The 72,089-nt window shown below is 41.5% G+C and overlaps 2 protein-coding genes across 2 annotated transcripts; one reads left to right on the top strand and one right to left on the bottom strand.

Moving 5' to 3' along the window:
• The first annotated feature begins 26,642 nt into the window (after nucleotides 1-26,642).
• On the top strand, nucleotides 26,643-45,530 carry rin3 (Ras and Rab interactor 3). Its single transcript, XM_071914278.2, has 15 exons — nucleotides 26,643-26,871; nucleotides 32,678-32,868; nucleotides 33,112-33,317; nucleotides 34,403-34,514; nucleotides 34,645-34,717; nucleotides 35,440-35,531; nucleotides 36,325-37,435; nucleotides 39,168-39,348; nucleotides 39,904-40,075; nucleotides 40,273-40,394; nucleotides 41,350-41,536; nucleotides 42,211-42,342; nucleotides 42,495-42,661; nucleotides 43,492-43,606; nucleotides 44,403-45,530. The coding sequence occupies exons 1-15, from the start codon at nucleotides 26,837-26,839 to the stop codon at nucleotides 44,666-44,668; spliced, it is 3,162 nt and encodes a 1,053-aa protein (XP_071770379.1). The 5' UTR covers nucleotides 26,643-26,836; the 3' UTR covers nucleotides 44,669-45,530.
• A 6,730-nt stretch (nucleotides 45,531-52,260) lies between these two features.
• On the bottom strand, nucleotides 52,261-68,878 carry LOC139923496 (CMP-N-acetylneuraminate-beta-galactosamide-alpha-2,3-sialyltransferase 1-like). Its single transcript, XM_071914272.1, has 9 exons — nucleotides 68,752-68,878; nucleotides 66,839-66,980; nucleotides 65,655-65,806; nucleotides 64,949-64,958; nucleotides 61,563-61,739; nucleotides 61,286-61,465; nucleotides 55,357-55,402; nucleotides 54,239-54,358; nucleotides 52,261-52,422 (listed from the first exon to the last, which is right to left on the bottom strand). The coding sequence occupies exons 1-9, from the start codon at nucleotides 68,876-68,878 to the stop codon at nucleotides 52,261-52,263; spliced, it is 1,116 nt and encodes a 371-aa protein (XP_071770373.1).
• Nucleotides 68,879-72,089: the final 3,211 nt, after the last annotated feature.

Raw genomic sequence — 72,089 nt, 5'->3', positions numbered from 1 at the left:
CTCACACACACACACACACACACACACACACACACACGATAAAAAGCCTGTACCTACACAAACACACACATACACACGCGCGCACACAAAGCAACAACAATCACTGCTAAAGTGAAAAACGCAGAATAGAGAGAGGCAGAGAGAGAGAGAAAGAGAGACATTAATGGACTGAGCAGAGTCATATTCTGCAGCTCTCCAGTATAAAAGCCTAGAGTTAGCATTAACATAATATTTTATATTATAATCAGAGCTGAAAGAATGAAGCAGTTCATCTCTTGAAGACAGAGAAAGCAACGGTGGTACAAACTGAGCTGTTTGATGGTTTGCCTCCAGTAGGTCAGTGTAAATGTGGACTCTGTGCTAATTGTTGCTGCACAAGAAAACCCAAAAGCTATCAGCATCCTGTCAGTGGGAAGACTGTTGAGAGTAAGAGCTATATCTATTTTCGTGGCTGAGTCTTTGCGCCGGCAATGTGGCATTTTCATCAGGCGTGCACAGGTTTTTCTCTCGCCTGCGCCCGCTTGGTATTTTGGTGACTCTCTGTGAACTGGACTGCGCCAAAGTGGGAGGAGATTCGCAGTAGGGGGGAGTGTCACAATCAAGCAGCGCAGTCAAGGATTACTTGGATTTGCGCTTGCATCACCCACCTGCTCAGACCAGGTCAAAGGCTTTACCAAGCGACACGCGCATCAACAGATCCTCTTCAAAAGCTTACCAACCCTTTTTGCGGATAACGATATACACATGTGGCTGTGGTGTGAAAGATTGTCATCCAACATAGAACTGTCATAGAACTGTCAGTATGCACCATGACGCACGGAGTGGGGATTGTGGAGGCAGCTGCATCCTCTCTAGATGTCGGGCACTGGCTGGTGGATGCCCCACTCCCCATAGCCAAACTGTACCTGTGGTTTGCCAGCAACTTCTGTTTGGCTCTTCGCCTGATATCATTGAACCATTTCTTACATTGGTCAACAGATTCGCTCCAGACAGTTCTCTCCCTCACCAAATTGTCAGAGCGCTGTGGCACAGAGCGCACTGGATTTAAAGGGAAGGGGAAGAGGTGATTTGATTGGTCAGGAATGACACCAGCCCCTGCCACACCCACTGATAATGTATTCCTCCTTGTCCCACCCCATTTCCAACTACACCTCAGGTGTGCTGTGCACCTCTTCGCCATGAAATGACCAACCACAGTCGCCACACTCTGTGCACCTTGCGCCATTGACTGCACTTTGTGTCATGCGCCATTGACTCACGAAAATAGAGCCCTAAGAGTTTCATCAATTAGAGGGGCAAAAAGTTTACTGCCCCATATCACAAACAGACTATAATATATGTGTGGGGGGTTTAATAAGGTTGTTGATCATACCAATACCAATACCAATGACTTAGCGATTACTTGGCCAAGTGCTGAGATTTCTGGCTTTCAAAACTCATTTTCCAGCCCGTACTCTTTAGTCACATTTCAGCTACAATGGCTAAAAAGCCTCGTTCTCGAGCCAAAAAAGCAAATGACAAAGCAATATAATTAATCTAGTATTTTGCATGGTGATATATTACGTCTTCACTAGACTGTTTCTGTTGGATCTCTGCTCTAATTAGCTGGCTTACTCATCCTATTGTGAAAATGTGATTTCATTGTTTATGTCAATTACAGGCCACCGTACCTCAAGAGGTGAGAGGGGTTGGGGGAGGCAAGTTCTGTCAGTGTTGTTACAAGTTAATGATTACTTAACACCACTTCAGGGACACTGTGCAATAAATAAAGCTAAGGAAACAGATTCCTTACAGACTGATAATGAGTTTTTATTCCAAAACACAGTACAGGCTGGATAGTGAGTTTTGGCACCTGGCCAAGTAATTGTTGAGTTATTGATATTGACCAACAACCCTATCAACCCCCACATTATGGTCATTTTGTTCTGTATACTTATTGCCCCTTCAATGTGAGGTTAGTGACAAATTTCAGGTTGATGGGCCATAACCAAGGTAAATTAGCTGTCTGCAGATTTCTCTGTTACCAAAAAACTTTATTGACGTCAGTCTCACATCTTTCTCAAAGAGCACTGATCCGGAAAAGTTTGTTCAAATTAGTTTAAGAATTGTGTAGGAAATCTGGCGGTATATTTTTACAGACTGTCTGTGTGACAAACAGACTGTGTCAGCTGGCCCAATAAGTCACCACAGCCCCTCTGGTGGCTATGTATCTGGCACATAGATTAACTATTCATTATGGTAGTCTCTCACTCTCTCTCTCTCTCGCTCTCTCTCTGGCCTTATTCAGAGTGCTCTAATTAATCAGCCTTAAATAGACGGACAGACCTACATTACTGACACCACGCCTCATACACCATCTACTATTTAATACACAGATGGCACCGCAGGCTGTGTGTGCGTGCGTGTGTGTGTGTGTGTGTGTGTGTGTGTGTGTGTGTGTGTGAGTGGGGGCACAAAGTGAGAAGCAAATGATGAAGAGTTTAATCTTAAATAAAAGAGTTTGGGTCAGTTTGGCTCTTTATTTCCTGGAACTATTTGAGAAAACTGGCCTAGCAAGTTCGACACCCCTTCCTCTTGAAGCTTGATCCTTATGGCTGGTTGTTGCACAGCGGGGGTTGTTCAATCATTTGAATTCAGGTGGTATTTCAGTTCAATATAAAAGATATTACAGTTACCAATGAAAACAATAAGTCCTTCCTTTTGAAATTAAAATCTTGAATTATCCAAATGACAAGCACATTGGAAATCTTTTTTTGGTTTCCCTGGTCATTCAGCTACTCTGAGAACAACCGACAAAGCTTTTATATTAAAATGAAGACTGCAACAGGCTTTGTCAAGGTTTGATGGCGGCTATTGCAGCCGGAATGTGTTGGCATTTAAAGTAGCTGAATTCTTTAGTTCTTTTGGTTCTTTTTGATTCATGCATACTGAAGGATCAGCAAGGTTGTGACAGATTTTCCTGATCATTCACAGGAGAGGAAACTGAGGGCTGGAACAGAATTGTACCAAGTAGTGTAATAAATCATAAAGAGAAATAGAGTAAAGTAATGATATTACTTTTGAAATGTGTAAGAAGTAATGATGTAATGTATTACTTTTTTGGTTAACGAGTCCAACACTGACCCCGAGTTGTTGGCTAGATCAAAGTAGCTTTTCAAAATTCAAGTACATTTGCACTGAGGCAATTGTATGCAATGTGAACATTTTTGACTGCCAGTGTTGATGCAAATATTGGCCTAGCTAGGTAAAAGACTCTAGTTAGGACCAGAGTAAGAGAACTGGGACGCAAGAAAAAACAGGCCACAGTGCATGATATTTCACCATCAAGTTTAGTCTTTATTTGTACATTGATGCGTTTCAACAAGGCTTGGTAATACTGCACACAATAAGGTTTCATATAAATCATCTATTTGCGCTAAGATTCCCTCTCAGGTCTTAGTTCTTAATCACCAATAAGCTTTAACAGTGATCAGCGTTTACATGAACATCAAAAAATTACGCATATGGCCTGATATTAGTGGATTTTACAAAATTCTGTGAAACAGGATACGTGAAGTAATTTGTCCTTAATATATCACAGTGAAACTAGTTGTCATGACACACTTTAATACTAGCAAAAACAAAGATTGTGTCACTGCTAGAAATAGTACATCCAACTATCTGGTTCATGCTCTTATTTGGTCCAGTTTGGGAGTTTTCAGGATTGGTTCCTCAAAAAAATGCCTTTCAGTAGACTGGGGAGTTACAGCAGGCTTCAAAAGCAGTGGGGCGAGGAAATATTTCAATATTCTGATAGAAAGCAGCTTTCAAGAGCTACAGTACAGAGTGCCAATTGTTGTTATCACAATTCATCTGACCATGATATATTTAGAGAAAATCCTACACAGGTTACATTTAATGAACTGTGTCATGTAAACAGCCTTTTCAGAATATGACCTCAGCCAGGATGTAGGGTCAATATCATGTGGGGTATTAATGCGCATGTAAACATAGTCAGTCGAGCACTATACACAGTTTGTCCAGGTTGTGCTATGGATGCCATGTTGCTGCCCCTTCTCTAGAACCAGGAACCATTGGCTTCCATTACATAACAGTGCCCTCCATAACATCACTATGTTGAGATGCCAAACTTTCTACAGCAGAGCTGGCAGAGAATCACCAAGAAATTGCCTGGAGCGGGACTGTGGAGCTAACATGGCTGCACATACATCCTCTCCATGCCTTTATATTGCTCATATGCAAACTGCTCCCGGATTGTGTCCAGACTACAAAGAATACCACAATGTGAGCCTGACCACTTCTGAATCAAGTTTTGAAGAAGCGATCACAGTGTGAGCAAACTCAAAAAGATTTTTGCCCATCTAGGCGTGTTTCTTAACGTGTTCTGGCATGATTCAGATGAGAAAATTGCACGGCAACAAGTGTTAAGTGTAGCCTATGGCTCTCTGTCAGTCATTACTTCAGCCCTGATTAACATTCACTTCTCAAGACAGACATTCAGACAGTCAAATATAAAGACCTCACAGCTTTAAAATACAGATATGCTAACAAAGCACTTGATTCTTCTATGGGTGTGTTTGTAAATGTATACTCAAAATCACCAGTGACCTCCATCGCCAAACCTGACTGGTGGTAAATTTGGGGCGCTACCAAACTCCTGTTGGTTTACCCTCATTGGGTGCTCATGGGAACTCTGGCCAAGGAGAACCATAGGAGCATTTGAATGTTTAAAATGGCAGTTAAAGCTGCACAAGGCAAGGTTTTTTTCATGTAAAAATACACTCGTCTTACTCAGCCTAAATCAGGACATGGGGTTGCAACAGAGAAGAGCATCCCAACCCCCAAACAGAGACACCACAGATTCACCCAGTTTGCCCAAGTTAAATTCTAGTGTCATGGTGAGAAATCTTCTCCACACACAGGAAGTGACAAATAAAAACTTAAGAGTGAAATCCAAAAGTATCTCCTAAACAGCAGTGAGCGAGCGTTCCATGCAGAGAAAGCTAGACTCACCAACAATGCCTGAATCTCTTCACCACCCCCACCACACCACTGATGGCACTTTACAGGATTTCTGGGTAATGAAGTCCTTAAAATTCAAACTGTTACTTCTAACTGCCACTTGAGGCCGCCAGTGTGCAAAATTGCCTAGTGCAGCTTTAAATGGTATCAGGCACAACAGCTAAACCTGCTTAGCATGCGAGCTGCCCCTCCACTATGGTGAATGTAAATCTTTGTCAGCCCACAGCTTGCCATAGCCTTCATAACCACGTTTGCAACAGGAATTATTGTTTACATGTGTAACTGACAATATTTTGACAACTTTCACCTTCCCATCACACATCTGTCATCTGAGGTGCTGATAAATACATCTGATATACAGGATTGTGCTCTTAATGAACTCTTTTAAAGGTGCTACATGTAGCATTGTCACATCAATAAATCATTACCACGTTAATTTTGAGACATTAGTATAATTACCATGAATAAACAAGACCATTGCTGAGAAGACTGTCAGCCTCTACCAGCCTCTACACTGCATTTGACAGTGTCACCAGGTTGGATTTGACAGGAAATCTGCTGGATTGCTTTATGGCACAAAACAGGAAGAGGGCGCTGTTCTTCCAGCACAAACGCTATACCCTCCAACATGTTTATCCCTATGGTTTATCCTCTTCAGTAAAGCTCCACCAGGGAGAGGGAGAGGGAGAGGGAGAGGGAGAGGGAGGGAGGGAGGGAGGGAGGGAGGGGGGAAGAGCAGCAACATCCTCTTTGCAACAGGAAGCAACAGAGTTTATGGGAAATGTGGTAATTTTGAGAAACACAGCACTAACAATACCACTGGTATGAGATAGGGGCTACCAATCGTCTCAACCATGGTGTCATTTGTTGACAGTAATTACACCAAGGTATCAGAATTAATTTGACAATAATATCTTGATATTTAAAAATGCTACAAGTAGCACCTTTCAGTGTGAGTGCATTTACGATGCACACCCTAATTATTTGGCTGTATAATAAAATAAATATTAAATTCACCCATACCATTATTATACACATCACTCAGGCAGCACTTTCCAAATATGAAACATAGAATATAGCATAAATCTGTAAGCATATTGCTCAATTAATACATTCACAATTTCAGATCTAATTGATAAATAAAACATTTAAATGAAACATTATTACTAAACCCTTCCAGTACTCCAGTACTTCATTTTCGCTCATGGACACAGCAGTTATAACTCTACAATTACCTCAGTGTTCAAAATATATTATTGACAGACAGTTAAATACATTGTAAAGTTGGAGGTAATTATAAAATACATTGTAAAGTACATTGTAAAGTTGACTTAAACATCAGTTGTAAAGTATATAGATGAAGTAGCAACAGCGGGAGTTAAATGTGGGGAAGGTCTATTTTGTTATATGAAAAGGCCTGAGACACATCTGCATTTGCTGTTACCTCTTGATATAGGATTAAAATATTCTCAGAGTCCTACAGAAATCTTTTCTCTCCAATGTTTTATTATAATTGAATGCCAACACTGTAAACTATGTGTAGATAATGTTTCATGACACTGGTGCCAAGCCAAATCATTGATAATGCGTTCTAAAATGGAAAATACATGACCCTGAAAAGCTGTCTTTTTGGAGTTTTTTTTATTTATTTTTTTTCAAGACACTGGTGATATGTGAATTCTGTTTTAGGGTGGATTTTCCCTTTAACAGCCTATCTCCTGTATAGTACATTCAATAGAACTGAGAATCCACAGCAGTATTTATATTAATTTAGATTCATAATAATAATGTGAAGATATAACTAGTAAACCAACCCTGTGTTCAAACATTCGACAGCCTGTATGAAGAAGGATAATGTTCGTGACAGTAACAATGTGCATATCTTACTTAAATATTATTCTAATAATAGACATATTTTCCATAACTTATATGATCTCAACCTCAAGGCTTCTGTTTTGCTTGAATCCCCATTGTATATACATCGCAAAATTAAATCAACCTACACAACACTCCACTTAACCAGTTTCAAAAGAAGTTTGATTTGTTAGTTTTCAAACATTTTCTTGAGACGAAAACTGATTATGTATGGTATTGTGTAGGCTAATCTAACAAAATGTAACAACCAACTAGCCTTTGATTCAGCCTGTCTTACATTACAGGGATATAGGAAGGCAATGACAGCAGCTAGATGCAAAATTCAAATTTCCAGTCAAAAACTTGTAGCCGTTCAAGATGCGGATGTTTTTCTACCCTTCTGTAACCCAACTTTAGGTCCTGAAAAGCCCTACAGGAAGGGATCTAAGTAAAACCTGCTGACATCCATCTTTGTCATGATTCAACCAGATGACGATGATGACGGTGACGACGATGATGATGATGAAGATGAAGGCGAGGGTCTATGTGTCTCGCCTCCTTCCAGTTCCTTGTACCTCACAAATGACGACGATGTCACTTCCTTCTCTCTCTCCTTTCTGCTTCCTGTGCAGATTGATCTCTGGGCAGGTTTGAACTGCCAGGTCACCTTCTTTGTTGTTGACGTCTGCTCTGCTATTGTTGCCGCCCTCGTTGTCATAGTAACAGGCTGCGTCACAATGGGAGACCCTGGTGATGTTGACATGGTAGTGGTAACCCCAGTAACATTCCTTCCTTTGCCGTTGTTGTTTTTGTCCTGTTCCGAGAAGAGTTCAGTGAGGACTTCGGCTTCAGTGGTTTCTCCAAACAAGTCCCAGCCCGGTTCAGCAGGTGGGCGTTTGGGCCGGGCAGTAGCAGCAGGTTTGGTACCAGTGATTCTGGAAGAGCGGTTGGGGTCGGAGTCAGACAGGTCTGAGTCCCAGTCGCTGTCCCCTGCAACTGAACCACAGCCCAGCACTGACAGATCAACAGGGCCAGAGCCCGAACTCTCCGAATCTGACTCCCTGGGAAAACAGGAAAGACAAAAAAAAGAGCAAAATATATCAATATCATCAGTCAAGATGCAAAGCACTTAACTCCATCCACTTAACTCAAACCAAGTGAGTAAACATAAAAATAAAGAATCTTGGATAGTGTAGTGTGCAACAAAATGTTGCTCTAAAATGAAAATAGACCATTTCGAATGAAAGCCTCAACATGACAAGTTCATTCCAAAAAAGTGCATGACAAGACGTCAGTGTATTTTACAAAACCAAATACCCTCTAGAATCGTTATAATGACAAAATTGGTGTGAAATGATATTTTAGCTATTCCTCTGGCCCTACACTGAATTACAAACAATGAACAAGAGAGGGACAATAAACACACAAAGATGCACTGCTGTTAAATAAATACCTGGCGCTGTAGGGTGTAGTTCCCTCCGGGCCCAGTAGGAGGCAGGCTGGAGCAGCCAGGTAGACAAAGCTATCAGTGGACAGAAAGTCTCCTTCCTCTGGCTGTTGGGGGGCGAGACGAGTCGGCTTGGCTTCCCATTGTGTGTTTGGCTGGGCCGAGCGCGTTTTAAAGCTATCTGAGCGTTTCTCTAAGCTGTCTTGGTGTGTATCCTGGGTGGACACTTCCTTCGACGTGGTGATTTCAGCCTGGGAGGCGGGTCTTGCGGACACAGCAAGGTAAACAAAGCTATCGGATTGGACAAAGGGGTCCAAGTCGCCGCAGTCCAGGCCTGAGCTTCTGATTGGCTGATTAGGATCTAGAAGCTGTTTGATTGGTTGTTTGGAGGGAGACAAAGGAAGAGGGGAGTCGGTTCCCAGTAGAGTCACTTTTTTCCTAGGCGGTATTTCTTCACTCTGTGAGGCATCTAGAGTTGTGGAGCTCTCGATGTGTATATGGTCGAATGGGGTCTTAATGATAGTAACAATTCCTCTTTTCTTTTCATCTCTTTCAGTTTCTTCATCCCCTTCTTTCTCTCTCTCTTTGTCTCCCCCCGTCTTTCCACGCCCCCCTTCCTCTTTTTCTCCATCTCCTTCGTCATCTCTATGTGAAGAGGTGTTGAGGAGCGATGGGTAGCACCACTGTAGCTCTGCACTCTCCTCCCTCCCCCATTCCTTTAAACCTGACTCTTCCCCGTCCTTCTCCAGTGACGTGCTGCTGCTGCCCAGGTCGGAGCCACTGATTGGCTGATCGCTGTCAGAGCCGGTCTCCTCCTGGCTCTGATTGGATAAGGAGAGGAAGACGCCACTGGAGTCAGACTCCAGGGTTAGGTTGGAGTCTGGAGAGCTGTCCTCTTTAGCAGAGCTAGAAAAAAGACAAGGCACTCAGAGGACTGCAACATCCCACGTGTCCACTATCACCTAAGCCCTCGCAACTCATAATGCTCTCTCAGTGACCAGTATGCCAGTATGAGTCAGTATGCCAAGTATTGCACATCAAAATTCTCATAAACTACTTTTTTAAAGCCAAGGTCATGGATTTGATTTCATCCCAAAGCACAGAGCATTCTGCTTTTTGTTTCATGACTCCAATTTGAATGGTTGCAAAGATATCTTGGTTGATCGACACATAGCCGTGGATCCATTAGCTCTGCTCTACCTGGCTGAGGCTGTGGTATGATTTGGTTTGGTTTGGTTTGGTTTGGTTTACATCTCCATTCATTAGCCAGCTAGCCAAAGAACAGTGAAGTTTGTGAGGGTACAGTGATAACAGTGAGACAACATTGAAATAAACAACAAACAACTCACAGTTTCATGGTTATTTCATTGTTATAACAATCTCCTGATGAATGCAGATTACAGTGATTGCTCTGTTAGTACTGCTTTAACTTATAGACAAACACTTCAACACTACTGTTCATGCTATTTTAATTGAGAGAAGGAATTAGGTTGGATCTGTAGGACAGACATGGACTGGTTATCATCTTACCCGCCTCATTTCCAGTCTCCATTGGTGAATATTGTTCTCCTGCTTCATTGATTACATGTGGTGTGCCTCAAGGCTCAACCGTTGGACTACTACTGTTTTCTTTATAGACATTACCCATGGCCTAGCCCCAACAGCCTCAAGATGTCGTTGCATTTCATTTGTGTTTACTTGCATCTTGAGTATAAACGTGGTCAGTGCAAAACCTTGTGTAAATCTTGACAACATACTGTGCGGCAAGCAGCTACTCAAAAACAGATTCTGATACGATGCCTTCCTCTATGAGTATATGCCAAACAAATGTGAAACAAATATGAATGTGAGAAAGAGACACTCAAAAATGTGATTTTGTTGTTAAAGCAACTTAGAATGGGGCATCCTGGTGGCCTAAGGTGCACACCAAGTAACCACAACGTCCTGGATTCTAATCTGGCCCAGCACCATGTTATCCCTCTCTCTCTCCCTGTCTTTCCTGTCTCTCTCCACCTTCAAGTATGTTGTAAAAATGCCAAAAAATAATCCCCCCCAGAAAATAATCAACTTAGAATGTCTCAGAAATGGGAAAACTCCATATCTAAGTCCACCGTCATATTGAGCAAGCAACATGCTCTGCATCCCATGTGGTAGCACGCATATACTTAATATAGAAAATTTCAAAATTAAAGAGATACATGCACTAAACAAACCCAACAAATCTGATAAACAGCCTTGTATAGTACAACATTGTGGCCTTGTATATTGCAATTTGACTGCCACGGATGTCCCTTCATCTTATAATATTTATGTCTCTTGAAACTGACAGTAAACACCTTGCCTCACTTCCATCCGTGAGTATGTAAGTATGTTATTGGATTGGAGATCCAGTTCTTTTGTTGTTAACGTGGTGAAATGTATCTCTGACCACCTCAAAGCTGATTTTCATGATCAGAACAACCGATCACCCAGGATGCATGTTAATGTCTGGTGGAGAGCAGTTCAGACAGAGCCACACCTTCGTAGAATTACCTTGAGCCAAAAGTGGAATTCCCAGCAGGAGGTTTGGTTGACCAGTCAACAGGAGGTCGGTCTGTCTCTGTAGTGGAAGGGGCCAAAGCACTGAGCTCCAAAGTGACCTGGGATCTGCTTCCCACTCCTGGAAAACAGAGGAGAGACAGAACACAACGAAACATGAGAAACAAGAGAAACAAGAGAAGTAATCAATACAATTACACTGTTCATTACCCACTTGGTCAAGCCATTGGAAATTTGATCACAGTCATTGGGTTAATATTAGCCATCATCTGGTGGTGGTTGTCACATTTGTTAATTTCTCTAGCAGAGGGCCTATGTACAAGGCTGGAAAGGTTACTTTAGAATGATGTTTGTGTCCATAGTCTCATAATCAAATTGACTTTCATCAAACATGTTTCTAAGAAACTAAGAAGCCTTGAGTTCTTTTCTGACGTCTTGTCTTGACGGCTTGTCTTGGTCTTAGCCACTGTTGGATGTTGACACAAATGTTTCCATCCTATCTTTTATTAATGTCTGGTTTATTTTCTCCGCAGTACTACAAACAATTCAAGGGATTTCACCCGTAGAAACCTGTGTATATAATGACCCTCAAAGGTCTATTAGTCAAAATCCTATATGCTTTGGTTATTTGGATGTTGAAGGGTTTAGTACAGAGCTCCTGCAGATAGATCTACATCTCTGTTGATCCTAAAGAAACTCCTTAAACATAATTTTTACATTTGAAAAGATATTTACACTATTTGTTGCCTATTTTGGTCTTTAATAGGACTTTATTTGCACTGGTCTCGATCCCCCTGTTCTTGACTTGAACTCAACTGGACCTGGTCTTGGAATTGATTTGGACTCAGTAATTTTCCAAAAAACTGTAATCTTATTTTTTCAGGAACTGTAATTGATTACATTTACCAACTTTTGGACATTCAGATTTCTGTAATCTTGCTATAGCTAATCTTGCCTTACTCAAGCCATATTATAGTATTATAGCACTGTTCTGATATTACTGATGAGAGAGAATGGGAAAGCAATGACTTGGCAACTGATTACTTACTTTTTTTTTTCTTACGATATCTCGAAACATGAGTATTATTCCATCTTCATGCCTTTATCTTCATGCCAACACCTAAAATTAGCCTAGTGGATAAATCTGCCATATTTACATTTGGTTTTAAATGTTCATTAATATGCACTGTCCCTATTAAAAATAAATAAACAAATAAACAAATAAAAGAGTAGATGCCAAGTTTTTCAAATGGTTGATATCTTGTTTTGAAAGAAAAAAAAAAAGCTTCAAATAAAGTATACATCTATGATTCCCATACCATTATTTAATAATTCAAGTGGGATGGACCACCACTACCATTGCAGGAAGGACACTATGCCCAGAGGAGGTGCCAGTCTGTCTACAAGAATTTAATTAGCATTGGTTTCAGAGTAATATTGTGTCAACTGGTTTAAATTTTGTTTCGGAGCCTGAATTCAATTCACTAATAAAAAAAACTGAGGGAAACTCTGCAATGATAATTTGACTAGGTGTTGAATATTTGGAAATGAGGGTCTACCAATTTAAACATTTTCTGTTTGTACACTTTTTCAGTTTTTGCACTTTTTTGTCACCTTTGCACCTTATCTAAATAAAATGTCAGTCCTTTTTTAAATCAGTTGGCTTCTTTTGGAATTCTTCCTTTTTCATCAGTGTGAGTTCAAATACAGTACAGGAAGAGAAATGAAAAAACTGTGATCAGAGAAAACAAACATATAGACAATCCAACTGCATCTACCTGTCAACAGAGCAGCTTTCTCTCTTTGGGGCCCTGGGTGCGTTTGGTACATGTCACCTCGCTCCCTCTGTGGCTCAGGGAGTGTTTGGTATAAATCCTGTGTGTCCCTGTGGGGTTGGGATAGGTCAAGGTGCTCGAGGTCTGAGTCCAGCTCCCTGGCTCTCCTCTCTAACTCCGTCAGGCTGAGCTCCGAGGCTGCAGATGAGGGGGGGTGGGAACCTCCAAAGCCAGCTGGCGGTCGGAGGAGAGGCCAACGTTGCAGAGAGCCCGAGAAGGAGTCGGTATCACCTCCTCCCGCTCCCCCTTTACCCCATCCGTCATCCCATAATGTGTTGACCATCTCGAGCACGGCATCCCAACTCTCCATCTCCGCTTCTTCTCCAACTGTCCCTCCTTCTCCTCCCTCCAGCTCAATATCTTCTCTTTCTAGTTTAGCCACAAATACCACCTCCTCCTTTCCATGTCTCTCTTGCATTCTGTCCTTCTTCATCCCTCTCTCCTCCACCTCTTCACACTTAATTTGTATTTCCTCTTCCTTTTTCACTTCCTCCTTTTTGTTGACATTTTCTTGGACTATCTCTTCATCCCCTCTTCTCTCTACCTTTTCTCGTCCTTCCACCACTGCCACAATAACAGTCACCTTCTCTTTCTCCTTATCCCGTTTCTCCTCATTTCTGCTCCTCTCTTCCTCTCTCCTCCCCTTCTCTCTCTTCTCCTCCTTCCCCTTTCTCTCCTCCCTCTCTGCCTTTTCATTCTTTGGCTCTTCTTGGTTCTCCTTGCTCCTGGTTCTCATGGGTTCCTCCTGCTCTCTGCAGACCCTCCATTGCTCTAAGTTCTGTTCCTTCAGTGAAGACCTGACCACCAAAGCAGTCCCATGTCCCGGCTCTGGGTGGGGAGGCTCTTTAAGTGAGCACCGTCCCACCACACTTGTTAGCGTGGGGTTTATTATGCTTGTTAGTGGGTTCTCTGACAAGTGGCCTGGACGAGGAAGGAGGCGGGAGTGAGGGTATCTCTTCTCCAATGCAGAAAGGACAGAGGGGAGTGGAGGGAGAATGGGGAGGTTGTGGAGCGCACCACCCTGCCGGACAGTCCTCTTTCTGACGATGATTCGGCGGGGCCAGGTGGACTCCATGCCTTCAGCAGGGCTTGTCGAATCGAGGTCCCCCAGGCCACCACCTAGTCGAGGGCTGACCACGCCTGGTCGGAGCCCCGTGGCAGTGCCAGGCCGAGTCCTGGAATTGGACTTGGACCCGGACGCTCTGGACTTCCGGGGTCTGGAAACTTTATCCATGAGGATAGACTCTATTTTATCCACATCACACGTTTTCTCAGCCTTATCTTCAGGAACAGTTTCAGCTTTACCCCCAGCCCCAACACTTGTCTGACCTTTATCGATAGTTTTAATGCTACTCTGGGCTTCACTCATAACCCCAGTCTCGGTTTTACTCTTAGACACTGTCTCACTACCAGCGCCAGGCTCTGGTCTTGACTCGGGCCCAGCTATAGGAGCAATCTTAGCTTCAGTCTCAACTTTAGCTTCTACTCTGGACTCCGCTCCTGCTCCAACCTCATTATTAACTTTAGTTACACTTTCGGCTTCTATTCCAGTCCTGTTCTCAGTTAAATCCACCTGCCTAGAACTAGCTATAACTTCAACTCCAGCCTCAATCTCCACCTTAGTCCCTGGACCAGATCCCACACCAATCTCATCTTTATCTCCAGGCCCAACTCTGGTCTCAACTTTAACTGTAGCTGAAGGTCTAGCCTCAGCAATAGGTTCTGGTTTGGCCACGCCTCCTCCAGTTCTATCTCCACCCCTTGCCCCTCCCCTGGGTCCCTCCTTATGCACAGCTGATGCCCCATTTTCAATCTTCACCCCAGATTGCATGTTTCCTTCAAATAGCCTTCCTCCTGGTCCTGCCATCACCTGGGACCCCATTCTTGTTGCAGCCCCATTTTCAATGCTAGCCCCCGCCCCGTTGTCATATTTACTCCAAGTTCCAGCTGTGTTTTCAGTTTTTATTCCAGGCCTGATTTTTGCCTCCGACATATTTCCAGCCCCAACCTCAGTCCCTAACCTCGGCCCACACCCAACTCCGCTGTCAACTAACACCATACCCACAGTCACATTGTCAAATTTAGAAACCATACCCCCACCTACAGTTTCAGGTCCAACCTTAGATCCAGCTCTGTTCCTCCCCACAGCCCCGGTGCCCATCCTGGGAGCAGCACTGGGGGAGGGCGAGGGGGAGGCCTGGGGGAGCAACAGGGGTGTCGTGTCCAGAACCTGGTCGGGCTCTAAAAACACAGAGTCTCTATCTGAACACAGAGGAACTGCTCGGCCATACCCAAATGTCCCAAAACTACTCACCGATGTATCCCTCCTCTCCCTCTCCCTCGCTCTCTCCCTCTCCAGTCTCCCCCTCTCCCTCTCTCTCTCCCACTCTCGCTCCGCCCATCCTCTCTCCATCTCCCTCTCTCTCTCCCTCTCCCACTCCCTCTCTCTCTCACCCCGGCCCCAGCCTCGATCCCTCAGGTCCTCTTGGAGGTCGCGAGCTGACAGTTGGACCAACGGGGCTCGATAGGGGGACCGTCTCAGCTCATGGGGGGGGGACAGTCTGAGGCTCTGGGTTTGGGAGTAATGCCTTGGCTGGATGACATGGGGAGGTGAACAGCGCAAACTCTGAGTCTGAGCAGGGCGAGGTTTGGCGGGGGAGAAAAAGACCGGAGTATGGTAACCCGAAGAGAGAGGTGAGCCAGAGAAAGGGGAAATGAGGGGGGAGGTAAGAGAGGAGGAGTTGCCCCCTGGGGGAGGGTACAGCCCCGGGTTCAGATACCCCCCTCCTCTGTCGAGCATATCGCCTGTAGAAAGCTCCAGACACTCCAGGTGTTTCGGAGGCGTCAAGACTTTCCAGGAATGTCGGCCATCTCTGCTCTTCGTGCTGTCTCCATGGTGATGTTGGTGGTGGTGATGGTGATGATGGTGTTTCTTGGATGATGAGGAAGACACTCCTGGTGCCGAGAACGAGGAGACAGAGGGGGAAACCGATCGGGTGAAACGTCCCGGCGAATGGCAGCCGCCTCCCTCCACTTCCTGACCCCCGAGCTTCAAAGAATCATAGATGGCTCTTTCATCCAGTCGGCGCACAAACGAGGGGTTAGGGGTTAAAGAGCGGGGCTGTGGATCAAACATGTCCGCCGGGGACCTGCTAACCCTGAGGGAGCCGCTCGCAGAGTAGCTAAAGCTCCCCTCGCCTCCTCCTCCACCCTCCCGCCGTACGGAGCCTCCAGGGTGGTGATGATGGCCATCTATCTGTTGGTTGATGCACATGGTATCGTAGATGGATCGCTGGGGTACGTAGCCGTCTCCGTACCCCCCCTCCGCTCCTAAGCCTCCCCTTATTCCCCCCCCCTCCCCGGCTCCATGTTTCTCCAGGCAGCAGGAGCTCTTCCTGAAACACCCGGGACGGCTGAGAGGTTTGCCCATGATTGGTCGGATGGCTGACGGCGGGAGGGGCTGGCGGGAAGCGCGTGAGAAATTTGAAGTGTGAATGGTGGTTAATTGTTGTAAATCTCAGAATATGCCAAAAGCATGGCAGCTAGCCTTGTGCAAGCCATAGCAAGAAGAGAATTTTTAGCCCATTTAAAGATTGAAGAAATGGAGAAAAGAATGTCAAATTCAAAGTTTGTTAGAAGGTGTTTTTTAATTGTTGTACCTAGCGTCTTTCTTGTACTGTATGTGAGGTTCCTGTTTCTTCTATTCTGTCAAACTACTGTTCTGTAATCCTCAGGCACTCTGATTGTTTCAATGAGCGGTCAGGATCGGCTGACAACTTTGTGATTGAAACGTTGCAATGTTGCAAAAAAATCATCTTGTCAAACGCTCCATAACGCAAACACAGCAATTTAAAGTCCATATGAAGGTTAGAAATGGAATCCTGCACAGAAGAATATTCCAATTAAGCTGTGAAAAGAAGAAACATGTGAATAAGATAAGATAGGTCCAATTTTAATGTCCACAGAGATTGTTCTGAGCTCCTCTTCTCTACCCCTCTCCTCTAGGTATGACAGTATTTGTATTTATTATTCTATTGATCTGGTTGTTTGTTTGAAGCCAATTAAGTCCTTTATCCAGCAGCGTGTTAGTCAGTGAGACAGACTGACAGAAAGACAGAGCAGAGTAGATGGAGGATTGAATCCAGGCTGAGTCAAAGCATCTCCTCTCATTCTCGCTAGCTCTGTTTGCTGATTACCGCCGTCTGTCTGTGGAAAACAAAACAAACAACAAAAAAGACAGTTGAAAGTTGAAAGGAACAGAACAGGTTCAAAAAGTTCCTCCATAAGTGTCAAACATAGAGTCAGACAGATGCTGAAATATTACGCTGAAACTGATATAACAAATGGAATAATAGCATAATATTAATGATCTTTACTAATGTATCAGTAAATATTTAATTTCAATTCAACAGTGTTTCAGAAATACCATCCCATTTCCTCAGTCTATTGATTAGAATAGCATGATCAGTCACGTTTAAAGATGTGTTTGGGTCAGACAGCACTAACACAAGAATCTGCATTCATCAGGAGATTATCAGTAACCCTGAGAAGTGCAGCTTCAGCTCTATGCTGTGTTTATGAAAACCAGACTGAAAAGCGTTTAGAATTTTTTTTAAACCATTTTTTTTAAACATCTTTGATACCACATTCTTGAAGATTCTTTGCTTTCTCAACATTTTGGAGATTTAAATGTAACTAAGAAATAGGCCTGTCGTCATTAAAGTTGCTACATGCAACAGCCCCGCTGCTTCCTGTTGCAAAGAGGATGTTGCTACCTGTCCCCCCTCCCCCTCCCTGGCTTCACTCTATTTGTTTTGAAGAGCAAGAAGAAGGATAAGAATTGATAACAGTCTAGCCTGTATGCATTCAGACCAGATAAGCTGACATCATAAATTGAAACTATGCAGTTAGAATAGTGGAACTGGATTACTACCAAAGTAAAATGGTTTCTGTTTTGTGTTGTAAAGCAGTCCAGCAGATTTCCCAGCAAATCTCACCAAGTGGTACACAATATAAAATGCAGTGTAGAGGCCGGTAAAAGCTGCCAGTCTTCTCAGCGAAAGTCTTGTTTGTTTATGGAAATTATACTAACGTCTCAAAATTAATGTAGTAATGATTTATTGATGTCAAAATGATAACCAATGGATTACATTGGTTCTTAAAGGTTCTATGTGCTGCATGGCTGAGTAATAGGCTGAGCACTTACCAACTTCAGATAGTCAGGAACCTATTCAAAACCGAGACTAAACTAGGGCCTGTAGCCCTCGTAGCCCTCCCTTTGAGTAATTTAGTGGGAATAATATCTTAGATCATATACCAACAATCATCTCCTCCACCAAAAATGGTTAAAAACCTTTCACAGTCAAGACATGCACTGACATTCAAAACCCGTGTAAATATAGCACCAAAATGTGCTCATTTGCATTGACGCTGAACTTCAATGGCCACCTCCTGCACAACGTCATCCATGAAATGTTTACTCGAAATTCAACAAATTCTGACAGATAACAATGCAGAACAATACTTGGATCATTTTAAACATGAACACCACAGCCATCGGTACTGTGAGAAGTGGGAGAACTATTTTCACCGCACCCAAACCAGTCTAGTAAAAAATTCAAACAAGTCAAAAGAGGAGATACATTTCCTGAAGAAGAAAAGTCTTCCTAGAGAGCAGTCTTGCATTAAGAAGAGAGCAGCTTGACGTTCATATTTTGAGATGCATCTTTCTCTGGAGGGATTTCCACAGTAGTCCTGAGGTATCCATACTAATATCTATGCTAAATAATTTTAAGTATTCGGTACTGTTTAATTTGCATACATTAGTAATGCTTTCCTCACAAATCAGTTAGGCTCCATCAAAGGGGCCCATTGATAGTTGAGAATCATGCCTAGTCTCTCTCTCTCTTGATGGCTCTCTCCCTCTATCTTTTCAGTGTGCCTACATTCTCAAGCATCCTCTCTCTCTCTCTCTCTCTCTCTCTCTCTCTCTCTCTCTCTCTCTCTCTCTCTATCTCTCATCACCACTACTGCCATCTCTTCTATTTTTTCCCAATCAATAGAAAAGCCAGAACCTTATCACGGTCACAGTCATTAAAAGCATCAGTCAATCCTGTCGATCGATCAGTCTTTCAGTCCGTCATTCTAGGTCCATTCCTGGTAATATGTTGTCATTCTCCCTGAAATCAGCATCTTCATTCGTTTTTTCTTACCGGCATCTCTGCCCTGTCGCTTCTCTCTCTCTCTCTCTGCTTTTCTCTGTCGTTTTTCTCTTTTTCTGCCGTTTGTCTCCCTCACTCTCTCTCTCTCTGCTGTGAATCATGCCTTCTGTCAGAGGGAGGTTTTTTTGACAAGCGCTCTCTCTGCCAGCCAACACACCAACGCAAACCCTCCTCCTCCTCCTCTCCCTCTCTCCCTTTCACTCTCTCTCTCTCTCTCTCCTTTTCTTCTTCTCTCAATTCAGCCTCCCTCTGCCTCTCTCTCTATATCTCTCTCCTTCTCTTTCTCTATCTCTATCTCTCTCTCTCCCTCCCTCTCCCTCCCATTTACACTCCACACAGCTTCAGGGCTTTAAGAGCTTTGGAGCTGCAAAGAGACCAACTTCTTCTCCATCCATCTGCCTCTCTCTCTCTCTCTCTCTCTCTCTCTCTCTCCAGCTGTCTATCTATCTCTCTCTGTCTCTCTCACCCATCATCTCCCTGTATTGCTATATTTCTCTCTCCTCTCTCTCTATCTTTCCCTTCTAGATTTAGTTTGACCTGAGTGGGTTACCCGGGGGAAATCATCATCATCAGATGCTTTAGAAATGAGGTAACAAAGGAAAAGAAGAAGGAAGGACAGATCTATCTATCTATCTATCTATCTATCTATCTATCTATCTATCTATCTATCTATCTATCTACCTATCTATATATCTATCTGATAGTATGAAACACTCCATTAAAAATTACATAACAGCAAATCAGTGTTCCTTGAAAAAAAATGTTCAGCCCTGAAAGCTTTAGCCTGTTCATTTTGTACTATCTATCTATCTATCTATCTATCTATCTGTCTATCTATCTATCTATCTATCTATCTATCTATCTACCTATCTATCTATCTATCCATCTATCTATCTACAGTATCTATGCTTCATTCTCCCACACACTCTTCTCTTCTCTCGCTCTCTCCATCCCTCTTGTAGCCCTCTCAGTTTGCCCTCTTCCTCCCACTCTTCACCTCAACGTTAACGCAACACACATCACTGTGGAGGCGGGAGAGAGAGAGCGAGAGAGAGAGAGAAAGAGAGAGAGTGCAACAATGGATACTCTTATACAGTGCAATTTAAAAGCCTGAGTAACAGACATCAACATCACACCAAAAATACAACAGATTTTCAACACATACAGATGCTTGCACATGGACACACACAGGCAGGAAGAATATTTTTTGTAATTAAGGGATGTTAAAGGGTGTAAAGATGTTAAATAATCTGTGACATTTTAATATAAATAAATGTCTGCTTTGCTACTCTCTTTTGCCGATTGCTATAACACAACAGTGATTCAGCCTATATCCAGTTCATGAAAGCTTTTACATTTGCTGTTCTGAACAACTGGTCTGCTCTTTCCTGTGAAAAATCCTCTGCCGCACGGAAAGTGATGCGTTTTATGTTTCCAATTTGTTTGGAATGAATAGAAGAAGAAGTGGGTAGTTAGCATGAGCAGCAATAGCCATCATGGCTGAACAGACGCCACCTACAGAAACTCAAACTTCATCAACAGAATATCCAAGGAAAAAGACACAGTACCACCCACTGTTTGATTGGCAAGTGATCTCCGGGAAGTGCAGTAAAAGCACCAAAGCAATGACAAAATAACAAAATGAGCAACCTGAGGATTACCATTATAATAAGTCACTCATTTGATGATGATCATGATGATGATGATGGACATGCAGCTTGATAGCATTCCACCATTCTCTTTTTCTGAGCAGCGGATCTTGTCATTGATCCATGGGGAGGAGCTAGATGCACATTTTGACCTAGTTTTGATGGGGGGAACTGTGGATGGGGAACGTGAATGAGTAACACTCTCCTCCCTCGACAACTACTGTCGAGGTGTCCATGAGCAAGGCACTGAATCCCCAAATGCTTCCAGCGGAGCTGCTCAGTGTCAAACGGTAGAAGACTGTGGTTGTACTGGGCAACCCTAAGGTATGAATGTGTGTAACTGTGTGAATGTAAAGCAGGGCATTGCAAGAAAAGAGCATGCTTGACCAGACAACTTTCCCTGGATAAATAAAGGTTAAATACCCCCTGACTGGACAATTTTACACAAAGTTCCATCCAATCCTCCATTGGTTTAGTAATTTCTGTAGGCTATTTTAGATTCTTTGCTCTCCACACCTCCTTGTTCCTCTACAATGAATATTATTAACCGATATTACACAATATTATATATTATACAACATTGCCATTTCATTGTTGTTGGTCTTTGTTGATGACATTTAGATGTGATTTATGAAAATCCAGGATTTCAATGGCGAGATGCAGCATTTACTCGAGTCTTGCTAAAATTGGGCCAGTAGTTTCCAAGATATTTGTTATGATTGACACAGGCAAAGACTGAGTCATACTGCCCCTTTATGGTGCTTGTTCTTCATGTCAATTCAACTGTTGTTGACTCTGTGAGTGTGTGTGCATGTGTGAGACAGAGGCAAGCAGAGACAGGGAGAAAGATCTGACAGTCAAACACTGTAAAAAAATTCTGCCTGTAAAAATACTGAATTCGCCTGAAAATCTGTGGCAGTATTTTATTAGAACGTACCAGTTCAGCATAACCTGACATACATGTGCATACGTAACGCCTGAGTGTATTGTACTTGATGAGACTGAATTTGTAAGGCAGAATGTTGGATGTACGTACTTCTTACAACTAATTACTGTACAACTTATCTCATCCAAGCTGTAGCCCTGAAATTTTGAATTTCCTACCCATCTTTGCTATCATATAGTTTTTTAAGATATTCAAGGTGGGATGCTAACTGACTTTTTAAGAAAAACTGTAGGTGTCATGTGTGCTGACTCAAGGATTATGGGAACCTAGAGCTGACTCAAGGATTATGGGAACCTACAGCTGTGAGAACATCAGGCTTAAAATTATGTTGAGGGTACATTGGGCTGAGTGAACATAAGGTTCAGGTGACATACGGTTGAGGGAATGTATGGTTGAGGGAATATGACGCAAAAGGGTTGAGGGAACAGGATATAGAAGACATTGGTTTGAGGGGGCAAGGTTGGGGGAACACAAGGTTGAGAGAACAGGGTTGAGGGAGAAGGGTTGAGGTAATATAAGGTTGAGGGGACATAAGGTTGCAGGAACACAAGATTGAGGAAACATAGGGTTTAGGGACCATAAGTTTGAGGGAACATTGGGTTGATGGACCATAGGGTTTGGAGAACAGGGTTGAGGGAATCTAGTGTTGAGGGAAAAGGACTGAGGAAATATAGGGTTGAGGGGACATAAGTTTTAGGGGACATGAGTTTGAGGGGGCAGGGTTGGGGGAACATAAAGTTGAGGAAACAGAATTGGGGGAACATAAGGTTAAGGGAACATAGTGTTGAGGGAACATTGGGTTGAAGGAACATAGAGTCGAAGGAAATTAACGTTGAGGGAGCATAGGGTTGAAGGGACATATGGTAGAGGGAACATAGGGTTGAAGGAAAATAAGGTTGAAGGAACATAAGGCTGAAGGGACATATGGTACAGGGAACATAGAGTTGAGGGAACACAGTGTGGAGGGAACATAGGGTTGAAGGGACATATGGTAGAGGGAAAACAGGGTTGAGGGAGCATAGTGTTGAGGGAACATGGGGTGAAGAAACATAAGTTTGAAGGAAAATAAGGTTGAGCGAACATAGGGTTGAGGGAACATAATGTTGATGGAATATCCTGTCCAAAGGGGCTGCGTCATTCATGCGAATCAACTTATATGTTACCAACAATTATGATTATTTTTTCCATGAGTCTTCTTTTTTTATGTTATCAGCACTGATCAGTTGCCTATCCCCCATTCCCTGCTGAAAGGAATATTACCCATTTTGCATGGCCTTTAGTTTTAAAAGGGGCCATGACCATGCACTCACAATATTGTTGGTCTGAATCCAGCTCACAGTCTTTGTCGCATGTCATCTCATCACTGAACAAGAACATCTGCTGCTTAATCAAAATGGCCCAACAGAGGATGTTATCCCTGCTGCAAATTAGGACGCTCAACTTCCCACATCTAATCCAGAGACATTTTAATATAGCAATAATTGAAAGCATCATTTCTCTTCTGAGGACTATATATTACTATTCAGTTAAACTGTCTGTATACCTCATTACTGTAACTATTTATCATTACCCACTACGTCTGCACAAGCCTGTATAGTTCAGACCTTGCATTTTAACTTCCTAATGGTACAGTGGACCAATACACTATACTCATGGTTACTCATTACACCTCCCTCTACAGCTGCAGCTGCACTGTATACCACACTACTGGAACACACATAGCTACAGAATGTTGCATGTATATTTGTAGATGGATATGTATACAAGTATATAAGTATACTGTCCACAGTGTGCCTTGCACAGTCCATTACCACTATATGTGAGGTCCTGTTCTCCCTGCACTATGTGTTACAGTATGTACTGTGAAACTAAGTTGTCCAAATGTGTCTTTACCAATATCACTAAGACAAAACTCCTTTACATTTATTGTACATGGTAATTAAAATGATTATTCTCTCTATCTGCCCTGTCTCTCTCCATCATACAGTACTGTAAAACTGCAATGCCCTAAAAACACTGTGACTGCTGCTCCGTCCACTCACCGCTCCCCATTTGACATTATCATCAGTAAGGAATGTTGAAACATAGTCAAATACTGCAGCCAACACTTAGCTAATGAATCATGTACAGCAAATGTTCAATCACCATTTCTACCAAAACAGAAAAAAGTCCCTGTTCAGAATGCAGATTTATGCTAAAATACTAGTTAGAAACACATTCAAAAACACCAAAACTCCAGCTAAAGCGGAGTGGGAGATACTAAGCAGAGAAACAAGCAGAGATAGAGATAGCAGGATGACAGACAGAAAGAGTCTGGGAAGCTACTTTGATGTAGCCAACAGACTCAGAGTCAGTAATGAGGAGGTTATGAGCAGACTGGATACCAACGACAGTGCTGTTTGAATTGAAATGAGTTGCCAAACAGATAAAGACGCATTAAGGAATCTATGATGTTTATTGGCTAAGAGACTAAGCACGTGCAACAACATGGACAGGCCTCTGGCACAGCTTATGGTAACCTGTAATTGGCACAAACAATAAAGTCACATTTTCACAAAAGAGACGAGTAAGCTAGCTAGCTATATATATATATATATATATATATATATATATATATATATATATCACCATGCTAAATACTGGAATAATAATGCTGCTTTGTCATTTGCTTTTTTGGCTCGAGAACAAGGATTTTTAGCCTTCGTAGCTGAAATGTCTTGCAGTGATTGGTATTGATCAACAACCCAATCAAACCCCTGCATATTTATTATGGTCATTTTGCCCCTTTAATCATAACAGCCAGGCTTTGGTTGGAATGTGGTACACAGGCAACATGAGGCAGTGCATATGGACATTTCTGCCAACAACTATAACCATCAAGATAGTTTTCTGACACTTTTGTTCATCAATCCGTCATCCTCATTGATTTTGTCCCAGGTTCCAATTCTCCATCCCTGTTGAAGGCATGATTACATAACAAGCACTGCCCATAACATTGCCCCTGTTCTATGGTCTTTACTAAAGGGATTTGTTGTCAAACAAATCAGTCACAATCACAATACAGTTATGGTCTGTGATGCTCTGTTCCATAGCGCACTCTAGTGGTTGCTGTGATGAGGTACAGCCAACTCACTGCTCACTGCTCACTGTGAAACCAACTCACAGCTCAACAGGAAGGCTGGGAGAGTCTGAAGAGTCAAAAAGACACGGCCACAGGTGTTTACACAGGAAGCAGCTGCACAGTCAGCACGCTCCGCTGCGTTGGTGTATGTGTGCATGTATGTGTTTGTGCATTTTGACCACGTATGTATGTATGTATGTATGTATGCATGTATGTATGTATATTGAATCCATGCACCTTTGCATCTATGGATTGTGGGGTAACTGTGAACTGAGGTCTCTGAGGGCTAAAAGCAAGAAAGAATCTGACAGAATTAAATGATTTTACTTTTGCTTGACAGCGTTATATTCAGTGTTATGGCTACAAAATGGCTCATGAATTACATGAGATATGCATATAGATGGATAGGCATATAGATAGATAGGCAAGAGATGGTGTTTGCTGAAAATATGGTGAAGAGCCTGGATTCTTAAAATATGTGTCAGCATTAGGGTTCAGCTGTTGCCTCTGAAACAGCATTTATACCACCATGGGACACTAAAACTCTCCACTGAAAGCCAGACTAATGAAATTCTTTTAGGTTTAGCACTCTCAGGGTGAGGCAGGTTTCATTGCAGGTTTTATAGACTGTTGAGTAAAATCCTCCCACTTGGAATGATTTCTCTGATCAGACACATGACATAAACATAATAATAAGAAGAAGAACATATTGACTAGCTGTGGTCAGAGAGGAACCTCCATCATATCAGAGGTGGAGGCCAACATCGGCCGGATGTATCAGTCTAAACCTAAGTGCGGGGGAAGACCCACCCAAGTCTAGACAAATAACCCACTGCGGAGAGAAGAGAGAGGCAAAGGAGAGGGGTGGGGGGAGGGAGGGAGGAGAAAAGAAACAAGAGAAGAAGAAAACGGGGGGTGGTAAGGGGGTTGAGGAGGAGAAGAGGAAAATGGAGGGGGAGAGAGAAAAATGAAGCTTGTAGGAAACATGCAGTTGTACATTCCAGAGCGTGAGCTGGGGAGCATCTGGAAATCTTTAGGGCAGAGGGGAGGAGAGAAGGAAAGAGAGGAGGGGGGTGAAACAGTATCTGCTGAATATTTAAGACCGACATACAGGATTAAATCAGGATTGTTTGGTCTTGTTTTGTTTTGTCTTGCTTTTTGAGCTCGTAGGAAAATGTTTACAAAATGTTTTGAGAATTATCGTCGACTTCGCCTTATTTGAATGTGCAGAGAAAAAAAAACCTGCATCAACAAATTCAAATGTGGGAACGTGTAACAAGATCTGATCAGAAGAATTAAAATTGAATTCCATAAAAAAAAGATTTTAACAAATAGATGTCATGTATGAATTTCTATGAAAAGATCTCATGAACAAGTAGAAACAGAAGTGTGCAAATCATTTCAAATGTGTGAGTGCATAAACAAAGATATGAAAGAGATATGCACCCACATGTGAAATTATAAGGTAGTTTGTTAGTTTACTTCATTGACCACAAGAGGAAATTCTTTTTTGTAAACCAATGCAAGCAAAAAACACAACACAGCTTCCCTCATTGACAAAACAGCAACAGCCATCCACAACAAACAGTAATTACACAGGAACAGCGTCAACAGATGAATATCAATAATGGTAGCAAATATTTGACCAAATCTTTTTGACACATGCACACATTTGACTTTGTTCATGCAAATTTTGCATACTCAAATGTTGCCGTACAACATTTATTATTACTATTTACTTTTCTACAACCTCAAAACTTATGACACTGATGTAATCCCACACAGATCTGAAGTTAAAAATAAGGGAGAAAGGAAGTATGCATGAGAGAGTATGTGTGTATGCATGAGAAAGAAAGTGTGAAAGTGTGTGATAGAAAAAAAAAAAAAAAGAGAGAGAGAGAGAGAGAGAAAGAGAGAGAGAGAGTAGGGGGAGTCTGACCAAAATGTTCGGCCTCTTCCTGCCTGACTATCAGCTCAGGAAGTCGAGACAGAAGCAGAGGGAGGGCAGACAGAGAGAAGCATACTTTCCTCTGCCCTTCAGTTTTTCCTTATTCAGTCCTGCTCCGAGCCACAGAAAGAGGAAAAGGAGCAGAGAGGAGGCGGGGTTTTAAATGGAGTAGAGAGAGAGAGAGAGAGAGAGAGAGAGAGAGAGAGAAAGAGAGAGAGATACTGGCAAAAGAGCTAACTTTCAAACTGTGGAAATATGATGGAAGCCAGCGTTGTTGCTCAGGATACAGGGTGAGTTTTACTGGGGAAATGGAGCTGCGGGGGCAAGTATTGTGGAGAGATTGGTGTTTTAAAGAGGCGGGGTGGGGTGGGGGGGGTGGTGGGGGGTTGTAACTGTCATGAAGGGGAAGGGGGGGGGTGGTCAGGGGGTCGAAAGTCAGAAAACCAGAGCAGGAAAAAACAGATGTGATGACTCACTGACCAGCTAATATAGGTCAATGGCCAGCAAGTCTTTTCCTGCTCCAAAACATGAGGTACCATGGGTGTTTAGTTCAAATGTGAATATCTACTGTACTGTATGTCACTCCAGAGTACTAATAACTGTGATACAGCAATGCTGACAATTGGTTTTGGTTTGTTCTTCCCTTGCAGGGAAGAACATTAAGTGGCTGAAAGCTGCAGCTGAGCACTAATGACTTGTTCAATGGGCAGTTGGGAATACGCATGCATGTTTTCTTTTGAATGTAAACTGCCCCAGTGTTTGAATGTCTGATCTTGACAGAAAAGGTGGTTTAAGATCGTCCAAATCAGTAACAGTATAGTATTTATTACAACAGTCAATCTTACTAATCTATGCTGGACTTGGTGTCAACTTAAATCCATAGTGCAACCTTCCATAATATAACATTACTTAGGTGTAGTCTGAATTCTTTAGGTTTTGTTGTTTGGTTAGCTCTAAATGCAGGCTACCATTTTCTCCCTGAAGGACAGTGTTATTACATATGAAAAATTGGTATCAAAAGTTAGTTGCTATTGTGTTACACTGCCATTATCCTAAAGGTCATGTTAGGTCAGGCAAAGTGATGTTGTCCAATCCGAGGCTGCTAAGACTGCTCACATCATTAAAAACAAATTGGTTCTTTGGGACCATAAAAGTGTCCAATTCTTTATTTATTTATGATAATGCAGTAAATATGAGTGCTTGATTTCTCCATCAATTGACAATAAAGATAGTATTTCAAACATGTAACGGCATGTCTGTACTGAGTGTTCTGCTGAGAACTTAAGTTTCCAGTGCTATTTCAGAAAATTTAGCTGACTTAACAGCGATTTTACCCCATTTGTGTGAGCATGCTTGGCACCAGCAGGACTCTTGGGATCTGTCATGTGGTTTCGTCGGTTCTGCATGCATTTTTTTCATTCATAGCAGAGTGACTTCACCTCCAGGCTGCATTGAACGTGGTTTAAAACATTCGATCGGTTCAAGCGATTACCAAGTGACTCAAATGGTGTGTGGGTGCATTTTGAAAATCTTAAAGTACCAGTTAAAATACCAATACTTCATTCAGTCTTGTACCTTTGACTTTTTACCAGTCAGTTATTTTTTGTTCGATTTTTTACCAGTCAAATACGTGAAAACATGTAGATTCCAGTCATCTTCATATCTTTATTAAAAAAGCCCTGATCAGATGTCTTTATCATTTAATAAAAATCTCTAATGTGGTCCATTTTAAAAGCATACTGTTGGATACTGGGTCATGTAGAGTGCCAAGACAGTAAATATAAAAATAAAACAGGCTTTTCTCTCTTTCCTCTTTTTTAAATTCAACATTTACGGTCTATTTACCACTGACCTTTTACACCTCTTCAAGCATTGGTTAGGAAGGCCCCAAAATGAGTCATGGGCCTGACTGTGGTGGCTTCCCACGACAAGAGTACTGCTACTACTACTAATAATAATGATAATTTTTTTCTGAAGCAGTTTTCAGAACAATGTTATAATGTGCTCTAGTGAAAATTAACAAATCAAACAACACTTAAGACAGCTGCTACATTTCAAATGATAGTAACACATATTTAAACACATGAAGCCTTTAACAAAATTCAATGGTAGTTTAGAATCAACACGGCAAAGTACTGTAATATATCAAATACAAAATAAAAACCAGGACAATACAACTGTTATGTTATATAAATGTACTGTATATTAATTCAAATTCAAGTTTATGCCTGCTACTCCAGAGAGGAGAGATCTACACTTCAGGGTTTTGTCTGTAGACCTAAGGCCATGCTTTTGCTCACAGTCTGTTAAAAGATCTTCAATATAATCTGGTGCCAAACCATGCATTGCTTTGAAAATGATTAAGCAGACTTCACAATCAAGTCTGAACTGTGCTAGAAGCCACTGTGATGAGGCTAAAATTGGAGCGATGTGGTCACGCTGTTTTGTTGCCTGGCAGCTGCATTTTGTGCCAACTGCAGGCGGAACAGAGCTTTTCAATTGAGGCAAAGATTAAAGCGCAAATGAAGCGCTAGTTACAGCATAATGCAGATAAGTGCAAGTTGTTTGCCTTATCTCTGAAGCTGTTTTATTTTTCCAGTTTGTTTGGAATAAATAGAAGAAGAACTGGGTAGTTAGCATGAGCAGCAATAGCCACCATGGCTGAACAGACGAAGAAAAGAGCGCCACCTACAGAAACTCAAGCTTCATCAACAGAAAATCCAAGGAAAAAGACGTCACAGTACTGGAGACACTGTTTGATTGACAGGCGATCTGTGGGAAGTGCCAAGTGTCCACAAAATTTAAGAAACCAAAAGAGAGAGAATGTCAAGGATTACCACTTTAACAGCCGCCAATGTTTCTCTGATGATAGAAAACGAATGGACTTCCAGTAAACAATTTATTGAGTTGCTTGAGGGAAAATGCGCTGGAGTATAAACAATTAAATTCTCAGCATGTGTTGAAGCTCCATAGCTGTTTCCTAGGACCATGAAGACGAGCCTGATGCCGACCTTTAAAGTTGCACCGTAGGCAAGAAATTTACGTACAAATACACACATTTTATCAGCCAAAGTCACAAAGTAGTGCCACAACAGAGAAGAGTGTCCCATCCCCACTAACTGAGACAGCATAGATTCACCCTATTTGGCCAAATTACATTGTGGTGACAGGAAATCTTTTCTGGCCACAGGAAGTGAGAAATCTAAACTCAAGAGTGAAATCCAAACTGTCTCCTAAACAGCAGTGAGCAGCGCTCTGTCCAGAGAAAGCTGGGCCCGACAGATACTGTATATCGGAGCACCGATAATATGTGCCGATAGTCACATCTCACAGATATATCTGTATCGGAAAAAAATCCACCAATAAACACAGATAATAATAATAATAATAATACATATTTTATTTAGGCAGGGAATAAAATATGTAAAAAAAAAAAAAAAGAAAAAGAAAAAAAAATGTCTAAAGAGAGAACATTTGAACCAAAGAAACAGTGGCCAGTTTGTAATAAGAATGTATACCTTGTTATAAAAGAATATGCATATATTATTTCAATTAGTTTTAATTTACTTTCAATGGTTAGGTGACATACAATTGTTCTATCCAGGGTTTCCATTAGCTGGTATATGCCGGCTTTTGGCCGGTAAAATGTGCAGTTGCCCGACAAATAAAAATCTCGTCGGCCAAACTGTCCGGCAAAAAATATGACAAATATCAATAGCCTAATTAAATGATATCGCGTGACCTATAAAACTTGTTGCTGGCACCGTGGTTAGCATTGCATTTGTGCAGACATTTCTCCGGTTCTGCTCCGGCTTTTTTACGAGGTGGGGAAGTTGGTTAGTACTGGGATAACTAGCCCTCCTTTTTACCAGCATGCATCTTCACACAGAATTTGTATTTTTAGCTTTATGTTGGTACAAATTCTCTGTGTAAAGATGGCTCCAAAAAGGACAACAATGACCATAAGATTACTCCAAACAGCATAATCCCAGTGTTCTGAAGTGAAATGATTGCACTGTGAGTCCAGAAGTCCAATATTTACTTCATTATCTCCTAGACTTTACCTATTTCTACATCGCCACAGTCACAACTGTAGCAAGCCAATGCTGCCTTCAAATGCTATCAGAAATATTGCGATTGCAGGTCGCGCTTAAACAACCCAATAAAATGGTAAATACAAATGGCAAAGTTGAATTTTACATGATAGCCAAGATTCCAAGATGTGGCATTCTCACTCTTTGTTGAACATTTAGGTGTCACGTATATATACAACAATTTTTAGCCAACTATTTATTATTAAAATACAAGTTGCAAAGCTGATGGGAATATTCTCTTCTTCATTCTGTCGTGGCAGCACAAAGTAGCCAAGCTTTGTTTCTAAAATAGTCAGCAAAAACAGCTACTATTATGTCAGGTCCATTTTGTAATTTCTCACTTAAAAATACAATTCTTGAATACACAATGAATTGTAATTACGATTGTCAAATTCGGAATTATGAGCTTATGAGGAGCGCCTGAAGGCAGCAAGACTCTTCCATCAGATCTGACAGCCAAACGGTTAATAAATTGCATTTGTTGTATCTTTGCATTTGGTTTGTATTGTTTATTGCTATTTAAATTTACTCTAGCTTATTTAAAACATATGTCCGGTAAATATTCTACTTGTCCGGAATCCTGAAATCTTACCGACCTTTTTGGCCAGTAAAAAAAATGTCTAGCGGAAACCCTGGTTCTATGTATGATGTTACATAATGTTAAATTAATAAAAGTTGATTGTAAGTAAAACAAACAAAAAACAAATCCTGCCTCCAGTGCAATTCTTTAATAATTACTCTTTAAGACGCAAATGTGACAAATGATTTCTGGGATATGTCTGATTTACATTATTAAAAAAATTATATATATATCAGCAGATATATCGGAAATCGGGAAATTTTTACCCCTCATTATCGACATCGGTATCGGACCTAAAAATCCCATATCGGTCAGGCCCTAATCTTTTGCTTCTCTTGTCCCTTTGGTATCCTTTGATATAAAGCAGTGATTCCCAAAGTGTGGGACGCGGCCCCCTGGTGGGCCGTGAAGGTACTGCAGGTGGAGAGGTCATTTACAATAAATAAATAAAAAGTTTTTAATTTTCAATTTTGTAATTTAGTTTGAAATTACCATAAAATATTTATGATTAAATATTTGCATTAAAAAAAGTAATCAGAACTAATAAAACAAAGCCATGGGATTTAAATCACGTGTTATTCTTCATTTATCTGACCTATTTTTGATCTGGCCGGAACGTATCTTATATCTCGTCATTGGCGGGATTGTAATTTAGGGAATACCTCATCATTGGCAGGGGAAGAGTAAAAATGGAGCAGTGGCTATCAGGTTGCAAAAGGAAAGCTGTTAATGGAGAATCAACCTCCACAAGCGAATCATCAGAAGATCAAAATGAATCCGTGAAAACAAAAAGAAGGACTCGTAGAAAGTACTCAAGTGAGTACCTATCGCTGGGATAGGGAAATTCTTCATCTTAGTCTCGTGTGTTGATCAGAGTTGTGATTAAAGGGTTGGGTGGGCCACGGAAGATTTTCAGATTTCAAATTGAGCCGCAGCATTCTTAAGTTTGGGAATGGTATAAAGCATCACAGACCAGCAACATGAGCATGCTCTGTGCAGTTTACTGACAGGATTTCTGGATGTTGAAGTTCAACCAGTTTTCCAACAGTTACCTCTCGCTGCTATTTGGTGCCCCCAACGTGCAAAGTTGCCCAGTGCAGCTGTAAAGGATAAGTTTGGCGATTTTGGACCTATATATAATTTGTCTCTTACATACCTGTAGTATTTGGACTCGCAGACAATATTGGCTTCCGAGTCAGCCTTCGGTTCCGTTGCTAAGTCTGCTAACAGTGAGTCCAAATGGGGTTTGTCAAAATATCTTTAAAAAAGCCAATCTGTGAAAATGCTATGGTGACCAACCGACAGCTGAGCCAATATTGTCTGTGGGTCCAAGTACTACAGGTATGTAAGAGACAAATTATATATAGTTCCAAAATCGCTGAACTTATCCTTTAACCTATGGTAACTTTTCTCTCTTTACAGCCAAACGAGCCCTCTGGCAGGAGCCCTCGACCCTCCCTCCTCCGTCCCCTCTCCCTCCTCCCTCCCTCCATCTTCTCCTCTCTCCTCACCCCCCCTCCCTTCCTCCCCGCCTCACCCCAGGCCGTCCCGACCCAAGCCCCCGCCTCCCGCGGTGAAGCCCTCACAGCTCCCTTCTCGTCCCCCTCTTCCTCCGTCCACCCCTCCGTCCCTCCCTCCTCCTCTCCCTCCTTCTGTCTGCAAACCCCCTCCGCCTCTTTCCCCCAATCCTCCTCTGCCGCCGCCCTCCCTTCCTCCTCCTCTCTCCCTCAATCCTCCTTTCTCCTCCAACCTTCCTCCTCCCTCTCTTCCTCCTCCTCTCTCCCCTACTCCCATCTCCCCAACGCCCTCACCTCTGCTCCCTACTTCTCCTCTGCTCTCCTCTGATTTCACTCCCTCTCTTCCTCCTCCTTTATCCCCCACTCTCTCCTCCTTTCCTCCTCCTCCTACTCCTCCTCCCCTCTTCTCTCCATCCTCTCCATCTCCTCCATCTCCTCCAGTCCTGAGCCCTATAGATCGGCTGGTTGGGAGCGCTTCAGTATGGCAGCCCAAAGGTCTTAGTCAAGACAAAGCCACTAGCATAATGGAGAGAGAGACGGCTGGGGTGAGACACGCACACACACACACACACACACACACACACACACTCATACTTTTAAGCATGACATAAATCTTTAAATTCATAGTATAAATTTGTAGTATTGGGTCCTTTAATGGAATTAAGTATAGAGTAATACCTTTCTGAAAATGTAATGTTTCTATTGGTGGTTGGCTTTTACCTTGCAAGGCAGCTGGATTCGCGAGATCATGATCACGCGAGAATCCATCTTGCCAGGCTTCAAGTTATGCATTTGTGGCCGAACCACAGTGGTTCGGACCAATCAGCGTCCTATGAGGGCAGCTACGGGCGTGGTTTAGGTGTGACGACAGCGAGAAGCGACTGTTCGTTCACAACAATGGCGGCTCCTAAAGAGGCTAGCGTAGATGCTGCTATAACATCAGTTATTTCTGAACTGGAGAGTATTTCTTCATTGGAAGAAGAGCAAAGAACGGCACTGAAGGCTTTTCTGGATGGAAAAGATGTTTTCGCTCTTCTCCCGACTGGTCTGATTGGTTGAAGTTAGCCCGTGATAGATGGTGATAGACAGATGGTTCATCCAATCACCTGCCAAGTATTTTTTGAAAGTGCCTGCCCTTTTCCAAACAGTTTCCAAGGACGACTTCCCAGATGGTTCTGTGTAACAAACCATCTGGCGCGTCAGGTTAGGTTGGCTTATGATGATCACCAGCTTTTTACAGTACATCACTGATAGCAGTAGTAGTAGTAATAGCATGGGTTTCAATGGAGAGTTTTAGTGTCCCACGGTCTAAATGCTGTTTTAGAGGCTTTTCTGCACAGATAAGAACAACATTCAGGGGGAAACACTGAATGCATGAAATTTTTAGAGGCATTTTATGGCATGAAAATGGTCAAATTTAAAGATATCGAACTGTATTTGTATCGAAAACTTGTTTGCATTCACGTGAAATTGCTGTAAAAGGCCCTCCAAAATCAGTCTGCAATGGGCAAAAAACCCTGGATTTAGATTTGTGTGCTGCGTTGTATGATGTAACGTATTTCAAACCTGATATTTTGCAAGTTTTTTGTTCTGACCTCAATATTGTAATCGCTGATGGTGACATTTCCAGGCGTTCCTGGTTCAGAGCACAGAGGACCAGGGTATGATGCTGTCAGTACGCCTACCTGATGGACAGGGGGCGCCACTCGTCCACAACCTGGTGGTCAAACAACACAAGACATGTAGGTATTGCACTGACAACCAGGAATTATTAGACATGGTCAAGTTAGTTGATATTAACATGGTTTCTCACCACAGATGAAATGGCAGATCAGTTGGTGATGCTCACGTGTTAAATCTTTTCTGTCGCAGTTCTCCACTTAGAAGGCTCCTCTCTGGTTTTCAATGACATCTTCAAACTGGTGTCCTTCTACTGTGTCAGCAGGTAATACTGGACATATACACACATGCACACACAAAACAACACACACACACACACACACACACACACAAATGTGTATAAATATACTCATACATACACATATACACATACGCATGCACACACACACACATGCATATAAGCATATACTTGCACATACGTTCATATACATACACATGTGAAAGTGCACATGAACATGGACATACACATAAAGGTGCACTGTCAGCAAACAAATACATAAAAAATGCACATGCATTGCACACATTCACGTAGACATGTGTATACATATGCACACGCACAGAAACACACACAAACACATATGTATATAAAAATATATATATACATACATACACACATATGCATTAAGTACACATACACATGTACATATAAAAGTACACACACGACATACACTTACACATGGACATATACATACAGAAGAAATGCATATATAAACATACATGTACATATAAATATACACATACACTTACACATGCACATATGTATACATAAAATGCATATATAAACATACATGTACATATAAATACTGTATACACACACAATACATATACACATGCACAAGCACATACTGTACACACAGACTGGACAACATGTACCTTCTCTACACACCGTAAGATTGTGTGATCTCCATTTATATATAATATATTGTCACATTGTTGAACTCACTGCTTAGACTGTGCTGGTGTTTTATCTTTGAATCCACCAATAAGGGACGTCCTGGCCGTCCCACTGAGGTTACCCAGGGTCATCAGCATGGCAGCTAAGAAGGAGGAGTTGGAGGTCATCTCTGCCATGGGAGCAGGTAGATAAGTCTGCATATATTGTGATCATTAGATTTAGATTGGATGACATCAAATTTTAATGATCGGTGTGGGGAAATTGAGTCATTGCAGCAGGAAATACAACAAGGAAGAAACAGGATATAAACAGGAACAGAGCAAATGGGGGCTGTTAAACATAACACCATTTAGTACAAATGAAAGTATGAAAATATATGAATTACATCATGTATTCAGGGTGTGTGAAAATAACAGCAATAGAACATGATGAGACAAATAATGAAAAATATATGGAAAATATGAAAATATATGCAGTATGAAAATAAATCCAAAAATATCAAGACATATGCAATATACAACTAAAGGCAAAACATAATAACATAGAGAAAGCAAATATATTAATTTACAGAATATATCGGATACAGAATGTGCAAAGTATGCATCGTATTACATCATCATTATTATTATTATTATTACCAGGAGCAGGTGCCTTGCATATGTACAGAAAAAGTGGCATGCTGAGCACACATGCATTGAAAAAAATAGTTATACCTTAATTATATCTCCTTATATTTTAATCAATTTTTCTATTTAGTACATGTAACAGACTATAGGTACACATCAATAATCATGCCTCTAAATGAGCCAGAACAAGCCAAAGAAGGCTAGTTTTCATAAGTGAATATGATCTGAGACAGAAAATAAATGGAAAACATGAAGAAAAAAAAATCCATGATATGAAATGTGGAAAGTAAATGAGTAATCTGTTAAATAATTACAAAACAACTCTCTCAACTCTGACTGCATGTGTTGCAGATTTCTGGACGTCCGAGCTGAACCAGCAGGCAGAGAACCGGGACGTGGTTTTGGACCACAGTGGTCAGCCCAGTCTGTACTGGTACATCAACCCAGTCGCTGTGGAGGAAAACACCAACAAAGACCTGAACCCGTCCCCTTTCTCCAACCTGGAAAACATCACCTCTCAAAACATCAACTCCTCCCTGCATAACGGAGAAAGCCCGAAAAAGAAGCCAGAGGTCAGAGGTCCGAGCAAGAACATGCCCAACCAGGACATGTCACAGAGATACAAGCGACCCCCCCCTCGACCCCCCAGCCTGGGCTCAGGATCCGGGTCGGGCCTGCTCTTCTCGTCTCCCCTCTCAGCTAACACCTCCTCTTCTCTCACTACAGCAGCTGAGAGAAAAGAGGAAGGAAGGGCAGGGGGAGGAGGGGAGAGAGAAGAGAGGAAGTCGGTGTCAACATCGCCTCCTCCGCTGAGGCCTCCTGTCCCCTTGCAGAGCCGTGCTGCTCCCCCTCTGCCTCCCGCTCCTCTGCGTCGCACCTCCTCCAGGAAAAGCGCCGACCGAGAGGGAGGGGAGGCAACGGAAAGAGAGAAGGGACATAATCCTGCCAAGAAAAATGAGCATGAGGGAGGAGGAGAGAGAGGAGAGGAGAAAACAGGAACTAATTCATCTTTGATAGAGCAGGTGGCTCAACAAGAGGATTCCTGCAGCAGCAGCCAACATCGAGAGGAGGAGGGGGTGAAAAAGGAGGACGAGGAGGCAAGGGAGAAAGAGGAGGCGGGGGAGGAGAGACAGGTGAAAATGGATAAAGGAGAGGAGGAAAAACAGAAGTCCAGTTCCGACTGCCAACCGTTAGTAAAGAAGCCCTCCCGTCCAGTCCCTCCCCCGAGGAGGAGACAACCTTCCCAGCCTAATGCACCGCCGTTCCCCAACCCGTCAGGAGGAGGATCAGCCAATCAGATTGCTGGGATGAGAATGGCCCCTCCTTCACCGGCACGGCGGCCAGACGTGTCCCTTTACTCACCACAGGGGGGCGCTGTGGTGGGAACCGACCCCGACTCCTGCTCTACCAGCAGCACAGAAGAGGAAGGAGAGTCGACCCAGGAGCAGGAGCAAAATCACAGGTACGTCCGGAAGGATGGACCAGTCGAGAGGCTGGTTGCAGGTTCAATTCCAGTGATTATATGAACAATGTTTTTAACCTTTATTTATCCAGGGAAAGCTGACTGAGCACAATGCTCTCTTCGAGTGACACCCTAGGTGATTACCAAATTCGAGAACTCTTGGACAGAACAAACTTCTCAAGAACACGAGAGCAGAGAAGCATCTTTGCAGTTTCAGATGGGCTGTGTGCTTATTGTCGCCAGATCAGTTCAGACACACAGCTGTTCAAGTGGTTCTAGCACTGTTTGGATGTGATGTGTCTTTCTTGCAATGAATCTTGGGGCTTCTCATTCGTTTTTGTTGGCCAAGTCAACTTCTGAGATCTTTATCCATCCTTGGCATTCTTGTAATTGAATTGGACTTTGGGCTTTAAATTTCATGTCAAATATGTCACCCCCTGCTTCACATTCACACAGTCACACATATCGCCACCTGGGAGCTGCCCAGTACAACCACAGTCTTCTACTGTCGGCCACTGAGCAGCTCCACTGGAGCAGTTGGAGGTTCAGTGTCTTGTTCAAGGACACCTCAACAGTAGTTGCTGAGGAAGGGGAGAGTTCACTTTCCCAGCCAACATTTTCCCAGCTGGTCTGGGGATTTGAACTGGAGGATTGCTGGATTTTCTGAGGGTGAATGCTGGACCTTCTGAGGGTGAATGCTGGACCTTGTCCATTTCTGAGACATTTTTAGTTGATTTTAACATTGAAATCTAACTTTTGAGTGTCTAATTATCACATATAGCTACAGTATCTGTTTTGTACATACTCGAGGAGAACCATTTTTTGACCAGTCGCTTCTTGCCACATGGTATGTGGTCAAGATTTCCTCCAAGGTTTTTTGTTTTTTTGGGTCGTGTTCAGACTCAAGATGCAAGTAAATGAAAATGAATGACAGCGACATCTTGAGGCCAATCAGGCTGAGCAGGGTCACAAGAAAATTCAAATGGGTTCCGTTATGCTGGAAAAGGTGGCATCGAAAGTTATTGTCTGTGAATGTTTCTAAAGCCTTCTCAAGTCCTTACTGGTAAGCTGAATAAAACACTGTAGGCTGCAGGTTAGTGTTCTATGTAAGGAATGTCTTTAAAGTCACATTGAAACCGCATATTGAGAGCATCTTGCTTCCTTAATGTGGTGTATTTCCTGTTAGGACAGCATATTGGGGCGGAACATAACGCAGGGAGGGATCATCCAAAATTGTAAACCAATGGCATATCAGTCAGGGAGAGACAACAGTTTTATTTGATGGGAGGGATGGAACAGGGATGGTTTTATTGGTTGGAGTTTTTATTTAGGCCTCCTGGTAAAACAAAATTTGTAGAGGTGAGGTCACCTCTGCAAATTTTGTTTTTCCAGGAAATTAAGTAAATGAGTTTGAAGTAATGATATTTTGATATAAATTTCTTTTGTCATTTTTTGGGCAGAAATTGTCAAATAGCTCTATGGTATGATAGTTAGAATGAGGTAAAAAAGCGAAAAACTCGTTTTTCATTTCAGTGTGACTTTAAAAGTTGAATGTTCACTAATGCTCCTGAATTCTCCTGCAGCTCTTCCAAGTTGCTCTGGTTAATCGCATGAATAAAAATGCAAAAAAAAAGTATTGTAAATATAAATTGTCATGCAAAGTTGAATCTATTTTCATTGTAAAATGTTATCTGATTTTGTTTCATAAGGTTTAATGTACGTTTCTTTCCAGTCGCTCTGCAGATGGACGCAACCCCAAGGCAGTGGTGAAGCGAACCCCCACCACCGTTATGTTGGACCGAGCCCGGCATCGCCTATCCACCGTCCTCACCGGCCTCATCAGCCATGACCGCCGCCTCACACAGCGCATCGTAGAGCTGGCCAGAGACCCTCTGAGCTACTTTGGTAATCTGGTGAGTACAAGAACTAAACGTGAGGACAGTAACAAGTACACACAGAGCACTTTGAAAAAAATCCTCATCTGTTTCTGGATTTCTATATGGTTTTTGAACTGAAGGTGTCAGTCTGTAAAGCCTGCATTGAAACCTGCCCCACCCTGCCTTAAGAATCTGCTAGCCCTAAAAGAATTTCATCAGTCTGGGTTTCAAGGGAGAGTTTTAGTGTCCTATGATGGTCTGGATGCTGTTTCAGAGGCTTTTCCAAAAATGCCCAAATTTAAAGCTACTGAATATTGCCACAAAACCAAAAATATCGGTATCGGTACAAACCCACATTAGTCTAACCCTCGCTGTATAAAATGCCTAAAATGTAAATGTAGGAAAGGTGAGGTTTGTAGCTTGAATGTGAATCGCTCTCATTTTCAGAGTTCATGTATCTTATTCCTAGGACAGCTAATCAGCACATGAACATTTACAACTCTCCCAAATGTAGAAACGAGAACTACAACTCAAACCTGCAATGTCATCAAGACGTACATTCGTCTATTTTTGTCATGTTTTTTTATTTAGGTAAAGGAGCACCGTGCATTCACCTTGGAGACTATGTCGCGTCACCCCTCCTCCACTGAGCTGTTACAGGAGATCAGACAGATGATGACTCAGTTGAAGAGCTACCTACTGCAGAGTACAGAGCTGCAAGCCATGATGGAGCCACAACATCAGTATACACAAGACAAACTAGGTAACTTTACAACTAAGTACAACTAGGGTAAGACCAATATATCAGGCCAATTTGGGCCTTTTATTAATGGAAGTAGCTTCAGAGATAGCAGTCTGTAAAACTTGCAGTGAAATTCGATTTGCTTTGCACTCAACTGTGTTTGTGTGTGTGTGTGTGTGTGTGTGTGTGTGTGTGTGTTTGTGTGTGCATCCATCTAGAGACCATAGTGGAAGCAGCTCTGTGTAAAAGTGTGCTGAAGCCACTGAGAGAGCCAATTTACCGCAGTCTGGAGAAAATCCACAATGACAGTGGCAGCCTACAGCAACTAGCACAGAACCAGGTAGGACAGGACTTTGATATCATGGGAAGATGCATATCCTAGCAGTGGTGGTAGCAGGAGCACTAGTAGTAGTACTAAAAGTAAAATTAGTAGTAGTATCATTATTACTATTATTGCCAATGTACTTCATCTGAGAGAGACTCCACACAGAGGCAGGCAGTCTATCACAGAAGCAGGTACGTAACCTCTGTCTTACTGTTATTAGTAGTAGCAGTAGTAGTAGTAGTAGTAGTAGTAATAGTAGCAGTAGTAGTAGCAGCAGCAGCAGTAGTAGAAGTAGTAGCAGTAGTAGTAGTAGTAGTAGTAGTAGTAGTAGTAGTAGTAGTAGTTGTAGTAGTAGCAGTAGTAGTAGTAGTAGTAGTAGTAGTAATAGTAGCAGTAGTAGTAGCAGCAGCAGCAATAGTAGAAGTAGTAGCAGTAGTAGTAGTAGTAGTAGTAGTAGTAGTAGTAGTAGTAGTAGTAGTAGTTGTAGTAGTAGCAGCACTAGTAGTAGTAGTAGTAGTAGTAGTAATAGTTGCAGTAGCAGTAGTTGTAGTAGTAGCAGTAATAGTAATAATAGTACCAGCAGTAGTAGTACCAGTAGTAGTAGTAGTAGTAGTAGTGGTAGTACTAGCAGCAGTAGTGGACATAGTACTAGTAGTAGTAGTATAAGTATTAGCATTGGTAGTAATTTTAGTAGTGGCACTAGTAGTAGTAGCAGTTGAAGTAGTAGTAGTAGTCATAGTAGTAACAATAGTAGTGTTAGTAGCAGCTGTAGCAATACTAGTAACAATAGTAGTGTTAGTAGCAGCTGTAGCAATACTAGTAAAAATAGTTCTGACAGTACCACCATAGAGTAACTAAATAATACTAGTACTATAGCAATGGTAATATTGTGTTTACTATAATATACTCTTATAATTTGACACTATGATGAATGATCATTATCGTATCTGTATTGTTGTGTGTGTGCCAGTCTGTCGTCCTAGGCAGCACCACCACAGCATTAGGAGTCACCACTGCAGTCCCTGAAGCCCCCGCTATGGAGAAGATAAGCAGTAAACTGAACAATCTCCATCTGGAGTATTCTCCCCAGAGGAAGATAGAGCTGTTGCTGAAGACCTGCAAGATCATCTACGATTCCATGTCTGTCAGCTCTCCAGGTTAGAACCCATTATAACCTATTGACCTCTGACTGCTAACCCTATCCTAAACTAAAGCCCTGCAGGATCATCTACAACTCCATGTCTGTTATCTGTCCAGGTTACATTTAACATTTTAAGTGGTAATCCGCAAATTTCTTGTTTCTTTTATTTTGTCTCTATCGTTGGTGCTATTAAGCACTCATTGCTGTGGTGTTTCTGCACTGCACTTCCCAGAGATCACCTGTCAATCAAACAGTGTGTCCAGTACTGTGACGTCTTTTTTCCTTTTTTTTTTCTATTGATGAAGTTTGAGTTTCTGTAGGTAGCGCTTCTTTGTCTGTTCAGCCATGGTGGCTATCATTTTTGAAGACCACTTAGCACGAAAGATGTTGCCAAAATAAAATTAAAAAAAACAAAGATCTCAAGGAACTCACCTAAACAAACACTGTTTACTTGACATGTAAATGGTCCAATTTAAAAAGATACTGAAAATCAGCACAAAATATTGGCTATCAGCAGCTTCAAAAATCAGTCTAACACTAACAGGCTGCATGTCAAGTACCAGCTGATGCAAATGGACTCAAATGTAAACAGATTAAACAACATGAACAAGTGTACAAACCTTTAATGGTGTCTGTATGTGTGTGTGTGTGTGTGTGTGTGTGTGTGTGTGTGTGTGTGTGTGTGTTTAGGGCGGGCCCATGGTGCTGATGACTTCCTGCCTGTAATGATGTACGTCCTGGCTAGATCCAACATGGCCGCCCTGCAGCTGGATGTTGAATATATGATGGAGTTGATGGACCCATCACTCACACTAGGAGAGGGTACACACACACACACACACACGCACACACACAGGCATGCATGGACAAGTTTAACCCCAGCAACCACTGTTCTGCTGTAAGAGATTGTTTTTAAATTTTTTCATGTGTGGTTTTGTATGTATATGCGTGTGTGTGTGTGTGTGTGTGTGTAGGTTCCTATTACCTGACCACCACCTATGGGGCTCTGGAGCACATTAAGACCTTCGACCAACAGAGGGGAGCGACACGGCAGCTGAGCAGAGAGGTTCAGGATTCCATCCACCGCTGGGAGAGACGACGCACCCTGAACAGGGAACGCATGGCCCAGGGATCTGTCCAGGTACACACACACACACACACACACACACACACACACACACACACGCACACATACACAAAACATGACCAACAACAATGACAACTCTGCATCGACACCTTGCATTGGTGACTGTTTGTTTGTTGTGACTGTCAGTCTTATGTACGGTGGCCTGGAAGTGCAAATGTAAATAACAATTTAACATTTCAAAATACACATTAACATTTCAGAAAACAAATTAACAGTTCAACAAACACATTAACATTTCACAAAACAAAGTAACAGTTCCAAAAACACAAACATTTTACGAAACAAATTAAGTTCAAAAAACATATCAAAATTTCACAAAACAAATGAACAGTTCAAAAATTACATTAACAATTCACAAAACAAATGAAAACACAGAAATTTCATAAAACAAATTAACAGTTCAAAAACCACCATTTCACAGAACAAATGAACAAAATAGAAAACAAATTAGCAAATCAGAAAACACATTCATAAAACAACGTAACCAAATGAAAAACAAATGAAATCAGAAAACACAGCAACATTTCAGAAAACAAATTAACATTTCACAACATAAATTGATAAATCACAAAACAAATTAAACGCATTTAGTAGCTTAATGCTAATGCTAACATGCTAGTATTGGGATCAATGTGAAATTGTAAGGAAACTGATAATATTTATGGTCACATGGTTCTTTTTGTTGCATACTCATGAAATTTGTATTTCACATCATAACTGAAACACACTGAGACACTTCCACAGAGTTAACGCTGTGTACATTTGTGTGTGTGTGTGTGTGTGTGTGTGTGTGTGTGTGTGTGTGTGTGTGTGTGTGTGTGTAGGACTTCCTCACAGTGTGCTGTCCTGAGATGGGATCCAACCCCAAAACTCTGGGCGTCCTCCCCACCACAACCATCCAGGAGCTGGTGGAGCAGTGTGCTGCACGCTTTGAACAAGGTAACCTACTGGAAGAATGCTTTTTATACTTTTTCTTAACATAAATATAAAGTACAATTCATTAGCCTACAGTTATTTCTTAAAAAGTTGGAAATGATAACCTCCAAATCTGCTTTATTTTTTAATGCCATTACTCTCAAAGTTAAACACTTTCTAAAAGTTGTATTACTATTATTAGTATTGCTACTACAGACATGTATGGAATGGCTTTTTAAGAGTTTCATACCCCACTGACTTTGATTAAGAATAACCTCTATATATAAATAGCACTTTTTAAAAGAGACTTACAGAGCACATTTTAGATAAAATCGACAGCAAAAGCAATTAAAGCAAGCTAAGAAATATAAAAGCAAGGCAAGCTTTAGTTCTGTTTGCTCTGGAAGAACAGCGCCCTCTTCCTGTTTTGTGCCGTAAAGCAATCCAGCAGATTTCCCGCCAAATCCAACTCAGTGGCACACAATGTAAAATGCAGTGTATAGGCCAGTAAAGGCTGACAATCTTATAGGCAATGGTGTCATTTGTTAAATGTAATTATACAAATGTCTCAAAATTAATGTGGTAATGATTTATTGATGCTGAAATGATATACATAGCACCTTTAAGTTTCACAAAAACCGATGGGTCATAGGGAAAACATTGTAAGTTCTTATATTGAGTGGTATTTCTGTTTAATAGTCCAGACAATAGTGCTGGTGCCATGAATTTGTTTGTATAGGGTACTGTTAATATGACACTGCTTGACCCCTCCTATTCTTGTCCTGGTAGTCTGACCCTTCTTGTTTCCCCCCCATCCCAGACTCCTATACACTGAGTGTGTATGTGAATGATGTTTCTCGGCCCCTGGCCCCTACAGAGCTGGCCCTCAGTGTTAAGAGCAGCCTCTCACCAGGGGCCTACTGCTTCGTTTATCACCCTGACAACCAGTCTGACTTCCAGCCCTGCAACAGTCACCCCGGCGACCAGCCTCCAGCTACACCTGAGGGAAGCAGTTACCATGACGACATAACAGCCGTCGATACCAAGGCAGCGGAGGAGGAAGAGGAGAGTCTGATTAGCTTGTAACCGTTGCAGTATCATGGTGGAGGCTGCTGTATCGCTATGGTAACCACATCGCTGCAGTGACCATGTTACTGTGGTGACTGCATCACCAAAGTTTCAATTCAGAATGGGGTTACATTCGACAGCGAGGATATTTTTAACAGTTTTATATTACTGGAATGTGTGACTGAATTGAATTGTGTATTTTCATGAATGTATTTTATTCTCAGGTCTCTCTTGAAAAAGAGATACTGATCTCAATGGGACTGCCTGGTTAAATAAAGGAAAATGCAAAAACCCAATAGCATAAGAGGTCCACTTACATCTTAAACAGGGTTTTTGTGGGTCACAGGTGGATCCATTCAATTCAATCAGACCGCATTCATATCAAGTGGGTTCTCATCAATACATAGTAATAATGTGCATACAGGAAATCAGATAAGTAAAAATGCAAATCAATACACATTTGCAGTAGCTACCAAAGATCAATAGGGTAAATATAACTTGGTGCTTGAGAAAAGACTTGTTGAGTTGCTCTTGAACCCTTAAATGTTGATATATCCAAGCTAGTGGTCGATAAAAAGGGCTGATCTGGCTACTGTAAGTATCAGGCCATAAGCTGTTTCTTCTGTCAATAAATAAAATGTAAAATATGCTCGCTGTTTAGTGCAACCCCCATTATTTGGAATTAATTTTATAACAGTATAAGACAACTGGTCTGATCGCAGAGGTCCACCTACAAGTGCAAGTGCAACACCAAAGTGACCAGCAACCAAAGAGATCGATGACTGATTTTCCCTGTTTGGTGGCTCTCAACATGGGGGTCAGGAACCCCAGGGAGGGGGGGTCATATGTAATGTAAAAATATATATAATTCTAACACGCACATATATGGTCATGTTTATACTCTGTTTATACTCTGTGATGCTTCATTCTAAAGTTCTTCCTCATGCAGGGTTAGAGGAGTAACTGATTACGTGTAACGGGATTACAGTAATCTGATTACAAACAACATTGTAACTCTAATCCATTTCCAGAAAAAAACAAACAAAAAAAAACTTCACTTGAAACACAGCTAATCAGTAATCTATAAATAGATTACATTTGAAAAGTAACTTCATGGACCCTTCAAGACTCTTTCATCTTCACTCAGAAAGCTCCAATAAGCATAAAGCAGTTTCATTCCACAGCATCTCTCGTCCATATACTGGTACCGAAGGTGTTGTAAATAAACTGTGACTTTTACAGTACACTGTTGCTGTTTGTTGTTTGCATTGACTTTTCCTAAGTAAAGGATTTGTAATGTTCGTCACATTGTGTTTCTTCAGCATTCATCCATCAATGGCGGGCCACAGCCAATGGAATCAATACTAAAATTACTCCCACCCACCACTGCTACAAAACATTATAGGAGACAAAAAATTCAGTATAGATAGATAAACAGATGTGGAACGTTGTAGTGAGAGTGCAATGGTGTTCAGCGATAATTTACCCTCACAAACCACTGCTATAAAAAAGAAGCTTAAATATGAAGAATATATTCCAAGGAGTAAGTAATATGCTGCTACTGATGATGTCTTCCTGTTAAAAGCATTGAGGGGTGAGGTGGTTTTACTAGATGTCAACTGAAGACAGATCAGGCAACATAACATTTTAACGGCAAGAAAGAAAGAAAAAGAAAGAAAGAAAGCAGCTCTCAACATGCTGTGATGTGGCAGTCAGTCAGGTTCTCAACAATTGTATTTTCCGGAATTAGGAAAACGCTGGGTGATGACGTCCTACTGACGTCCATGCATTATTTTTTTTTAATTAGCAAATCAGCCATCATGTGCTTTGAATGAGTTTGAGCTTACATAAAATAGCACATACATTCAATTGAAAAACAAATGAAAAACAATGCAACAAATAATGCAGTCCCCTTCTGGGCCAATCTATTAAATATGTCACATAGTTTTGACCTGCAATTGTAGCACCCCATTGGGCCAATCGGTGTAATTTTGAAAATGCAGATCGCAGCAGTGAGATGCATCATTCCCCCACGTTTCGGCGAAATCCAATCAATGGTTCCTGAGATATTGCGTGACACAAACAAATGAACAAAGAAGTCATCTTGGGGGGACAATGGCAGAAATGGGAGTTGGTTTTCTGACGAGAGCAGCAGTCGTGTGATGTGACTCAGACCGTCTGTCTGAAGCTCGTTAGCCTTGGTAAAATCAGAGTGTTGCAGAGCCACTGTTAAGACCAGCCGCTTCCTGTCTGCAGGTCATTATTTCCAATGAGGCCCCTAACAAAGTCTCTGGATGGTAATGAGCTTCCTGTAGGCTAACAAACTCTCTGCAGAATCCTTCTATCTCCAATTTCACCTTTTTTTTATTATCTTATTGCAATAGCAGCTCATATTGTCACCCACGTGTAGAACATGTTTCATGACCCTGGGGCTGAGCCAAACCATTGAACTTGTACTGCAGAATATAAAATATACATGGTGCCAATGGACACGTTTTTTTTCTCAATTCCTGTAAAGCTGACATTTGGAGATGGAAGGTTTCTGTGGGATAACTGACAATAAACTAACAAGGTGTCTCACTACACTGCTGATGGCTGACACTTTCACTACAATGAGTCTTAACAAGCTGTCTAGAAGGTTTGTGATCCCACAGGGTAAAATGTGGCTTTTTGAAGCTGAGGAACCTTTTTGTAACCTTTGCTATGCAACACCATCCGGTATACAACCTCACATCTGATAACTGCCCAGTATAACCACAGTCCTCTACTGTTGGCACCTGAAAAGAGATGATTTTAAGGGAAAAGTGAGTGGAAGCATCTTCATTAAATTTGAACTAATCTGCTTTTCTGATATAAACAGCTCTCTGTTTCTATGCTCAGGGAACTGGGAGAGGCTAAAAGAATCGATAAGGTTTAAAAAATCAGTAGCGAGAGAATTAGGACAGTAAACATGAATGTTAAAATCCCCAAGTATCAATACCTTGTCATATTTGGGCATAGTAAGTGAAAGGAGTTCAGTTCAGTTCAGTTCATACTTTATTAATTTCCCGAGGGAAATTTGGTTGCAGCAACATACAGTACAAGATACAAACAATAACACGGATATACTGTACTTAAAACCACACATCCACATACATAAAGTGGTAAGAAGTGCAAAAACATGCAGAGTTTCCTCAGAATTTCATGACCCCTATGTTGAGTGTGAATTGGGCAGGTTGATAGCTGAGGGAATAAATGAGAATTTGTATCTGTATGTCTTAATCTTTGGGAGTCTAAAACGTTTACCAGAGGGAAGGGTGAGGAACTCATGGTGCAATGGGTGACTACAATCTGAGATTAAAGTCTCAGTTTTTCTCAGGACTTGCCTGCTGAACAGTTCTGACAAACCTGTCTGCTTAACTCCAATCACTTTGCTATACTGATCAACTATGCGGTTCAATGCAGTCCTGTTCTTAACATTTAAGGCAGCAAGCCAACATATTACTGAAAAACACAAAACAGATTCAATATACACTTTGTAAAACATAGTCATCAGTGATTTGTCAATGTTAAAGGATCAAAGCTTCCTCAAAGAATACAATCGTTGTTGTCCTTTCTTACACAGTGCCTTGGTATTTAGAGAAAAGGACACCCAAATACTTATAGCTCAGCAAATTCAGAGATAAAATTACCATTAGGCTTTAGGGGTCTATACATTATGAGACAATGCAATTGAATCTTTCCTCTAATAATGAAGCTCAACTGTTCAACAGCTCAACAGTGGTAAATTCACCCACAGAGGTAATTGAGCAACTGAAACTGTTCTTATAAATCACTAACAACCCTTCACCTCTATAAGATAGCCTAGGCTGGTTGAAAAAGGAAAAAATTGGAGGGGAGGATTCAATTAGGGGAATAAAATGGAGTAATAGTTTCAGCAACATCTCTTAAGAACCTGGCTGGGATATTATCAAAACCAGTTGCTTTAGAGCAGTTGAGCCTCTTCAGCTTTTCAAGCACAACTGCCTCAGACACCTTTGTCAGAGAGAAGTTATCAGCTTGAACCCCTTGCAGAGAGCAGTACTGATGGACATAACTCTCCCCATACTACCCTGTCTGACCAGGTAGCTTCTCCACTAAGGCATTGCAAGGCAAGGCAGCTTTATTTGTATAGCACATTTCATACACTGAGGCAATTCAAAGTGCTTTACAGAGTAATAAAAATGCAGTAAAGGTAAAAGATTTACAATTAAAAAGTGCAAAAGTACAGATAAGAGATACAAAAGATAAAAGACGTAAAAAGTAAACTAGTGCAGTTCAAATCCAGTGAAATAGAAAGATAAAAGAACACAACAATACTCCCACTTTTAGATGCACATTGTGAGTGAACCCATATGTTTTTCTTGAATTTTCTTATCACCTGTCCTTCCTGATTCTACTCTTGATCTGATATTTACGACAGATCTCACTGCCTAAGGCAGACGAGAATCATAGATTCTCCTCTTGGTCAAAAACCTCACCATCCACAGATGGATGAGAATCATACAGGGTAAAGCTCTGTCCCCCCCACATATAGTGTTCACTCATGCGCAAGTAAGCATTACCCGGACAAGACGAATGAAAATTCGTACTTGCCCGTGTCAGCTCTGTTGGGATCCTGAACAGAAACAGTTAAAATGAAGGCTATTTAAAAGCTAAGCTGAAAAGATACGTTTTTAGCCATTACAGGGTAGAGTAGGCAGTGTAAAATAGGAAAGTTTTAAGCTTTGACTTAAAAGTGGTCAGAGTCGGGGCTTGTCTAATCATCTGGGAGGTTATTCCAGGTCTGTGTTGCATGATAACAAAACGTTGCTTCCCCCAGATGTCCTAAGGGTCCTAGAAGGTTCATATGGCACAAGCATGTCAGAGATGTATTTGGGCCCAGAGCCACAGAGTGATTTGTAGACAAGCAGCAAGATTTTGAAATCAATTCTCTGAGTGACTGGTAGCCAGTGTAAGGATTTTAGAACTGGTGTAATGTGGTCGTATTTCCTAGTTTTCGTCAGGACCCTGGCAGCGGTGTTCTGAATAAGTTGGAGTTGCTGAAGATCTTTTTTTGAAAGCCCTGTGAACAGACCATTGCAGTAATCCAATCTACTGGAAATAAAGGCGTCAGTAAACCTTACCACGTTTTGTTTGGACATTATTCCTCTGACTCTTGCAATATTTTTTAGATGGTAGTAAGCTGATGAAGTTACCGATTTGATGTGGCTATAGAAATTTAAATCTGAGTCCAGGATAGCGCCAAGATTTCGGGCTTGACTCTTAGTTATGAGAGACAGGGAGTCAAGGTGAGAGCCAACATTCTGTCTTTCTTTCTGTGCTCCAAAGACAATTATCTCGGTCTTATCTCTGTTTAGTTGGAGAAAATTTTGCCGCATCCAGTCATTGATTTGTTCGATGCAGTGACACAGAGATTCAACAGGTCCATAGTCACCTGGTGTAAGTGATATGTAGATTTGCGTGTCATCTGCATAATTATGGTAGGCTACTTTATTATTTTGTAGGATTTGGCCTAAAGGGAGCATATAGAGATTGAACAAGAGAGGTCCCAAAATGGACCCCTGTGGAGCCCCGCAGGCCATCTGCTCGGACACACAGTTTCCAATGGAGACAAAGTACTTTCTGTCATGAAGATATGACTTGAACCACTTAAGGACAGTTCCAGAGAGTCCCACCCAGTTTTCTAATCTTTGTAATAGAACTGTGTGGTCCACAGTGTCAAAGGCAGCACTAAGATCCAACAGTACTAGAACAGAGACTTTGCCTGAGTCATTGTTCAGGCGAATGTAATTTAGTACCTTTATGAGTGCAGTCTCAGTGCTGTGATGGGGCCGAAATCCTGATTGAAAGTTATCGAAGCAATTGTTCAGCGTTAAAAAGTTACTAAGTTGTTGGTGAACAACTTTTTCAATAACTTTACCTAAAAACGGTAAGTTTGATATAGGTCGATAGTTATCCAGTACAGTAGCATCAAGACTGCTCTTCTTTAGGAGAGGCTTAATGACTGCAGTTTTCAAAGCCTTTGGAAAAATGCCAGATTGGAGAGAATTGTTAACTACAAGTATTAGTTATTTTACCAGGCTGCTCAAAACTGTTTTAAGGAAGCTAGTGAGTAAAACATCAAGGCAACAGGTGGATGATTTGAGATTGGAGACAGTTTCTTCGAGTGTTTTGTCGTCAATGGGATTAAATTGTGTCATACCTACCAAGTTACTTCTGGAAGACTGCAGTGATGATGCTTTTTTGTTTGGCATTGAGGAGTTAATAGCATGTCTGATGCCTTGAATCTTGTCATTAAAAAAGGATGCAAACTCGCTACATTTGCTGGTAGAAACTAGTTCCGGGGATACTGGAACCGGAAGGTTAGTTAACCTGTCAACGGTAGCAAATAAGATGTGTGAATTGTTACTGTTCTTGTTGATGATCTCAGAGAAAAATGACTGCCTAGCACTTTTCAAGTTCAGACTGTAAATATGTAATTTTTCTTTATAGATTTCAAAGTGAATCTGGAGGTTTGATTTATGCCATTTTCGCTCTGCTTTCCGGCACTCCCTTTTCTGGGCCCTTACAGAATTAGTGTTTCTCCATGGTGCCTTTTGCTTACTAGCGATCAATTTAACCTTAGCAGGAGCAATGGCATCAATTACATTCTAAATTTTAGAATTCGTGGATCAGGATGGAGAACCTCTGGCACAGAGAAACAACACAGGCTCCTCCCACTCACTGCCTCCAGCTCCATATATGGATGAAACAGGAAGTGTCATGGCTTCAGTTCTAAAATTGGAAGTGACAGGAAGCAAACAGCTTGTCGTCCTATTTACTGTTCGGGCCAGAGGCCCGAGTTTGTCCAGATAGAAACATCAGGATGGCTGGTGATAGATTAGATTAAAATAAATGGATGGATGGATAAATAAAATAAAAATGGAAATAAAATATATACCTCGGTATGACACCATCCCAGGCTCTGCCCACAAAACAGACAGTCCAGAAGTCAGAGAAGGCATAAAGTCGTGCTGTCCATCTTTTCATCTGTAAATCTGTCAATCTGTCGTCATGCCGGAGGTGTAGTTGGATCTTGGCCTCCTTCGTTAAGTGGTGGACGGTCTGGGTCAGTGGGTCAGTAGGTCAGTAGGTCTGTTGGTCAATCAGTTGGTCAGTCAGTAGGTCAGTCAGCAGGTCAGTCAGTAGTCCTGTCACTAGGTCAGTGGGTCAGTCAGCAGGTCAGTCAATAGGTCAGCAGGTCAGTAGATCAGTCAGTAGGTCAGTAGACCTGTCAGCAGGTCAGTCTGTAGATCAGTAGCCCTGTCAGTAGGTCAGTAGTCCAGTCAGTAGGTCAGTAGGCCTGTCAGTACTTCATTCAGCAGTCCTGTCAGTAGGTCAATTGGTAGGCCTGTCAGTAGGTCAGTCAATAGTCCTGTCACTAGGTCAGTAGTTCTGTCAGTAGGCCTGTCGGTAGGTCACTAGGCTTGTCAGTAGGGCAGTCAGTAGTCCTGTCAGTAGGTCAGTCAGTAGGCCTGTCAGTAGTTCAGTAGGCTTGTCAGTAGTTCAGTAGGTTTGTCAGTAGGCTTGTCAGTAGTTCAGTAGGCCTGTCAGAGGTGCAGGCTGATCTTTCCCTCCTCGGCCAGCCGCTGGATGACTTGGATTTCAAATTTGCCGTTGTGGTGTCCGGTCTTCATACCGCGTTTGAGGTTGTCCTCAAAGTAGTGATGCCAGCCCCCCAGCTGGTTGGCGCCATAGCCAAACACTGACACCTGCACACATAGACAGGATGTACTATAACACTGATGGACTGTGATATACTAGAACATAATATACTCCAACATATAGTGACATATGTGTTGGCCCCAACTCCCTCTGCCAGGGCTTGTGTTGTCTCTGTGGGCGTGTCTGTTCTCTACTCTTGCAGGTTCTAGTGGGGCGGAGTCGGGGAGTCATCAGAGTAACTGGGAGCACCTGGCAAGTGTTGTCAGGGGGAACAGAGTTGAAACGTTCGGTTCAGGAAGCATTTTTAACCAGCCGCCAGACTCATAGGGATTTTAACTTTAGCGGTAGCTGCCATATTACACAACAGAGAACAACTTCGGTCTCCTAGATCAGAAAATGATACAAAGGTTTGCTGTAATGATCCTCGGTTATAAATGTTTCAACCTCGTTAGTGCTAAATCGTGTTTTTTCTGTCGCTTCCGTGTTTAAAACGGCACCAAACACTACAATATCCATGATCCTTAGAGGCGGTTACTATGGTGATAGCACAACAAACTCGCAACACCGATTTGGTAGGTGTGTCAAGCACATAGACATAGAATTATAGAATTACAGTCGTATTCATGTTTTTTTACCGAATGTAAATCTTATCATGCGTCAGTTTCGAGATAAGCTGTGTAGTGCATGCGCACCAGCGAGCTAACCATCAGTTCTCTGATACCTGTTGTGATAAGTCGTTGATTAAACTTACCACCACTCCTTCGCTGAATTAGGCGATGGAAAGTGGTAGAATGAAGTGCAGTTGTGCACTTCTGACCAGCAGCCAGGTACAAAACACTGGACCATGTTCTTCTTGTCTTAATGTTGTAACCCTTTACAGTCCATGGTTGTAGCGGTAGGTCTATCTTGTATGACTAGCTCTAGCTATACTTTGTCTCTCCCACATGACAAGACAACGGAACGAGCTCTGCCCTGTCGATGGCGCAATTCTCTCTGGGATGAGTAATTTCTTTACCCCCTAACACCCATATGTACACAGCCTTGTACCTTAGCCTTTTTTTCCATCTACGCTAGCTTTTTCGATGCAGCTGCTATTCATGTGAGCTAATGGCTAATTCCGTAGCGGTTCAGGTCATTCAACTGTTGCAACACTCCTAATGGCGTGTCATATAACTATGTGTATGCGAAAATGAATGGGTTTTTTGCTTCCGGAACCGAGAAATAGCCACGCCCATGTCTTCAAGTTTCTCTCCCACTATACCATGTTTTGTTTGTTCATCGTTTTGTTTCTTTTATATTATCTGCAGAATACCTTCAGCCCATACTTTCCACCCATTCTCTGTCTGCTCTACTGACTTGATTTGCATGCCGCATGGTATATTTAGTTACTAGTATTCTTTGCTTTGCAAATTAATTCCCTAATTTTTGTTGCAGGCATCTGTGTGTCTGCCTTCTTTGTTGTGATCTAGGAGCCAGTCATAATACATACATCCTATGACACTCTATATAATTTACTTAACTTACATGTAATACTACATATGACATACACTATGACATACAACAATATACTGTAACATAATAATAGGAGATAGTGTAGAATAAAATACTATGACATGCTATCCTAAGACATACTTATACTACATGATACTACAATCATATTATAACATACTATAACATATTACATCTTACTGCATCATACTACAGCTTAATACATCATACTATTAACGTATTACATCATACTGGATTATATTACATATTATAAGATAAATCGTACTGTATCACACCAGACATATAAAATTATTTTATTATTATCCTTCAACATACTATACCATGTCATACTATGACACACACACGCACACACACCTGGTCACACATGTGCAGGGCGAACATCAGGGTCAGCATGCCGGTGGACGGGTAGCGGCCGTGACGCTCATTCCAGTGGTCATGAACGTACTTAAGGAACACTGGGTTCACCACCAGAATCTACACACACACACACACACACACACACACACACACATAGTTGGGTTGATGATGATTCCAGTACTGTGTTTGGGTTAACTGGCTGTTGTCACATATTTTCCAGTTGGTTTATTTCTCTTTAGTCACCGGTTGTTGTTGTTGTTGTTTTTTATGAGCACTTGGTGTTTTATCTCATCTGTAGCAGTTTGTAATATTTTTGGTCTTATTTGTATGTGAAAATGCATGTAAGTGGACTGTTTACCGTTGTCTGTTCAATCTATTTTTTTTTTCTCTACTATCTGTGACTCCTGTGACATCTGATGCACCTGACCAGGTGGAGATCAAAAGATCAGTGATACCACACCAACACAGGTGCTTTATAGATTAGCAACCTAGGCGTGGCCGCCCAGGCCGGTGTGTCTTAAGTATCCACGTTACTTGTCCCAGGAGGGGTTCTTTCCCATACATATGGAATATGTAACAGAGTGGAGAGATAGTCTCGATACAATAACTTTCCTCTGTCCAAAACATGATTATTATCAGAAACTAAAACTAAAACTAGCTGTTAAAAAACACTGTTGGAAACTGAAAATAAATAAATAAATAAAATAAAAACTTCAAAATCAAAAAGGCTAACTTGTCTAATTGTGAAAAAAAAATATGTGGAATGTTTTTACTTTTCATCTTTTTATGTGCAGTATAAAATAATAATAATAATAATAACAATAATAATAAACTTTATTTCTATAGCACCTTGTGCTTTACAATTTAGCATAAAAAAAGGCATAAAATGGTTTAATAAAAACAATAAAATCAATTTTAAAAAGCGTGGAAGAGGATTAAGGCCACGTGAAAAATTTATTTGAGATTCTGAGATTAACCTTAGAATTCTGAAAATAAAGTCACAGAATTCAGAGAATCAATTTTTCACCCCCCCCCCCCCCCCCAAAAAAAAACAAAACAAATCTAAAACAAACCCAAACTACAAAAATGTATGGAATATTCTGCAGGAAGCCTACCTTGTCTTTATCAGCCTTCACTCTGGCTCTAACTTTCCTGTAGGTCCTGAGAGCACGCACACACACACACACACACACACACACAAACAGAACAGAATTAATATATTTAATTTATTTGTTTGTTAAAATCTACGAGGGGTGAGAACCAGAGTGACATTTGACCAACTTTACAGGAGAGCCAAAACAAAAAACGACCATACTTTGTCCTGACTTTGTTTATTAAATTCAATCTTTAATATGAAAACTTCATAAACATGTGGATGACAATATACTTAATGAACAATATTTTGACATTCATTGAAAAAAATATTTTTGTATCTTTTTTTTATTTGGAAGAAAGTCACATGCGCCTTTTTGAAACTAAGATTTTATCTCATATACAAAAAGGGCGTATCTGATGAAAATATGAAAAAAGCTTTACATTAATGAGTTAAAAAGTAACAGTAATCCATTGTTATAATATAAAATATCAAATAAAAATATCCTTATATCATATTAGTTAATTGAATGTAATTAATTTTGTTAAAACATTAATAATAACCATTTGGCCAAATAACTAATTGTTTAGCCATTTCGCCAAATACAGAGTCCATTGTGATTATCTTCCTTTTGAACAACTTTTTTTTTTTTCTGTGAATTGGGAGTGATAATGATTTCCACATTCCTTCACTTTTTTACACATTTGTGTAAAAGTGCACATACTGCAATGTAAAAACAGAGGGCTTTCAGGTGATGTAAACTTCTGGAGGTCCTCAACTGATTACATTTCTAAACTTAACTTGACCATCTCAAAAGAATTTAATGAAGTTTAATTTCTGTACTGTTTTTGACAACTGATCATTTTGCCATTGATACATCTGATTGATATAAAATATCTATCAATATCATATTAGTTCACTGAATAACAATTAGTTACATTAAACCTGGCCAAATAACTGTTTGGCAAATCAAAAATAGACTATAGAACATGTCAAATATAGCAATATAATTATATACGGCAAGAACAGCATAATTCATACAGATCATGTAAGTTTCAGATTGATTTGAAACGAGATACTAGCCTACTCTGACTGACTGACTTGTAAAGACTGGTAGAAGTCGGGATACTCCCATTCGTGCACAGTGTAAGAAAGTCTTTCTTTTTCACAGCAGTGATCCCAGGTGGGCCTGTGTGCATCTTCTTAGGTTCAATTCCATGAGAACCTCTGGTCTCCTGTTTTCCAACTTCCAGCATTCGAAATGCTTGGTCGGACAGTTCATATTTGAACTGAATCCCTTTCGGATCCTCTTTTGTGTAGTGCAGCCATTTGATTTTTGTCCCTCTGTGTCTTTGGTTCTGTTTCGGACCGTGTGTTGTGAGAAGGACTTGAAATCCAGAAAGTCACTGTGCCCAAGCTCAATCACCTTGTATGGCCTGTTCCTCCTTGCCATCCTCACAAGAGTGTAGTACCTCTCTGGACTGTACACAGGCACATTTTTTCTGGCAGTCTCAATGGCTGCATGGACACTGTCGCATTCCATCTGCCTGTGTCCAGACTCCATGAATTTATGGTCAATAATGGAGATGGGCAAGGTTTTGACTGCATGGAGACACATGGCACTAAAACCAGCATTCCTGTTCTGCCCTCCACATGTGTCAGAGTACAGCACCACATGCTCAGTACCTGAAAGAGTGGACAGATACTGGAACATGCATGTGCTGATCTCTGATGAGCCACGCCCCCCTTCACCCTCATGCCACATGTAACATTGTGCTTCTTTGTTGCCCAACTCGTACACTGTAATGTTGTACATGCTCAACTTCCTTGAGTAATACAGACTGCCTACATTGCTCCAGGGAGTGGTCAGCACTTGCTCGAGATCAAATGTGAGAGCTTTGGATGAGGACTGTGCTTGTCTCTTATCATTTTCTTTCTGTTCCCTGGCCTGCACCTTTCTTGTTTGGTGGGCATTGTATTCTTCTTCATGGTGTACTTTGTTACTGGCATTTAAACGCTTGTACCACTCACAGTACTTGCATGCATCTTTTTTGGGTTGGTGAAAGCCCAAGTTGAATTCTCTGTTGAAGATGGATCTGTAGAAACTAAGTTTCTCTGGATTTACTTTCCACTCGTTGTGGCATTTCTGTACATAGAGTTCGTACATTTTGGTCACATTCAAATTTTCCTCAAGGTACAGCTTTGTGGTATCTTTCCTAGAGTAGTGTGACTCTATTGTTGGGAATGATTTGATGTGCCCTCTGATCAGATTTTTGTTGAGCTCGGGGATTTTGTTGCATGGGGAATGTTTTCCCTGAGAACTTGAGGGGGAGATTCCCAGTTGGCTTGAGGGATGGCTGCCTGCAGACCTTGCAAACTTCTCAGATACATCGAGGGTTTTCAAAAAGAAATCCTCGCAGACTCGAACAGACTATCTCACCACACAGACCCCTGTGTGGTGAGATAGTACTCTACTGTGTTCTGTCGCTTTGACTCTGTGGTGGTCTGCCTCTTTTTCATCTTTGTCACTGTATGACTTATGATAAAGTCTTTCTGACGGGCTGCATCTCCCATTTTCCAAAACTGATTGAAAATCATTTCCCTTTCTGCCTCTGGGAAATTGTGGTTGCATTTGTACCGACAGGAAACACAGTCTTTTTCCCTGACTCTTTTTCCTGGGACATGAATGTTTTTTGAATTCACATAGCTTTGCCCTGAGTTCCGCAGCCTTTTACGTGCATTTTTTTTTCCAGTTATCAGGGTCTCTCTTTCTTTTCCTTCCTCTTTGCTGGATCTCATCTCTGCTTTCGTCAACACTCACTGGCTCTAATATCAGGATTGCATGTTCTTCATTAGTTTCCCTGTGCCTTTCTGTACCTGCATTCTCTGGGTTCTGTGCCTGGGTCCCTACATGCTCTGTGTCCTGTGCTTGGTTCCCTATATTCTCTGTGTCCTGTGCCTGGCCCACTGCATTCTGTGTGTCCTGTCCCTCGTCACCTCCATTGTCAGTGGCTGTCTGTCCCTCCTCATCTGCATTCTCTCTCTTCTGGCGCTTAAACAGTAACTCAGTGCCTACATGATGAAACATACCATTACATACCATTAGCCATGCCTTGTTTGTTTTCAGAGCCACGGCTGTCAACTACAATTTCATCAGAAACATACCAGGGCTGCCAACTCTCACGCATTGACCGTGAACTCACGCAATTGACACTTTTCACACGCTCTCACGCCACAAGTCCATTTTCTCACGCAATGAAAAACAAATTCATAACTGATAACGTCGCGGCGCGAAAAGAGGACACTGACAGCGCACAGACAGACAAGACAGAGCAGCACAGCGCAACAGCAGCACCGTGCAGCAGCGAGTTATTCAGACCATCAGAAAACGAGAAATATACACAAATCTATTATATTGTAATTTATTCCCATGCATGCTGCTCAGAGTAATCTCAGTCAGCGGCTCATCTGGCAGCAGCACAGCGTCTCTCCCTCTCCTCTCGTGCCGTGCGCACGCAGGCATGAGTGAGAGTGACTTACTATGGTTACGGGGACGCTCTGTGTCTCTGTCGCTCTGAAACTTTCTCGCGATTCCAAACAATATGTTTTTAGGTTAGTATGCCTATGCAAAATCATGAATGTAAGTACCTCAATGTTGAAATCTAGTAATATAACATAATTTTACATTTTTGGTTAAAATTATACAGGGTTGCTGTTTCTTGACTTAATCCAAGAGGTTAGGTGGTGTAGAAATGCAGGAAATTTGTTTTAAATCACTATTTTTTTTCTGGGGGGGAGACCCCCAGACCCCCCCGCCAATTATGTATCATGAACACTCTCAATCCATTTTTACACATTAATTTTCCAGCATCTCTCTGAGCCTTACCAAGCACAGGCTGTTTCTGTCGCTGTGTCTTTAAGGCTCTTTAACATTAACGGCCCTCTGTTCTGATTGGCAAACCGTTTCAAGAGTGAAATGTGAGACACCACATCCCTGGCAGCTACAGGTAGGGAAAACTCTCTTTTAAATCGTTTCGTTAGCCTATTATTTCTTACAAAAATGATGAGCGAACCTTTGTGACGCCACAGTTACGGAAGTCCAAACGGCTCGATTAGAGGCTAATATGGATTGTGTGGATTTAGTTGGCGACTGTGCGTTTTGATACTTTTACGATGTTTAGATAGCACATCCACCTCCTTTATAATAAAAGAGGCAAGGGAAATCCCGTTTTCCACAATATGGGACCTGTAAGGTACAGAGCTGAAGATAATTAAAATCAATATCTTTTGCTCTAGAAAATAACATATATTTAGTCTAAGTCTTTAGTCTGCATTTAACTATTTAATTAATTTAATTAATTAATTAATTTAATTAATTTAAGATCTAACAGAGATTTTTGCAAGGCATCAAAACCATGTTGCAGTTGCATGGCAGCTTGTATATAATGTGAAAAACAATAAAGAATAGTGTCATCTGCATAGAGATGGACATTACAGGCTCTTTGTTATGTGACATCCTTTGTTATTGAACAACACATAACTAAGCACATAACTACTGGAACTGTTATTTCATACCTTCTTTTTTTCATGATTAGATTACTGTAATTCCCTTTTCACCTGCGTTAATCAAGCTCCTCTAACCCGCTTAAGCCCAATGTCCACCAGATGCGGCACGGCTCCGGCATGGAGGCCGTGCGTGTGCTGGAACAGACTCGCGTCCATGTGAATCAGCGCTGCAATGTCCACCGGGTGCGGATGTGTTGCGGTAGCGGCACGGTTTCCATGCAGAAGGTGTCCGGAACCCGCACGGCAGTTTCTGCTGTTCCGTTCTTTTTCCGTGTCTGGTCTATTTTTGCCGGATCCGCTTGCATCTGACAAGCGTGAAAAATGCACTTTATTGACTTGTGGGTGATGCATATAACTCAATCAAATACATGCAGTGTACATTGCCTTCCGTTCCGGAGCCATTCCGATCCCATGCCGGAGCCGTGCCGCATCTGGTGGACATTGGGTTTTACAGTTGGTACAGAATGCAGCTGCAAGACTGTTAACCAAAACTAGCCATAGGTCCCACATCACCCCCAATTCCTGCCTCCCTGCATTGGCTTCCTGTGAGATTCAGAATACATTTCAAGATTCTGCTGATAACATATAAGGCTCTGCACGGCCTAGCCCCTGCTGACATCACGGAGCTCTTGTTGCCTTATTCCACCAGTCGGTCACTTAGTCTGATCTAGGCCTTTTGTCCATTCCTCGCTCCAGCCTTAAATCAAAGGGCGACCATCCTTTTACTGTTCTAGCTCTGTCTCTCTGGAACAATCTCCCCCAATTTGTTAGATGTGCCGAATCTGTTGATTGTTTTTAGCAGCACCTGAAAATGCATCTCTCCAGGTTAGCCTTTTTATAATGTTTTATCTTTGTTTTTATGTCCAATATGTTTGTTCGTTCTGTGTTTGTTCTTCTGCATTTTTATAGGCTATAGCCTCTCCAAAGTTTTATCTTTCTTTGTTTGTCCATTTTGTTTTGTTGTGTATGAAATGTGCTTTATAAATAAAGTTTGCCTTGCCTTGCCTGGTAGTAGCAGCAGCAGTAGCAGTAGCAGTAGTATTAGAAATAGTAGTAGAACCCATAGTAGGGCTCAGAAATTCAGAGCAGTCAACATGTTTCCAGTAGAGCTGTGTGTTGAACAGTTCAAGTTGAACCTTATGTTCAGTGTTATAAATGGGACTGCCCCAGTTTACCTGAGCTGCCAAGTTAGGATGGTCCACTCCCAGTATGAGTATAATGCTACAGCCAGTGTGAAATTTCTTCTATTTGTACTAAATATCTAGCATACACACTGTATATAGCATACATATACAGTATATTTATGGGTCAGATATTCATATATATTTCTGTATACATATATATTTATATATATACATATGTATATATATTAGATAATATATTACATTGTGATGTGTCCGGTGGACAGCGCGCTGGTCATCCACTGCAGGTCTCTCAGTTTGTAGGGCAGCAGCACGAGGCTGACGCCCTGCTCAATATCCAACGCGCTCTCCGGGTACAGGAAGTGATGTGTAGTCCGATTCCCAACATCCTGCTCAAAACCTTGCGTCACCGCCTTGTTCATCCTGAGGAGGAGAAGGAGGAGGAGGAGAGGGAGATCATGATATTTATCAGAGACAATAAGGGTACTGTGTGTGTGTGTGTGTGCGCGTGTGTGTGTACCGGATCACAACACCGTGGGAGTCGATCTGCCTGCCGTATCCGGACCGTAGCAGATTGCCTGAGTTGCCAACCACCGCACAACTACGGCAACGAGAGGGGAGGGGCTTGAAGTCCACGGTGGGGGGGGGGATGATCTGGAACATCTGCGATATCACTTCCTCCAGAGGCTGCTTGTCTCTGGGCAACTGGAGATGCTGGAGGGGGGGGACAGTACTATATATAAGGATATATATCTACTCCTATCTACAACTATATATAAGGATAGACATTTGAACCCGATGTGTCTTGACAAAAGATGGCATGACTGAGGAACGCATTGTGCTATCTTAACAAAATTTGGTACACGTGCAGGTATCTACTTGTGTCATTGCACCTATAGGGGTGCTACAGCAACCTTTTAAATGTACATTTAAATAAATGGCCATAACTCAGTGGTTGTAAATCATAGAAACATAATTCCTATGGCTCCTATTATTCCTTATTGCTGGATTCCTTGGGTCAAGCCGCATCTAGCCATATGGGCCATGCCCATTTCGGCACACAACCTTTTTCGCCATTTTGAATTTTGCCGAAAACACATTTTTTGCTATTCCTCCTACAAATCCAATCTTCACCAAATTTGGGACACAGCATGTCTGGACTGTCTTGCATAAAAGTTATCAAGCAGTTTTTTTATATACCATACCATTTTGCTACAATAGACCCTTTTCACACTTCCGGCAGCAGAAGTCGTCACAGTTGGGAAACTCAGCAGCAGTAGCAGCGTTTATGAATGAGAACAATACGTCCATGGAAGACTAACCTTGAGTATTTTCGTCTTTACTGCGATATCTACCAGATTTTTCAACGTAGCTAGAAAAGTATTCTTAATTCTCTTTTAGTCACATATGTTAGCATTATATCATTTAACTTTAGTAACATTTTTGTGTGACTAACATTTATACTGTTATGTACAACTTCTAGTGTTCTAAATTGCCAGGTTGCAGTCAGAGCTTGGTGCTACAGATCGATGAGGAAGAAAGAGGAGCCAATCCAAAGAATGTGGATATTATTAGTTCCTAGGGAACCTTGAGCTTATGTGGCTTTCTTCCTCATTGATCTGTAGCACCGAGCTCTGATCGTAACCTGGCTGTTTACAACACTAACAGTATTAACACGCAAACATGTTATTAAAGTTAAATGACATAACGCTAACATATGACTGAAAGAGAATGAAGAATACTTTACTAGCTATGTTACCTTAAACCTGCATAACGTTATAAATGTTAGGTAACTAGACAAGAGATTGTTTACCTGCATAGTCATAGATGTAATTCTCAAAAAAGAGCTTGTAGCCCTCCTCAACCCACTGAGCAATTTTATGTTGATTAGCCCTTTAAAAAAACCTCTAAATCGTTATAGATGTCGAGGCTAAAATGAGGCTCCATAGGGTTTAAAAGTGAAAGTTTATAATGTCTATGTCTTACATTATGTCCTCTGGGGTAAATGACAAAAATAAAGCATTAATATACATATGGACTTCTCTGGTGCATATTTTTGATACTCACAGCCGTCCTTGCATTGTTTAAATATGTAATAATGTGTTTACTACATGGTGTAAAACTAGGGTGTACATTCCCAAATAGATCCTGGGCTTTATGAGAGCTAAATCATAGACACAACGTTGAAATGGCATCTAGTGCTCCGTGGGAAGCTCCTCTCTGTAATCGAAAACTGGTCCACAAAAAGAACGATGTCTTTGGTTGAAAAATCTGGTAGATATCGCAGTAAAGATGAAAATACTCAAGGTGTGTCTTCCGTGGACGTATTATTCTCATTCATAAACACCGCTACTGCTGCCGAGTTTCCCCAACTGTGATGACTTCCGCTGCGTAGAACCCAGAAGTGTGAACTCATGAACCCTTTGGGCTACCTCAACCAAATTTGGTATACATATGTACATTTCAACTCTGAGGTAACATGCAAAATTTGATGTCATTTCACCCATAGGTGGCGCTGTAGCAACGTCATAACTTTAAATGGCCATGCACATCCATTGTATTTATATCTCAGTCATTGTATACAGTACAAACTCCATTCAAATTTCAAAATGCTCAGTATGCCACAGGGATCACACTTGCACATTGGCCCACATAACACATTCGCCCCAGAGGTCGTCAGGTGCTTGGACCCCACCAGTTGTCGCTTGCAGCTATATTTGAAGTTTAAACTGATTATGGAAATGAAAACTAAGTTTTTATCCTATTAAAACCATATTGCATTGAAAAGTCCTTGAAAGTCCTTGACTTGAGACTTGCGCCGTCTCATTTGTGATTATTACAGCAGAATAAAATTAAGCAAAAATCAAGATTAATTTTTCGGACCCACGATACGTATTGTCACATTTATGTATCGCAATATATTGAATTTCGATATACTGTCCCATCCCTAGTGAAGAGACAAACTACTGCCTCATGTTGAACAGCAGGTGGACTGTAGTTTTGCCTAACATGATTTCATCACACAGCTAATTATGGATTTAATGGGACTATTTTCATTATTTACGTTCTTCTGGGATAGTGAAGTATTCAACTGTTCCTTCTGGTATAAGGGGTTCAACCATAATGAATCCTTACTCCCGGGCCCTACCCTCAGCCCTTCCCTCCCCGGGGTTTTGTTAAGAATCAAAGAGCACATTGTTGCAATCAGTGGGGACATCAAAGAGATGTTCCATCAGGTACGCCTCCTACCTGAGGATAGGCCCCCATTGAGATTCCTATGGTCACCATGAAGAGGGACGAGAACCCCGAAGTCCATGAGTGGCAGGTGCTGCCATTTGGGATGACATGAAACCCATGTTGTGCCTCCTTTGGCCTACACAAACAAGTCTTCACCCACAATGATCCTGGAGAAGATGTGCGATTTTCCATTGAATGATGCTTTTACATGAACAACAACAGAGTTTACCATCACCTGAGGAGGCTAAGCAATTGGTTGATAAACTCAGAACACTCCTTGCATCAGGAGGCTTCAAAATCCGCCAATGGGCCAGTAATGTGCCCATTATCATTATCAGTCACCTACTACCTGAGGCACACTCTGACAAGCTGGACCTTTGGCTCTCCTATAATAAGGCAGAAGCACATGAATCCACATTGGGTCGGAGCTGGCACTGTGACACAGACACCTTTGGGTTAAAGCATTGGTTAATGAGGTACAGAGAGCCTGCCATGAGAAACATCTACCGCACCTTGGCTAGCCAATACAATCCCTTGGGTTCATACTTCCCAACACCACCAGGGCAAATTTCATTGTGCAGTGATTCAATGATCCACAACTGCCAGAAGATGTCCTCCAGGCTTGGCTATCATGGGAGGAGGAACTGGAGAATCTTCCTAAGATTACACTGCCCTGATGCTACACCCCCTTAAGCACAGACCACCCAGATGTGTGCAGAGAGATTCATGTTTTCTGCGATTCATCAGAGAAAGCCTATGGCTCAGTGTCCTACCTGCGTTCAGATGATGGACACAGCAATGTCCACATGGCATTCCTTATGGCCAGGTCAAGGGTTGCCAAGGGAGTCAATTTGCACAACAGATTGGGGGTGGCTATGTTAGAAAGGCTGATATGTTAGTCAACAGGGCCCCCGTGTGACTTGCTGCGCCTGGCTGTAAGTATGTAGATTCAGTAAGTAGGTCATCAGTTGTGTAGACACTAGCAAGAGACATGCAGCTCCATTTTCCCTTCAATAACTGAACTGGATTTTTACTGATTTCCCCGGTGTGGGAGAGTTTATGTACGCCACTGACAAACTACCACATGTATACCCACATCTAGTGCCCAGTTAAGCATGTTCCCTACTGTGTTGTTGTGCTTCATCAAAGTTGCTAAAGTAAAGACAAGTTAATTGTATCACAAGTCTCCAGTGTGTTCTAGCCGACACCCCATGGTGAACTCAGAGATAGTGCACAGGCCCCTAATACAGTTCTCCTAAGCCTACTACTTAACAGCAGTGACTGTGGCGTTAAAGTCATGTTAGATAAAATAATATTAGTAATGTTAATAGTACCAGTAACAGCAACAATACAGTATTACTAACAGCGTCAGTACTTTCTGTCCTTACCAGCCACCATTTGATAGCATCGCCAGTTAACTTGTTGTCGGTTGTGTTGAGGATGAGTGGTTGTTGAGGATTGTAACGTTTGCTAAACCAGTCCGACAGCCCCAGGTCTGAAATACAGGGATTAGCACAACCACAAGGCCTAGGAGAGAACAACAAGGAGAAGTCAGTCTGATAGGAGCAGAACAACAAGGAGGAGTCAGACCGACAGGAGCAGAACAACAAGGAGGAGTCAGACCGATAGGAGCACAACAACAAGGAGGAGTCAGTCCGATTGGAGCACAACAACAAGGAGGGGTCAGTCTGATAGGAGCAGAACAACAAGGAGGGTTTAGACTGATAGGAGCAGAACAACAAGGAGGAGTCAGTCCGATAGGAGCAGAACAACAAGGAGGAGTCAGACCGACAGGAGCAGAACAACAAGGAGGAGTCAGTCCAATAGGGACAACCAGTAAGCCTGGCCAGAAGACCTAAGTGACATGCTTGTAATGTAGGGATGGAGGTCACAGATGTACACAGCTTCCTGACCATGCAGGGCTCTATATATAATTACAGGACCTTTAAATTGAATCCTAAATTTGATGGGAAGCCATCAAATCAGAAGCCATCAGAAGCTAAAATGGGTGTGATGTGAGATGTCCTGCTGGACCTGGTCAAAAACCTTGCAACAGTTTTCTGGACCATTTGTAGACGATCCAGGGACGAGGCTGAGGCATGCGAAAAGGGAATTATAGCTGTCCAAGCGGGATGATATAAAAGCATTAATATTAATAATCATCTCCAACTCAGGTTATGACACAACAAACCAGAGTTTGGCAATGTTTCTTAAGTGGTAAAAACATGTACTAGTCAATACTTAATATGTTGATCAAAGTACATAGCCTGATCAAAAATAAGACAAAGATTTCTAAGGTTAGACCAGACGGATGAGGAAAGGGACCGAATACATAATAATAACTTTTCCAAGGTTACATTGACCTTGGAAACAATACTGTCAGATGCAAAGATAAGAACCTCAGTCTTATCTGCGTTAAGCTGTAGAAAGTTATTAGTCCAGTCCATCCAGCCAGTCCTTAATAGCAATCAGACAATTGTGTAAAACAGACAGCTTCAATATGTATACTGTACATGTTGACAATTTTGCGATGCAGAATCATGAACTTCACTGTGTTACCTCTGTGCAATCAGGGCCGGCGCCATGGGCTTGGGCAAAACAGGCTCTGCCCCCCCGGCCTGGGGCCTGGCAGGCTCCGCCTGTCCAGCCTGGGGGCCTCCACCTTGCGGCTGAGCGACACTGGGGGTTGGGGGGCTCGCGCCTAATTCATTATATAAAGACCCAATTACATGTGTGCAGATAAATACATTTTGTACAGGTTGGTTTCCCAGCCCATTTGGGATTAAACAAGGAGACATACTAACGCCCTTCCTTTTACATAAAGGATTTAGCAGTAGAAATTAAGCAGGCCCAATTAGGCATACAGATTAATGATATACATTTTTGTATTTGTTATATGCTGATGATATAATTTTGGTTGGGGTCTGTCCCAAACAAAATTATGCTGCGGCAATATTGGGCTTTAATAGTTTTCCTGAAACCAATGCTATTTAACATCGACCTATAAGGCCTTTTCTTGGACTGCATAAGTTTGCAACAAAATTGGCCATACAAGGAGATATGGACTGGGAGCCTTATCTAATGGTACAACAATGTGAGATGGTCAGATTATGGAATCACCTAGTTCAGTTGCCAGAGGGGAGGCTGAAAAAAATTTTTTTATCTGAGACAGAGCACATTGTTACCATGGTCTAAAGAAATTAGTTCAATTCTTTCTAATCTAGAACTACAACACATTGCTAGAAATAACCTGCAGTGTAACATAAGCTCCTTCAGGGAAAAACTATTCCTCCGGCATATGGAACAATGAGAGCTGAATATATTTAAAAAGCAAAAGCTTACAACTTATACTCAAATCAAGTCTGAATTCTATACAGAGCCATATATTATTAATAATTTAGAAAGAAGACAACGGTCCATGTGCATCCAGTTGAGAACTAGCACCCTGCCCCTGCCTCTGTGTGACTTGGGTGTTATTGAGGACTTCATTTTGTTTTTTATTGTACAAGGTATAGTGATCTGAGGCATTCTGTATTTGAAAAAATGCAAGACAAAAAAATCCTGATTTGTTCTGGTCTTGTGAAGGTAATATATTAAAATGGCTTTTCAAAGAAGAGGTTTTTACTTTGGCAAAATTTCTAGTATTTTGTACCCCTAAGTTTTTGTATATACTGTGATCCTATGGATAGTTGTGTATCCATAGGATCACAGTATATACAAAAACTCCTGATTTGTATCCAATCTGTTGATTGCTTAGATGTGTGTATGTGACGTACTGTGTGTACGCTGTGATATTGTAGTGTCTTGTAAGCCCATATTGACTGGGCACCTAATGGTGCATGACACATGTCATTCCAATGCTACAACTAGTTATTTCATCTATTTTACTTGGTTATTACTTAGTTATTTCCAGTCATACTATGTAATTAATGGCCTGTAATTTAAAGGGTTACAGTGTATTTTAATAAAATCTATGTAATTTGCATTTTAAAAATATAAAAAATAAAATGAAGAATCTGTAAACTCTGTCATCCTTTCAAGTTTAACATTTTCTATAACTTCCATTTCACATGGGAAATTTGGCTAATGTAAAATTACTATTTAGAATTCAAACCTTACTATAATGGCTTTCTCCCAGTAAATACAGAACTGTCAGAACTGTTTAAAAATTATGAAATTCAGATACATTTAAGGAAAAAATATTGCCTACCTCTGGTAATAGTTAAACTAATCCTAAAACAATACTACTACTTTTGCTACTACAACTACAACACTAATATTCCTACTACTACTGTGTCTATACTAATGATTCTGCTAGTACTACTAACAAAAAATAATAGACAGTAATTATCACTTTGATCGCTAGGCAAGAACATAGTACATGATGTTGTCTTGCGACATTGGTTCAGACAATAATGCTAATGCTAATGCTAATAATAATAATAATAATAATAATACTTATTATCCCTCACCAGTCTTCCCACTGCCAGCTCCTCTGGTGGGCAGGAAGTGTCTCCTCTGGACGGTCTGACTGGCGAGCATGAGGACAAGGAAGACACCAACCACCAGAGTAATGTGCAGTATCCTCTGCAACAACATGGCTGACAGAGGGGCAGGGTCTAGATCTGTCAGTCACAGGTTCAGTCCTCTATGTCAGTATAGTTTGACTGTCTGTCTACCTGTCCACTGTGTGTGTGTGTGTGTGTGTGTGTGTGTGTTACTGTCCTGTGCAATGGAGCTTTCCTATTGATGGGAACAGCCTTTGTGGGTCACGCCCCTGACTCTGGTCTGTATGAGAGAGTGACAGAAAGAGAAACAAAAGCATCATCATCATCATCATCACCAACATTAAAGATATACCATGTCACACTAAAGAGGTAAGATTTATCTTTTCATCTCTCAGCAAGGCTAAAATGTGGTGTAGCATGGTTAGCATTTCTCATTACTGCTAGTGGTATTCATTGGCTTCAGTGAGGAATGCTAACCATGCTAACAAGCTGATCTTCAGTTATCTGTCCATGCAGGAAGTTTAACAGTGTGAGCAGAACCATCATCATCATCCACAACAACATTAATATTAATCCCTTTAACCTCACACATTAGCAATGGCAACAAACATGTAGGGATGGGTATTGTGTAGATTCTTTCCTTGGGGGACACCATGGGTGACTGGGGTGGTGGCAGATTTACAGTTGTTGATGGAGATGTAGTGAAATCTATTGGAAAGGTATGATTTGAACCATGTGAGCGTTGAACCAGTTATGCCAATGCAGGGTTACAGGTGACTGAGGAGGATGGTGTGGTTGATGGTGTCAAAGGCTGCACTGAGGTCGAGGAGGAGGAAGATGTTGAGGGAGCCGGAATCAGAGGAGAGTAGGAGGTCATTGGTGACTTTAAGCAGGGCAGTCTGTACTGTGGTGTGTTCGAAAGCCTGATTGGAATGTTTCATATAGCTGGTTGGGGTGAAGGTATTGTTTGATCTGAGTAGCGACAACATGTTCCAGTATTTTTGAAAGAAATGAGGTTTGAGATGGGTCTGAAGTTGCTGGGGTTGTCAGAGTCTAGGCCAGGCTTCTTTAGGATCGGTGTAATGGCAGCAAGCTTGAGGGGAGCGGGTGCTGTGAATTGTCACAATACCCTCTCCCCTCTCCCTGAATTGTCACTACAGCGCCCCCTTCAGGCCGGATCACATGCAATTTGGTACACAATGCCTTTCTAGACAAGGCTGCAAAGTTTGATATTGATTTTGCAAATGTACTTTGATCTACATGGTTATTACACCATAGACCACGCCCACATTCAGCATTGGTGACTAAACTTCAGATCTTGACTAGTACATGGTCCTAGAGCATATGTACCACATTTCATGCAATTTCAACAACTGGATTGGGAGATAGTTTTCTGGCCTTTGCGGCGGCCCCTATTGGCTTATTCCAATGAAATTTTGAGGACATGGTCCAAATACATCCCTTAATAAATGGACCAAGGGGCATGCAGTTATGGTGATTTTTGTGTTAAGCCACGCCCATTTTCAAGTTCATTGGTTAATAGTGGCCATACTGTTCATCTGAATGGGTTTGTTTATACATAGTTTGTGTATCTTGGTCCATTAATGCTATGCTGAAAGTTTGGTGTAAATTTGTCAAAAAAAACAAAAAGCCTATCAGCAAAAACTGTTTTTCAAAAAATTCAAAATATCTAAAAAACTTTCCAGGCAGACCTTTAGGGTCCTCAAGGCAAATTTATATGTGGCTGTCTGGCCATGACTGCTGTTTTGAAAACTTCTTTGAAATTACTCTAAATCTATTAAAATTTATTTTCTGCCCTATTTGGCATGATTTCCAAAGTGTTTTGTAGTCCTGTACAAAATTGCAAAGCATTTGTATTTATATTTCCATCATAATATACAAACAAACTTTGTCCGATGATGTCCATTTTATGAAATATCATGTGGTGCGACCATCAAGAAACGACCACTTTGGGACTTTTATTTTGTAATCTATTCAAAGACAGGATGTTGCATCATATACCAGTTTGCCAAGGACCCATGGAAGCAGCAAGCAGGTTTGTAACTCTCTCTCAAATTTGGAAAAAAATAACCTTTTTAACGGCTGGTATGTAGTTGCCACATTTGGATATCATGTGGTATGACCTCAAAAAAACAATGAATATTAAGTTATTTCTACAAATATATATTTTGATTATAAATTTCATAGTGACCTTTTCTGGGAAGCTAGCTTGTTTTGTTTAGGTGGCCAATTCTGTGCCTGTAAATTTTGACTGAACTTGAAAATATCATGTGGTGCGACCAAATTTCATGTGGTGCGACCATTGCAGAGTGTTTTCCATGATAGATATATGTCCTAGATTGGCAGTTTTTTTTCTAATATTTCAGAAACAACGGTTTATGTTTAATCTTTGTACAATATCAGGAGAAAAATGCAAAAAAAATGATTTAGAGCATGTAATTTGGTAATTATGCATTTATTAGTAATTTATTATTTATTTTTTTTAGTTTTGATCTATTTTACCAGATGCCACTGCCAAGCAAAGTAAAAACCGCTCGCCATAGGCAGCGTGTTAATTCTGACCCTGCAGCAAGAGCGGGGTACCTTGCTAGGAGAAGAGAAAGGTATGTTAAAAAATGTTAAAAATGAAAACTATAAATAAAGCAACATGAAGTACATATTGCTCTTGTGTGTTTTTCATTACCTGGAGGAAATGCATTTTTTCGTTAACATGTTCATCTGCTGTCATCTGTCATTAGTCCAAAATAAAATAAGCTATACACCGTAGATTTATGGCATGACGCTATATTGCATTACTGTTTCAGCTACCAGAGAAGAAAACGGCAGGGAAACAGTCCATATGTAAAGTCAAGTGAGCTGCCAGAGAGAGAGAAAAAGAAACAGAGAGAGAAATGGAGGGCTGCATCCAGTGCTTACAGGGAAAGGAAAAAGATGGCAAACGCTGTGTTAGACCTTACACCGCCATCTATGGAGAACATTCCACCAGTTCTGGTTGATGTAGATGTAGCACAAGAGCAGCCAGAAAATGCAGGTCAAGCTGTGGTAGACCCCATACCTCTGAATGAGGATTTTAATCCACCAGTGTCCTCCACAACGGAGAGAGATCAGAGAAGGAATCCATCTTCAGCAGAGAAACGTGGCAAAAGACTGCAGAAAGAGAAGTGTAAACTGAAAAAGCAGGTCTTACATCTGAGGAAACAGCTAGCAGAGATGAGAAAACTAAAAGATAAATTCAGAAAGAGTGAGAAGAGGTTAATGGCAAGACAAAGAGTAGGCCTAAG

Source organism: Centroberyx gerrardi, chromosome 17 (genome assembly GCF_048128805.1).
Source record: "Centroberyx gerrardi isolate f3 chromosome 17, fCenGer3.hap1.cur.20231027, whole genome shotgun sequence".
Taxonomy (NCBI): Eukaryota; Metazoa; Chordata; class Actinopteri; order Beryciformes; family Berycidae; genus Centroberyx; species Centroberyx gerrardi.
The sequence above is the reverse complement of the archived record's forward strand: the minus strand, read 5'-3'. Positions and strand labels throughout refer to the sequence as shown.

Excerpts from the sequence above, each read along its gene's own strand:
- rin3 (XM_071914278.2), top strand. The coding sequence starts at position 26,837 with ATGATGGAAGCCAGCGTTGTTGCTCAGGATACAGG. Across the intron at positions 26,872-32,677 it reads GTTGTTGCTCAGGATACAGG|CCAAACGAGCCCTCTGGCAG; the intron begins GTGAGTTTTACT and ends CTCTCTTTACAG. Across the intron at positions 34,515-34,644 it reads GGTCAAACAACACAAGACAT|TTCTCCACTTAGAAGGCTCC; the intron begins GTAGGTATTGCA and ends TTTCTGTCGCAG.
- LOC139923496 (XM_071914272.1), bottom strand. The coding sequence starts at position 68,878 with ATGTTGTTGCAGAGGATACTGCACATTACTCTGGTGGTTGGTGTCTTC. Across the intron at positions 65,807-66,838 it reads CCGGCCCTGATTGCACAGAG|GCCTTGTGGTTGTGCTAATC; the intron begins GTAACACAGTGA and ends GTTCTCTCCTAG. Across the intron at positions 54,359-55,356 it reads TGAAGGCTGATAAAGACAAG|ATTCTGGTGGTGAACCCAGT; the intron begins GTAGGCTTCCTG and ends GTGTGTGTGTAG.